This window comes from Schistocerca americana, chromosome 3 (assembly GCF_021461395.2).
Source record: "Schistocerca americana isolate TAMUIC-IGC-003095 chromosome 3, iqSchAmer2.1, whole genome shotgun sequence".
NCBI classification, from domain to species: Eukaryota; Metazoa; Arthropoda; class Insecta; order Orthoptera; family Acrididae; genus Schistocerca; species Schistocerca americana.
In genome coordinates, this window is record NC_060121.1 from 471,313,621 (window position 1) to 471,385,709 (window position 72,089).

General features: G+C 40.3%; 1 protein-coding gene across 1 annotated transcript; it reads right to left on the reverse strand.

The window, feature by feature from the left end:
* Positions 1 to 11,218: 11,218 nt before the first annotated feature.
* On the reverse strand, positions 11,219 to 54,769 carry LOC124606798 (mitochondrial ornithine transporter 1-like). The gene is made up of 6 exons (XM_047138866.1): positions 54,670 to 54,769; positions 54,326 to 54,570; positions 22,979 to 23,125; positions 19,457 to 19,637; positions 18,279 to 18,428; positions 11,219 to 11,995 (listed from the first exon to the last, which is right to left on the reverse strand). Exons 1-6 carry the CDS (start codon positions 54,758 to 54,760, stop codon positions 11,877 to 11,879), a joined length of 933 nt encoding a protein of 310 aa, XP_046994822.1. The 5' UTR covers positions 54,761 to 54,769; the 3' UTR covers positions 11,219 to 11,876.
* Between the last annotated feature and the right edge of the window lie 17,320 nt (positions 54,770 to 72,089).

A 72,089-nucleotide genomic window follows, 5' to 3' on the forward strand; every position in this document is an offset into this window, starting at 1 on the left:
AAAAACCTTGACTCAATGGCATGGTACAGCCAGAGAGCTGTACTGTAGTTCCAAATGCATCTGTGACAGATCAAACCAACATTTGGTTCCTCAGAAGGGGCAGCAATTCCTTTGTTTACTGCACAGGCAACAGTATGTATTGCTGACTGCTGGCCTTGTAACATTATCCAACATAACCTTGCTGTATTGTTTGATGATGACGGCATCCCTTTAGGCAAAATTTTCCTGAGGTAATATAATTCCCCCACTCATATCTCCAGGTGGGTTCTATTCAGGAAGATGATGTAAACATCACAAAAAAGCAAATTGTGCATTCTATGTATCAGATTGTGTAATGTTGGATCCTGTAACGGGATGGGTAGGATAGAAAACTTGAAAAGAGAAATGGATAGGCTGAAATTAGATATAGTAGGAAATTGTGAAGTGCTGGTGGGATGAGCAGGAATTCAGGTCAGGTAAGTACAAGCTCATCAACATCAAATGAAAATGGGTAATGCAGAAGTAGCCCCCAATAATGAATATGAAAATAAGTGTAATTACTTTGAACAACATAGTAAACACATTATCAGAGCCAAGACCCACTATAGTACAATATGTAAACTAACTCCGTGTATGAAGCCAGAGCCAAAACCAAAAAACAACTGTGACTGCAAGAAAGGTTCAATACACAGAAAGGTGGGAAGATGTTTCTCAGATGCATGAGACCAACAAAATTTTGAAAAGTTCTCTGACATTTTCAGCTATTATTTTGAAATAGTGTTTCCTCTCAATCACAGGTGGTAAAGGGGATGAGTCCAACAGCAAAGACTTGGATAACAAGAGGCATAAAAATCTCAAGCAACATAAAAATAGAATTGCTCGAATACAGAAATAGCCACAACATGTCCCCTATCCATAAGTTATATTACAAAATACATTCAGACAGATAGGAAACTCATATGTCAGGCAAAAATAATGGCTAATGATAAGTTATATCAGAGTCAGAAAATAAAAGCAAAGGAAGAAAATAATAAAATGGAAAATATCATCCTGAACTGTGACAACAGAGAGCTATTAACCCCTAGCAGACTGCAAATATCTTCAGGCATACTATGCAGCCATTACAGAAAAAAATCAATAATAAGAGAGACAGCCCAAACAGCCAGTAAATTCCTTCCTCCACACAATCTATGTCTATAAAACAATCCAAAATTAAATCATACACAGAACAAAAATATTTAAAAAGTGTCCTAGGGAATTGACAGTATTCCAGACTTCATCATAAAGGAATGTATTATAAATATTGCAGTTGTTTTACAATTGCCAAAGCCATCCTTATTCATAAAAAGGTGACAAAGCAAATTTAGAAAACTGTAGACCAATCTCTTTATTATCAGATTTTGCCAGAATCACTGAAAGAATAATGTGTAGCAGATTCATGAAATTTCCAAATTTTTTACAAAACGATCTAGATGCAATGGACAAAAACAAAATGCTGCTGGTGTTTTCTTAGATCTAAGTAAAGCTTTTGACATCTTAGATCACAAAATCCTGTTGGAAAAGCTCTGAAAGTACGTATTTAAAGGCACTGCATTAAAATGGTTCTCCTCATACTAAATAAATCAGAAACAGAAGGCAGCAATAATATATGAACTAAATGATAGCAAAGTAACATATTTTTTCAGATGCAGGAAAAATAAAAGATGGAGTCCCTCAACAATCCAATCTTAGTCCTACTTTTTCTTCTGTACATAAGCGACCTGGATCTGTGCATTGAATCATGAATAAATACTTTGTTTGCAGGTGACACTTGCAATCCTTCTTACAAGGAATACACCCACGAAAACTACAACAAAATATGAATGTTTTGAAGGAAATAAGCTAATACACTTATGTCCAGAAAAAACAGGACACTTTGAACGACTAGAGATAGGATATTCATATTCACAGAACATATACATTAATATGCATTAGTATGTACTGCAGAAATGATTAGCATTTGAACCATTTTGGCCTGCGGGTTCGAGGTCAACACTGATATCACGGCACATTACCACCTACTGTAAAATGTGCCTGCAACTCTCATTGTCACTACAAAATGAAAGTAATGGATCAGTGTGACTTAAGCAGATGTGCAGGGTACCTCACAGATGTATGTGTGAACCTTACCATCAAATCAGTGACTTTGAAAGAGGGCGCATCATTGGCATGAGAAAATGTGATGCATCCGTCTGGGAAATTGCTGCTCATGTGGGACAAAGTGTTTCAGCAGTGCAACTGGTGTGTGCTGAATGGTTTATGGAAGGCCACAGAACACGATGAGATTGGTCAGGTCCTACCACCCAGACGACTCCACCACCCCCAAGAAGATTGACACCTCATCCAAATAGCATTTATCAAAATAGCATTGCAGGATAGACCTGTGTCCTCCTTAGTTCTGGAGCAACAGTGGAACAGTTTAACACATCATACACGATCAGGGGTGACAGTCCATTGCCTTTTATTATGTATGGGTTACATGTGCATCATCCATTCTCTGCCTACCTTTGACAAATGTGCAAAAACATGCTAGACAGGGCAATAGTGTATGGAACAACATCACTCAGGACATGAATGGCATCAGATAGTGTTTATGAATGAATCCAGGTTCTGTTTGTTTGAAAATGATGGCTGCATTTTGATTCATTGCAGGCAGGAGGAGTGACATCATAGTGACTGCCTTTGAACTAGATATACAGTTCCAACTGAAGGCCTTATGACATAGGGTGCTATTGGGTTCAAATGGCTCTAAGCTCTATGGGACTTAGCATCTGAGGTCATCAGTCCCCTAGACTTAGAACTACTTAAACCTAACTAACCTAAAAACATCACACACACCCATGCCCTAGGCAGGATTCGAACCTGCGACCGCAGCAGCCGCGTGGTTCCGGACTGAATTGCCTAGAACCGCTGGGCTACCGCGGCCGGCTGCTATTGAGTACAACCACAAAACACAGTTGGTAAATGACAAGGGCACTCTGACCAGCGTGATCTATGTGAATGAAATCCTGCAACCGATAGCCATACACTTTCTGCACAACACCCCGGACGCCACATGTTGCTGCGCTAACATGTACCTTCTTGGTGTCACAGGATGACAGCTTTTGCCCTGGCCTGCCAGATCGCCAAACTTGTCGCCAATCGAAAATGTGTTGATATAGTGCAATGACAGTTGCAGCACAGTGACCCAATGCTAACAATCACAGATGAACTTTGGAACCAGGTGACTGCAACACTGATGGCTATACCACAGGATGCCACTTGCACCTTATACGCTTTGATGCTATCATGCATGGAACAAGATATCAGGGCCAATGGCCTATTAGGCAACAGGACATATGCTGAAACAAGGTGACTGAAATGCTAATCATTTATGCAGAACATACTAATGTACATGTCCTGTGAATATGAACAGTGTATCTCTAGTCATTCAAGGCATTCTTTTTCTTCACGACATGAGTGTAATAAATCCATCAAAAACAACTTTTCCAAACTCCTGTTTACAGGAGGAATCTTCCAACACCTCTGTGACAATAAACTACAGCAGAATTACACCCTCACTGAAAGCAAAAATTTTAGGCATTTCTCTTCAACATGATTTTAAATTGTATACACGCATGCACAACAAAAAAAAATGTGACAATGAATAAAGTATGCCTACATCTACTGGCACACAAAGCAAGCTTCCACACGGCTCCAGTTGCATACTTTGCCCAGTTCTACACCATTCTACAGTTTGGGATTATATTCTGAGCTAGTTCAGTCTTCTTCTTGACCCAAATACAGACCTATAAGAGCAATCCATCATGCATGACAGATTCCTGCAGGCCACTCTTTCAAAAGTCTTCAATCCTCCCTCTTCCTTGCATTTTTATTTTATAAACATGTAAATATGTAAAACAGATAAAAAAAGCTTTGGTATATATGAACTTGATACCAGGTAAAAAGACAAACTCCATGTCCAGTCACTAAGGACATCAGGCTTTAAAACCTCCACTATGAATAGTGCTATAAAAATGAACAATGGTTTGCACCATAAAATAAAAGTTATTACCACATTAACTCTATTTGATAAATCCTTAAGGGGCATTCTTATTAGATCATTGCTTCTATTCAGTCACACAAGTTTTAAACCATGTGGAGTACAGCAGACTTGAATCAAGATGTGCAAAAGCTGCTACTGCTCCCAAAGCAAGAGCTAACAGCATTAATTTATTGCGTTATTACAATACATTTTGATGTTATATGTAACTCACTTTTGTGTGAGTGTGCATGTGAGCTTATCCACAGATGACATCCCACAATCTGTACATGTTTTCTGGATCAATACAGAATTTGAATTTTTTTAAAAAGTATGATGTGAGAAAAGAAATTATTCAGTGTATTAAAGGAGGTGAAAATTTAACTGTGGTGAGAGGACTGGAATTCAGTAGTAGGAAAAGATTTGCTTTTCGAATCATGAAAGAAGGTTGTATACATGGAAGAGATCCAGAGACACTGGATGGTTTCAAATAGAATATATAATGGGAAGACAGAAATTTCAAAGCCAGATTTTAAACTGTGAGACATTTTCATGAGCAAATGCGGACTTGGGTCATAATTTATTGGTTATGAAATGCAGAAACATAGGAAACTAAGGAGATGGCACCTGGATAAATTAAATGAACCATATATTGTTGAGATACAGTAATGAAAAAATCAATTATTGATAAAATTATTTAATTGGATAGATATAAAATCTACTCACTAAGCGGCATCAAAACACACACATAAAAGACTACTGTGACTGGCAAGCTTTCGGAGCCAGTGGCTCCTTCTTCGGGCATAAGGGTTGAAGGGGAAGGAAGAAGGGTGAAGGTCAAGGACTGGAGAGGTCAAGGAAAAGGGGTAGATTTTGGGAAAGTCACCCAGAACTGCGGGTCAGGGAAGACTTACCGTACAGGATGAGAAGGAAAGACTGATTGTTGGGGACTGCATCAGATGAGATTTGAAAACCTGAGAGCTTAAAAGTGAAAGACGGTAATATTACCCTGTCTATTTGAGAACCTGGGAGCTTACAGGTGGAAGACAGAGTAATATTACCCTGTTGTTGAGAGTTTCAAAGGGAGCATTAAGCAAAATATAACTGGAATGGGGAAAAGAATACAACAGAGGATGGGTGGGCTGCTTCGAGATATGAAATATTTAAGGCAGCGGGAGGAACACTTAAATAAAAATACAAGGTGTAATATAAATCGTTGGTAACAAATAAGATATTGAGTTTAATGGGTGAAAGGAGAAAATGTAATAATGCAGTAAATATAAAAGGGAACATACATCTCAATTATGAGATTGACAGAAAGTACAAAACTGTAAAGCAGGAATGACTAGAAGAGAAATGCAAAGCTGTTTCTAAGCGAACATGACTAAGGGCAAGATAGGTGTCGCATATGGAAAAATTAATGGAACCTTTGAAGAAAATAAACAGCCACATGAGCTAAGATGGCAAGTCGATACAAAGAAAAGATGGAAGGAACACAGAAGAGCAACACAAAGAAAATGGCCTTGAAGATAATATAATAAAAGGGATAAAGAAGCACATTCAAATGAAATGGGAAATAAAATATTGTGAGAGTAATTTGACGCAGCAACATTCCTTGCAAATTATTAAGAACATTGGGAGAACTAACCATGGCAAAACACCTGTTGTGCACAATATATCAACCAGGTGAAACAGACTTCAACAAGAACGTAATAATCCCAACCTGAAAAAAAAGGCTGATGTCAAAAGGAGTGAATATAACTGATCTGTCAGTTTAACACATCATGGCTTTGAAATACTACTATGAGCTATTTACAAAAGAACACAAAAATTGCTAGAATCCAACCTTGGGAAAAGATCAGTTTGAATCCTAGAGATGCACATGCAAGGGAATATTAACACTGAGACTTATTTTAGAATGTAGACTGAAAAAAAGTGAACCTACATTTATAGCTTTTGTAAATTTAGTGAAATATTTTGATAATGTTGATTTTAATTCTGAAGGTTGCAGGGATAAAATACAGAAGTTGTAAGGTAACCAATAACTTGTGCAGACACTGTTCTGCAGGTATAAATGTCAAAAGGATATGAAAAAGAGGCAATTGTAGAGAGAGGACTGAGACTGGGTGGTAGCCTTTCCTTCATGTTATTCAATTTTCATCCTGAGTAAAAAAAAAAGAAACCACAGATAAATGTGGAAACACAATTTGATTTTTGGATGAAGAAATAAAAACACTGAGACTTTCTGATGACACTGTAATTCTGTCAGGGTCAGCAAAGAGCATGAAAGATCAGTTATATGGAATGGATTGTGACGTGAAAATACACTTTATATTGTGAACATCAACTAAAGTAAAACTGAATGTTGCTAACATAAAAGAGTGATACTGAGGGAGTTAGATGAGGTAATAAGGCACTGAATGTGTTAGATTAGTTTTGTTATCTCATGAGAATTTCTAAAAAACAGAAATAAGTTAACATTGCAAATAAATTTCTGTGTTACATAGTCTTGACAATACCAACAGTGGAGGATGAACTGCCAAGCATGGAAGACACAGAGGAAGCCATAAAAATGCTGAAGAGAGGACAGGCATCAAGAATAGATGGCATACCTACAGAGATGCTGATGGAGGGAGGAGATATCATACAAGAGAAAGTATACCATCTAGTCAGCTTAATTTGGAGGAAAGAAAGGATCCCAGCAGAATAAAACATGTGTCATCTGCCCAATACTAAAGAAAGGAGACACAATGAGATGCAGCAACTATAGAGGAGTTACCTCACTATGCACAACTTATAAGGTCCTGAGCATGTTGCTGAAGTAACTACCAACGTACACTGAGAATATACTTGAATCCCAACAAGCAGGGTTTAGAAACGGGAAATCAGCCATAGACCAACTACATATAATAAGGCAAATGCTATGAAAGAGCTGGGATTCTCACAGAGATGTTCACTGCCTTTTTTGTGGATTTCCAAAAAAGTGTATGATAATTTGAACAGGCAAGCAATATGGCAATAACTGGAAAGAAAGGTTCCTAAAAAAACTAATAAAAATAACACAAGCATGTAAACAAGATACAACATGCACGATGAATGTGAATGGAAAGATATCACAGAAATTAAAACTGAAGATTGGAGTGCAATGGGTGCTTAATCTGTTTCTGGAAAGATACCTTACAAAGGTAATAAGCCTGAAGAAAGGAATACAGCTGGGCAGAAGAATGAACACAATGTCTTATGTGTATAAAGTAGTTTTAGTAGCAAAGAATGAGCAAGATCTACATGGCAAGAGTGTTAATGGAAAAGGCAATGAGAACAGGCCTTAAGATGAATATGGATAAGACCAAATACCTCATTGTGAGCAGAGAGAATGATGACACACCTTTAGATGTGGATGGTAAAATTTCTGAAAGGGCAAGACAGTACAAATATCTTGGGGCAGTACTCTGTGAAAGGAATGAGATGGACCAGGAAATAATGGCAAGAATCCAGGCAGGAAACAAGTAAAGGTTTGCACTCAGAGAGCTGCTGAAGTCCCAGCTTCTACAGAGATTCACGCAGATCGAGATCTACAGGACAGTAATACAGTCTGTTGTCCTATATAGAGCAGAGACCTGGATTATGACACAGTAGAAAGAAAACTCCTCACATTTAAGAATGCTGTTCTGAGCCAGATTTTTGGGGCAATGAAGGATGGAGATGATTGGACAAAAAGGAAAAACCATGAATTGCACGAGCTGTACAAGTCACTAGACATAGTGGCTGTGATTAGAGAGACATGATTGAGGTGGTACGGGCATGTAATGCAACGAGAAGCCAGGTCACCAGGCAGATGGTGGAAGATGATATCAGAGGCAACAGAACGAGAGGAAGATCACTTCTGAAATGGACTGATGGGACCAGAGAGGATATATGTAAGATGGGAGTAGCTGGAGAAGATTACAGGGCCTGAGGAAGATGGAGGAGGCTGACTGGTGAGGCCAAAAGCCAACTGCAGTTTGTGTGGCCAACCTAGTAAGTAAATAAGTTACAAAGTCTTTTCTGAAAGTATTTGTGTAGCCTTATAGAAAAGTGAAACATGGGTTGTAAACAGTGCAGCAAAGAAGAAAATGGAATTTTTTGAAATGTAGTGCCACAAAAGAAGGCTGAAGCTTAGATAGACAGATCATATAATTAATTAAGAGGTAATGAATTAAAATTAGGAGATAAGAAATTGATGGCACAACTTGACTAAATGCTTGGATTAGTTGATAGGACACATCCTGGAGAAGCAAGGGAGAGTTAATTTGATAATGGAAATCAGTGTGTGTGTGTGTGTGTGTGTGTGTGGAGGGGTGGGGGTGGGGGGGAGGGGGGGGGCCTCATCATGGCTGGAATACAGTAGACACATTCAAGCAAGTCTATGTTGCAATAACTATGCATAAACAATGAGATGTGCACAGGACAGGCTAGTCTAACGGATAGCTGCAACAAACCAGTCTTCAGAGTGAAGACCAAAATAACAACGAATTGGAGGATGTAAGAATAATCACCACCAACAATACAAACTATTGATATAAAAAAGCTTATCCCATATCTCACTTGAAAAATGGAACAATGAATCACAGATCAAGATGCAGCAAACAACTGCAACGAAATACTTGAAGGAAGTGATAAAAGGAATAAACTAGCCTAAAATTAAACTTGCAGTGACACAGTACACAATATACATGGAAAACACTCATCTCAGGAAATTGGTAAAAAGGTACATCCTCCAGAAAAATGCACATAACACCGAACTGCATTACAGTGATGAAAGAATGTCTACCGTGATACACACATTTTCAAGTACTACCTGTGCACAAAAAGAAACAAGAATTTTCACATTACTGAAGAGAAATATTTGCCACATTTAGTTGGCCCACCACCATATTACAGCACCTTGTAGACATGTCATCTGGTGACAATGATACAGCCTGAGTTACCACTGGTGCACTTATCGTGCTAACAATGAGACTGTTGATGTCTGCCACAAGGCTTTCCTACTAGTGTTGAACATGGGCACCAGGCACTTTCCTCTTACCATGCCCCTCATTCCTCTGACAGTGGATATCTCATGGTGTAACCACAGTATTAGTATATGGCAATTTGTTTACTTTGAAATTCATTCCTACACAGTGACAAGTTTTATCCAAACTGTGGCACTGGACATGCAGTTTATCTGGGCAATATTCTAACACTCCAACATAAAACATTATGAACAAGGTCCAACACAAAACAAACAAGACTAACATTAAAATCTGTATACTGCTTGTTTGGCTAGTGGGGGTTGCCGAGAAAATAAGACCTAACGATGCCCAAATATGTCCGCATTCTTTCCTTCCATTGCTAAAATCACTTCTGCATATCATGTTTCATGTTGCAGTGTTACATTTTATTGACTTCTGGCACAGTGCAATTACATATCTGTAGTAAACATTCGACCACTACCAGTGTGTTTATTGGTTTTAATTAAACTTGTAACAGAATATACATTAAGATTGGTTAAGCACTAATATTTCATGACAAATAGTTAATAATGCAAGCATTTTCATGTCTTTTGTGTCTCAGAAACATACCACTGAGGCCTAAGTGTATTGAAGTCCTACATAAATGAAAACACCTAATGTGATGGGACAACTTTAGTATTTGCTCACAGATGCCACACTCCAAGGCATTTACATCATTATTTTACTCATGATTAGCATTACAGAACTGCAGGACAACATGTTAACAACCTGTGGAACAACTAGAAAATAACTTGAATAAAATGGTTTTGACACTTTATCCATATACAACATTGGTCAGCCTTTCATTCTTTCATTTTTTGATACAGTATTTTTTGATTCAATGAGAAGGTAAGACTAAATACTGAAATACATCACTAAATGCTGTTGGTGTAACAATCCTTAGTTATGCAAGAGTTCAACATAAGGAAGACACAAAAGCGGTGCCACACAGACCACCTATAACAAGAAACAATAGTCAAACAGAAATTACCCTTACAAACATGTGCCCACTGAATAGTTTTGCAGTTGCAAATAAGTAGACAGAAAAATTTTTGAGTTCACATGCAATGAAAATCAACAATATAGCATAACATTGTAGCATTGCTCACTGTGACAGAAAACAAATCTGCATTGTTCTTTTTTTTTCCTTCATTTGCACAGACTCATTCAAGGTTACTTACTATCTAGTCAATATGGTATCACACATACCTCACTCAGCATGCTTATTGTCACAATTGCGTATCAACACTGATAACCTTACAATCTTCATTTGAATCAAACACTCAATAACAACTGAAGTTTTTCATAAAATTTCCATTTTAACATTTATGCACTTTTTAAGCATGTAATTAAAACTATAAATTTACTTGTGAAAAAGAGTTTAATATACGAAAACATCCTTGGAAACTGAAGATTATACCATGATCTAGTATTTCTCTTTCAAACATGTCAAGAATAAATGCTCTTTATAAACCTTATCTAGTTTCCCGCATGTATATATCTTAAAAATTAATGCCCATATATTTATGATGAAGATGCAGGTGACACTAATCACTAATAGTTACATTTGGGTAACATGTTTCTCACACACGCACACCCACACACACGCACATGCACACACACACACACACACACACACACACACACACACACACACACACACAATTTTCCCAGATACAAGTGTTGTATACAGACATTGTATACTCATCCATCAGTGACAGATAAATATTATTTTTAGAATACATATGATGATGTGCAAACTTATGGTTAGAAAACAAAACAAACAAAAAATGGAACACAGAACATGGAGATACGCACAACTGCTAAACCATCATTTTCGTTCTTCACTATATAACAACTCCTGACATAAACCTGCTTACAAACTAAAAGTGGAAATATATGCAAGTGAAATTAAAGAGTGGGACAATAAATATGGAAAATTATAATTAATTAGTCAATCCAATAAATGATAGATAAACATGCTTCATGCTTTGACAATATATTTTCAGTAATGATTGGCAATTTAAATGATAACAGACTACTTATGATTATTTCTACTTTCTTTTTGATTTGTAATTAATACTTAATAAACATACACAAATGACGGAAAAATACCTTGTATTAGCATATTGTTACAAGATTTCTTTCTGTCAAGTACTGAGTAAAGTATTGGTCCAGTCATATGACCACACTGTATCAATAACCACTGTGTTATAATATTTACCCTTATCTCCACATAAACAGTGACAATTTACCAGTCTTGCAGTGTTCACATGAATACTTATATGCATGCTTAATTTTATTGCTTTTATAAACAAAATTTTTAAGTTTTGTACTTAAATTAAGTCTCTTGTAATTAGCAATATTATGAAAAGGATAGATTCTACTCACCATGTAGACAAGATGTTGAGTCACAGACAGGCAAAACAAAAACTGCTAAACATGTGAGCTTTCAGCCAAAATGCCTTCTTCTTTTGGCTAAAAGCTCACACATTTAGCAGCCTTTTTGTTGTGCCTGTCTGCAACTCAGCATCTCCTCTATACATTAAGTAGCAGTCTATCCTCTTCATAATATTGTCATTATTCCATCTTGGATTTTCTCTTGTGGTTTACATTTTAAAAACCTATTATGTTTGCACTGTCAGTATCAAAAGATTAAGAGCTCCAATGCAACCAATATTCAGTATTACTGCTCCAAACTATCCTCTAAGCAGTTTTCCATTGGCAACTTGTATGACTATGAGGACAAAATCTGTGGCAGTGATTTTGCCATTATGCGATAAAAACATTCAAATCTACCGTACTGTTCATTCTAAAAGTTTAAGCAACATCTTTTTACTATTTTCATACACTAGAAATAAAGTAGCACAGGCTGGTATTGTTCTGACAAGAGATGGTTGCAAGCCGTTGTACAAGGCAGAAATCCCTGAAAAATAGCAAAAGACACATGGAAAATACCTTAAATTTATATGAATACCAGTAGGTTCATTTTAGTCTATTTTACTAGTAATAAGTACTTCAATAAACAATGCCATACAAATTAGCAAAAATTAGACTAAACTCAAGAATTTAGTGACTCACAAATTTATTTTACATAACATGAAGATAGAAATCTACTACCACATCTATACACTCAAATAAGACTTGGCAGAGGGTCTTTCCCATTGCACAGTATCTTATGTTTCCTCCCTGTTCTGTTCACAAGTGGTACACAAGTAGAATGACTACTTCAATGTCTCTATGTGCATAATAATTAATCTACTCTTGTCTTTGCAGTCCCTAGGGAGCAGTACACAGAGGAAAGTAGTATATTCCTAGATTCCTCTTGCAATACTGGTTCATTAAATTTTGTAAGTAGGCTTTTGTGGAGTAGATGAGTGATATAAAAGACAAATATAAGAGACAACAAGAAGCTACACCAATAGTTGCTCTCTGCTCTTCTGGTACTGCTAAAATTTCTATCTTCGAGACTTAGTTGAAGAAAACAGTTATTTATACTTTTGGGGTCATGGGCAGAAAATAAACATATTGCTGGAAAGTATATATATGATCACTAGAACCTGTATGGCAGTTCAAGAAAGTGCAATAGTTAGGATGTTCAACTCATACTCAGAGATTGTCTTCTTAGAGTGGTGAAGAAGTTTGTGAGATTTGTTATTACTCTGGAGCTCTGCAGGACCATCCACGTCTTCCAGGCCAATGGACATTAACTAGAAAAAGAGCAGTCCATAAGAAAGGCCAGGAAGAGCAGAGGTAGAGGGAACTCATTACGTGTGGTGAAACCACTTCCTCTAAAAGAATGAATTTTGAAATGAAGCAGAGATAGAGATGTTTGTCAGCCATGCCAAAGATAGCTCCTGTAGGTGTAAGAGGCCCTGAAATAAAATCCTCAGTCCCCCTGGTTGGGGGTTTTGTGGCTGGTGGGTATTAAACTACACATGTCTTGACCTTCCAGTTTCATTACACTCACTTCGGATGTTGCAGTTTATTTGTCAGCTGTTCCTGAGGCTCAGTCTTGTAAAGAATGTAACCATCTTATACTGATTCTAATATTCAAGTCTTTCTCTAAGTCTGCAAATGCTAAGAGAGTATCCTTGCTCATCTTCAAACTACCCTCCATTAAAAAATGCACTGTCAGAATTATTGCTCTGGTACCTTTTCATTCCTTGGAGCCAAAAAGTCTTTTGCAGCACAGCTTTAATTTTTTTTCTTCATATTATCCTGCTTAGCAATTTACAAGTATGACTTGTCAGACTAATCACCCAACAGTTTTCACATTAATCCACATGTGCCTGTTTTGGTAATGTGATGATAAGACTTCACAGGAAATTCAATGGTAAGTCACTTCTTCCGTAGATTACTGACATAAACTCAAATAATAATCTAATTCCCACACCTCCCACACAATTCAGTAGGCCCGAAGGTATATCATCGATTCCTGATGACTTGTGTGCTTGTTCATCACCATCATGAAATACAAATTCGTACATGACACACTGACTGTAAGGCTGGAAAATGGGTCAAAGGATTCTGTCCTGATACTGCGCAGTTCTCAAGTTACCATCTGTGATACCAGCATAAAACATGACTCCTAAATCCATGGGGCTGCATACACCTGAGACATGTGTAGGTACATGCCCTTCTCCACAACCTTCAATACTCTTTAGCCACAAGGCAAATCCTGGACTCCGTGAGGAGAGCCCAATGCCACTGATTCAGATTCCATTCCAGATGTTCCTCTGGCCATCATCTTAATGTACCATAGTGGATGAGGGTTTAAACTGTTGAGCATAATGGTAGTCTAGAGGGCAAACTGATGGTAGGAGATGAAGGATTACTGATTGCATGAACACTACCCTTCTAATTGGTGCAAAACTATTTTTGTGCAGTTTATGTCAATGTCTCCAGATCGATTCAGGAAAGGTAGTTCAGTTATCTTCACTCACTGTTGTATAACTTAGAGGAATCTGATCTATGGCGTAATCTTCACATGTGCTAGTTTTTCCAAACAGATGTTTGCTGCCTATATCACATTCTAAGTAAATAAGGCATATACATGGACAAGCAGCATTTGGCAGGCAACATCAATTTATCAGTGCCAAATAACCTGAGTCCTTCTTAGGGAACATAAATTGTTATAATAGTCATTCCAGTTTTGCACCACCCTCATGACTTGAGTGATTTCCCAATACTGTTTCGACTACGCGAAATTGCTACATACAGTCAGCTGTTTACTAATGGAACTAAAAGTAAAACTGCACTCTCGGCACAGTTCAGTATGTCTTCAATCATGAACAGGTCAGTTTGGCTTGAATACACTGGTCAATCTGGCAACATGCCTTGAAGAGTCACACTGGTGTGCACTGTCACTTTATGGCAAGAAGGGTTTTGTGCGTGTGAAATTGCCCATCAAATTGGTGAACACCACAGAGATGTCATTTAGAAATTCTGTCACTACTGTGAGACACCAAAACTTCAAAGATCTGCCTCATCATGGTCACCTGTGGTCAACACCAGCTGCTGATTTCTAACTCCAAATTAAGGCTCATAGGAACCTCAAAGATAATGCTACTGAACTGCATGTTGCCTGGGAGAGCTATGTCAATGCAGACCATATGGAACTGTCTCAACCAATCAGTTTGACCTCTAGGTGCCCATTATGAACAATGTTACAAACATCCCAGCACCGTGTTGCATGATGGTGGAAGGTGGGCAAGAGAACACATGGAATGGAAGTGGGATCAATGGCATCAGGTTCTCTTCAGCAACAAGTGCAGGATCTGTCTGATGCCTGATTATCATCACAGAAGAGTGTGGAGGCAGTCACATACTAGTGCATGTCTGGAGTGTCAGTCCCACAAGTTCTGTAAGGAAATGAGTTGGTCACATTTTAGAACAGTATCGTGTACGGATGTTGGATGCCTCTCATTGCTGTTGAAGCTCATTTGAAGGCTGTGCTGTACTGAAACAGGATTCCCAAGCCTACTTTTTAGCCCTGCAGTCAACATTTTGACAATATGTTCATTTTCTAGACAATGTGTGAGTACCCCATGCCCACCTTGTGAACACTTTCCTCCAGGAGGCAGGAATCAGTCAATTCAATGGTATCTGCTGACATGAACTCAATTGAGCCTACTTGAACCAGAAGAAACTTGCAGCATATCATTGCAGGAACCCTCTTCACACATGGGATGATCTCTGGATGGCTGCCACTGAGGAGTGGGGCAGGCTTGAGAATCAACATCTTCATCAGCTTGTGAACAACATGCGATGGAGGATCCGACTTGCTACAATGTATACAGCAGAGCAACACAGTATCAAATGCTACCCAGCAGCACATTTTTATTTCATACATGTGTCACAACTGTCTTTCTGATCTTCTTGATTAAATTTAGCTGGCAAAGGATTAATGGCACAATGCAGTCAATGATAGTCAACTGTTAGAATGGTATACAGGTTAAAGATTCTACAATTTCCATATGTTTCATTAATGTATGCCTCGGCTCATTCCACAGCCCTTGATGGGATCCTAGGAACATGACAAATGATGCAATCAGTCAATAAATCGATCAGTCAATGAAAATGAATGAATGAATGCACTTTTGAACAGGTTTCCTTTATTTTGATTAATGATTTGTTTTTATTTCACAATGACATTCCTTTTTTAAGTTTCCTTGAATCTAAGTCCACACATTTTTGGAGACTTTTTGCAGACATGAAAGTGGTGCAAAACGTTTTTGAGCAGTTTACATGCTCAACATATGACCAGTTCGGTAGATGGTGCTTCTCAGTATGAAGTCAAAGGAGTTTTATGACAATGAAATCTCAATGCCTCCAAACGCCTATAGATTAAACCAAGATGAAGCAGATCTCATGTACTGAAGTACAGGAACCATCAAGCATTTAATATTGTCCAAGAAAAATTAATACCGGACGGAAAGAGATACATACACACATTTTTATGATCTGTGGTTTCACTTGTAATGTAATGGAAACTGCTGGTCATTTTTGGACATGCTGCAATATACACAATAAAATTTAACAATACTTTCAATGATGGGCATTATATCTCAGCATCTGAATCTACAAGATTCACTTCAAATTAATCACCAACACCCAAACAATGAAGCTTTGTCGTGAGTCCCCATAGACCTTGGCTCTCTATTCAAGCAGTCTATGAAATTTGTCATTAAAAATATATCACTTTTTCAAACCAACTGCTCCATTAATGGAATCAATACTAGAAATAATAATAATCTTCACAAGGATTTAAAGTCACTTACTCCTGTACAAAAAGGTGTGATTATTCAGAAACACACATTTTCAGTAACTTGCCAGCAACCATAAAAAGCTTAACAACCAATGAAATTCAGTTTAAGAGAAGCCTAAAGGATTTATTGGTGGCCAACTCCATTGATGAATTTCTTAGTAGAATCAACTGATATCTATCTCTTTTTTTTTCCTCTCTCTCTCTCTCTCTCTCTCTCTCTCTCTCTCTCTCTCTGCGTGTGTGTGTGTGTGTGTGTGTGTGTGTGTGTGTGTGTGTGTGAGTACAATCTAACTTCTCAGTGCAGTTGTGTGTTCATTGTAAATAAGTACTGTAGTACTTCTATTATATGTTTATTGCCTAATAAATAAAAAAGAAATTTAATTTGAAATTCACTGCATTAATGCAATCTTAGTAAATGAGTGATGTAAAATGATCCTTTCATGTGGTGTTAAAAAAGAAAAAAAAAAGACGGTCATTCCACTTGGGACTTGTGGAAGATACATTCACTTATTTGTTTTAGTTGTAAATATTTGTCATGTATTATTGTTTTTCTGACATGTTCTACATCCTGGAGGACCTCCTCATTACAGATCAATTGGAATGAAAATAAATCTATCAAATAGTATCATCTTGCTCCACACAGAAGAGTACTGTGTGGTCGATTAAAAGTTGTGTTTCCTACACTACAGCCATCGATAGAAGGCTGACATGAAGAACCTAGCCCCACAACATGAGTATTAACCACTATATTAGCACTGAACAGATGATTCATGCTTGTGGGAGGAGTGCAAAATATCAGGCAGAACTGCACACTTCTGCCACCTGGCTTATGCTGGACGTATTAAGAGACAGGGTCCATACTGGCTTTGAGAGCTTAATCTTTAAGCGCATGTTGACGGTGGTGATAGATCCAATATCCAAACACCCCAACTAATGAGTATGCCATTCACCTGAACTGTAGCCACTTTCTGGGCACTAACATTATCTTGACCATTGGAATCCAACCAAAAACTCTTATGTGAGAAAACAGCCTTTAGTTCTCATCACAGATATTGATGCAGCACTAAGATCAAAGCTGTTTATAACATCTAATGATGACACATTCAAGCAGATGAGTAAGATTTTCAAGCAATATATGTGGTAGACCACAGGAGAGATATACACTGAGGCTAGGCTGACCCTCCTTGTGTACTCTCAATGGCCACAACCTCACTGACCACCTACATGTCAGGCAACCTCACTCTCACTCACTCTCTCTCTCTCTCTCTCTCTCTCTCTCTCTCTCTCTCTCACACGCACACACACACACACACACACACACACACACACACACACACACACACACACACACACACAGAGAGAGAGAGAGAGAGAGAGAGAGAGAGAGCCATACATGTTGCATCCAACATCAGCTGCAACCATCTCCCTGCAGATACATGAAATGAATTCTAGTCTGCACAACTTTGAACAGTGTCTGGGTTGACTTAAGTTATAGTACTGAAGGTAACCACATTTTCACTGTTTCATTTAAGGCATCAAAAGACTCCACAAACATACTTCAATAATTATGAGTGCCCCACTTTTCCACAGTGGTTTTTGCAATCCATAAAATGATTTCTCCTAACAAGTGGACATCTGTTCACATTGTGTTCCCCACTTTTCCAAGTCTACATAAATTACTTCATCCTCAAAATGTGCATAAAGCAATGACACTTATTTTTAGAGCCTCTGACTGTAATGCATTAAATAATTGTTGGTTCTGATATGATGTCTTTCTCATTTTTTTAACATTTAACTAAACTTCAGTACTTTACTCACTGCATTTTCATCCATTTTTAAACTTCACACAACAATTTGTTCACTTCAAATACCTTTTGAACTTCCAATGAACAAATCTAATTTGTACTGCATACTAAAATAATAAAACTTCAAAACAAACCTTCTTGACGGGCCACCTTTAAGGCAACAGATATCATGGGTTCTTTCAGACCGCCAACCTGTATTCTTGATTTTACAGCATCCACAGGAAACACAACAAGCCAAAAAACAAAACCACCTGTAGCACCAGCAACCATTGTACGTACAGCTCCTGTAACACAAATTTCACATTAATAAGTTATATCATGTGTGACATAAAATACATACGATACATGTAGATGTACAAGGTCTGTTCAAAAAATTCCATAAAATTCATAATTCCGCACCAATGGTGTGTTGGAGCAAAATGCAACTGGCATCCCTGCACATGCTTGTGTTTAATGTGTAACTGCTGGAAGTTTCATTGTTGTATGTTTGTTAGTTATTGTTCAGTGCTGTGTTGAGTAGAACATTATGTCACACAGTTGGCAAATTTCGAAATGGCAGAGTTCAAGGAGCAGCATTTTGCATGAAACTCAAGAAAACCTTTACAGACACAAACCTACAGGAAGCCTATTGTTATGAGTGCTTAAGCTGTACTTGGTGTTACGAATGGTTCACATGGTTTAAAAATGACCAGATGGAGGTTAAAGATGACCCTTTCCAGGACGCCCTCCGGTGTCTATCAAGGACACTCATGTCAGGAACATCAACAAAATTGGGTGTGCCAATCAAAGACTGACTGTCCAAGAGATTGCAGAAGAGTGTAACATTTCAGTTGGATCATATCATGCAATCTTGACACAGCATCTTGGAATGCATCATATTGCTGCCAAGTTCATCCCATTGCTCATGAGTAAAGACCAGAAAGACCTTTGCCTCACAATCAGTGAAGAGGACAAAAAATTAAACCACTGTGCTGCCTCATCTTCTGTACTCTTCAGACCTGGCCTCTGCAGACTTTTTTCTTTTCCTCCTTAAGTTGAAAACCCCGTTGAAAGGACGAAGATTTGCAACAATACACTAGATAAAAAAAATTTGCAGACGGTGCTTTGCCTAATTCAGCAAGAGGGATACCAAGACTGTTTCAGCAAGTGGAAACGGCACTGGGAGCCATGTATCGATTGTGGAGGAGAGCATTTCAAAGGAGACCATGCACAGTAAGTAAAAGGTAAGCATCGAAAAAATTTGTGGACAAAGTTCAGGAATGTTCTGAACAAACCTCGTATATTTGAAAGAAAATTATTTCAAACATCTTACCAATTTCATCCTTTGATTTCCCTGGAGGTGTGAGCAACTGACGAGCACCTTCATATCCTCCAAAAAAGAAGAAGTTGCCAAACATTTCTCGAGCCATAGTTGAAGTCAGACCTCTAAACAGGCCCATTGCTCCTTCATTTTTTATTATGTATTTCGTCATTTTTATAGGCCCACAGTTTTGCTTCAATGCAGACAATAAATAATTAATTGGGTGGCACTAATTTAGAGCTCAATATTTTTACACATACATCAATACAGTACTTGTGTCAGAAATTTTTATTTATTTATTTTTTTTTCATAATGGTTCATAATGGTAAAAAGAAAGATTGATGTACATACAGAATCAATACACATACTGGCAACAACTCTTTCCAACTATAAATATAAACAAATAAGTCTTGTTTCGCACTGACTCCCCATACTCTCCTCATATCTAGTTCATATATGTGTATGAAGCGTCATAGCTTTTATAATGATTCTCTCAATTTTTTCCCCCAAATATTAGAGCAACTTTCACAATTGCCCTCCATGTTATGGATATTGCTAAAAGTTCCTTTATTTCTTGGAAGTTTAATAAGTCAGTGGCCTTTATAGAAGCTCATGCCTTAATCACATTTCATTTTGCCTCAGGTACGGGGCATATTTGCATACACCCTAAGAAATTCAGTTGGATCTGTACATAAAAATTTCTTAGTGAACATCAGAAAACAAACCAACTGAATCTGATATAGCAATCAACGAAATTGCACCAAAGTTATAAAGTAGTATGGAAGGAATATTAGGGTTTAGCAACCCATAACCATCAAGGTCAAATGAGATGGATCACATGCTCACAATAGTGCAAGAACAGGGAAGGAAATCGACCATGCCCTTCTAAAGGAACCCTCCTGGCATTTGCCTGGAGCAATTTAGTGAAAGCATGGAAAATCTAAACCTGGATGGCTGGACATGGATTTGAACCATCACCCTCCTGAGTCGGGGCCCGTGTGCTAATCACTGCGTCATCTTGCTCAGTAAAAGCCTTAAAGTACTGTGGGGCTCTGCACTGCCACACAGCAGAGACAATAAATTACATTTTGAATTATGTTGTGTTCATACTTTTTTTAATGATGCCAAAAGGATCTGGAACTTCCTGTGGAGGACACATCTAAAGATGGGATCAATGAAAGTTGTAATTCTGTGTTACAACCAGAAAGTGAAGACCAATGTGAGAGAATGTCTCTGCAACTGGATAAATGTGATAACCTTTGTGCTATATACATTATATTTTCTTTAACAGATGATGCTGTTACTTATAGATAGGTTATCACCCATGAGAATTGTACTTGTGAGGTGATATTACATGTCAGCACTTTGTAGAGCAACTAGTAATTGACAATAAGCATGTACAAAGTAAAACACACAAGTAGACAAGTTCCCTACAATGTATCGGTATAGTATCAACTACATATCACTAAGGTCAGTGACATTGCTAGCATTTTCAGATTACTGTAAAAGAGAAAACCATGGTTCTTGTACTGTGGGAATGACAAACACCAGACAACAATTTTCTGAGATACTTCTGAGTAGATGCAGCGTCTCTACAAGGCCATTTGCATGATACAGTTTCAAGTACTGTTTACCTGTCTGGGCCATATGATTGAAGGGTCCACAAGAACTGAAACAAGAGCTATGTAATTTGCAGAATGTTTGTTTGGCCATTTTGAGTGTTATATAAGAATGCTTGAGTAACTACAATGTCATACTCTATGAGAAAGGTATTGTATAGTCTCTCGGTAAACTTATGAAGGAGCAGCCACATGAGAGAGCAACCAGATCCCAACTCTGCCTACTCAGTTACATCACAAGGTACTTCTAAAAGCTGTTTCACAACATTGTACTGGCCCTTCCATGGCATATGCTTTAAATCAGGGACAATAGAGTGAGCAGATATGTCTGAGCAGTGTTTATCTTTTGCTATATGAGCAAACACTATATGGAATACAAAAGATGATTGCCTTCATCTGAAACATGATATAGCACAGATTTCATTCACATAGGAATGAAAGTCATAAATCAGGGTTGGTACATATACTACAAATACAGAACAGAATACATGTTCATCTGCATGCATGTTTGTCTACGATCTCCTCCTAAACCGATGCACATGTTCCAACACGATTTTCAACGCAACATGGTTCAATTATTCTGTAAAATTGAAGTGTTATTCCTTCATTGTGGTTCTGCAGAAGTATAGTTTTCCTTGATGGGCTGCACTGAAATATAATTCTTATGAGGAGTGCTCAAAAAGTAACAGGGAAATGGTAACTTTGTGTGCTGTATTAGTAAAATTCATGCAACTTTTTCAGCGTTATGTTGGTAAACACATCTGAAAAGTATCTGTACAATGATAGGCATATTGAGTATTTAGTCTGTTGTCAGCTGTCAACAAGGTAACATGTGTTTTGGTGGTAACGGTGATTATTTACTTTTTATAAAAATAGATCAGAGAATTTGTGTTAAATTTTACTATTAGAATGAAATAAAGTGCATCAAAGTTTCAGAAATGTTCTGTTTTGTCATGGCAAGTCACTTATTCTCTATTTTCAGTACATGTAGAAACTTGCCTAGAGTGTTTCAAATAGTGGATATTTTGTTGTAGTGAATCATACAACAATGACATATCCTCTGGACTGAAGTGAAAGGTGCCTTTTAGTTTTCCAGGCAGACACCAACCTTCATCATAAAATTTCAGTCCATGGTAAAGGTATTATAATTACAGATAATGCAATTGACTTATTGTATGAACCTTCTTGACAGATTAAAAATGTGTGGTGTACAGAGACTGTAGCCTGTTCATTTGTCTTTCACTGTCAGCCTTCTACCAACTATAGCTAGCACAAAATCATGTCTCAGCACCTCTCAACTCAAAGCTTTATTCTGGAGTAGGGAAGGAGTTATTTAAGATGGAACACGACGCATTCTTAGTTGGCTCAACCAGTATAGTCCCACCCACAAAATGCATCAGTTTTCCTTAATAACAGCAAGAATATTTATGGAAAATAGCTTGTGGAAGAAAAGTAGCATCTTAGAAATTGGGGATTTGTGGTAAGTCCTATGGGACCAAACTGCTGAGGTCATCGGTCCCTAAGCTTACACACTACTTAAACTAACTTAAACTAAAGACAACACACACACACCCACACCCGAGGGAGGACTCAAACCTCCAACGGGAGCAGCCGCGCAAACCGTGACAAGCTGCCCTAGACTGCACGACTACCCCGGGCGGAAATTGCATCTTAAACAAGCTTTGTACTGAAACCTTTTTATAGGTTGAAATTACATAATGCACTTTAAGATAGTAGCTGATTCACTAAGAACAACATTGAAACAACATGTTAAAGCTACACAGAAGCTGCTTGTTTTCCCACTCTGATTAAAACACTTTTAAGGTACAGTTTTGACATGTTCAAAGAACTAAACATTCAGTACCATTATATTCACAAAAAGATAAATGCATTAATACAGAGCACACCTCCTTACAGTAGCTGTTTTAGACTGTGAACTTGTCTCTCGCAGAGCCTGCAGTTTGCATTTCACCAACTCTGTTGGACAAAGCGTAAGGGATGAGAAAATCGCAGAAAGTGAACCAGCTGCTGCATTGGAGAATGTTCCCAGTTCCTCCACTCTCTGTAATAAAGAGAAAAATAGGCAAAACCTTACAGCATAAAAAATATTCACTAATCCATAAACACCAAATGAAAACAGAATGCATAAATCACCAAATTCTAGGTAAGCCCCTGATGTATTTTTGAAAGCACACTCTGAATAGGCAAAAGTAGAATAATTCCGATGTTTTTCTCTTCCTAGCAATGTTTCAAGAACTACTGTCTATCTATACAAAGGTGGTTCAAATGGAAACTTTGAAAGTGCAATAAAGTTCACAAAATTTTTACTATTGATTTGGCAATTGGAAGAAGCTATACTTGTGTTTCCAAAAGTGACCAACTGATGATAGCCTCTAGTCGCATCATGGAAAAGGAAGCTGTGTCAGTGCAAAGATGGCCATCCTATTTGAGCCACGCAAGAGCCTTTATCGATAACTGCCCCTGTGGCATATCGACTTTGGTCATAACTACAGCTCAGGCACCCCATTAGGGGGGGGGGGGGGGGCAGCAACCTACAGCCAAGAGACTGGCTTCAGGCTTCAGCAGTTGGGTATGCCTGGACTACTGATTCAGACATGTTGGCCATTAACGGGGTGGCCACATTGTTGGAAGTGTCTGTCTGCTTCCTGGTAGGAAGTCCCGAGTCCCTGAATAAACAGCCTTGCCTGTTGGAACAATGTGGAAACTACGGTGAATGTCTGCTTTACAGCCATCACATTCTGGGAAGAGGAATTTTGGAAAATCCCTGTGTTCTGCTGTAAGGTTCCACCATCCTGGTTATCAAGACACATCATGCTGTAATACTGTGTGGTCCCAACGTGTGGGTGCATTGTTTATCTCTATTCTTGTAATAAGCAAATATGTTACAAATGAGTCATTACTTGTTAAATTTTTATGAAGTTCAGCCTCACATCTGGTGGAGGATTGCCTTGTCAGTCTATATGCAATTAAGTGGCAGGTGGTCATTGTCTGTATGTAATCTGTTTTACTTGTGTTCACATTGTGTAGAAAACTGTGTGAGATCAGTGGCAGCACTGGCAGAAGTGCTGCTAATATATATTATTACTTGGCTTTCAACTTGTTCTGTGCCACTTTGGCACTTTATATCTCGATTCTTGTGGTCTCTCACGCTGCTGATCACTTGGTGACTGTGCTTTGATTTTAAATTCAGGTTTAATTCCATGTGCTTGTTCAAGTGGTATTTAAAAGCTTTAAGACTTTTGATGTGTTTCGGGCAGCCACTTACTGTCTATGGTCCTCAAATTGTAAGGCATTTAAAATCTTAAAAGATAGCCAAGTGGAGGATCTTTTGTTTCCTACAGGTTTCTTTTCAATAGTTGCTTTCTAAGTTTTGGTAACTCATTTAAAACTATGTTGGCCATTTGAGATGGATAGTTAAATTTTGATGTTCTTTGTTTTGATAATTTTATCTGACTGCTGTCACATCTAACAGCTAAATGTTATTTCTTTAATTATACTAATCTTGGTTGCCAACTGAAGTGAACTAATAATTTTAACTATTTTAAAATTATATTTAAACACACTGGCTGCCTTGAAGGCACTTCATTCTTTCGCCTTTTAAGGCATCTAATAGTTGCAACTGTTTTTCATATTTTATTATTTGTGACCTCATTATTCTGAGTGTTTACCAGAGCAGAAAAGTTAAAAAGAGTGCAAACTGCTTTTCTAAAGTGTCAGCCTGGAAGATCAAGAGAGCTGAAACTTTGATTGCTTTTGATGTTATTGTTAAATACACTAATTGAAAATGTATCAAATTATTTGACCCAGGACCTTACCACTTACCAACATACCTCACTACCACTTCATCACTGTCGACTTTCACTACGTTTGAGCAGTTATCTGTAATACATTTCTTGAGTACTGAACCTGTTAAACATGTGCAAATACATTGCAGGATGAAACCACAGAGCAGCAATTCATGTGTGCCCCTGCAGCAACTGTATGAGTGGTGCAGCAACTTTAAAACTGGTGTAACTTCCAGGGAAGATACTCCATGCCTGAGCCAGGCATACCATGTAGTGAGAAATAAAACATTGCCACGGTGGAAAAGCTTATAAATTACTGTAAGCAATATAGCCACTACTTTGGATATTAGAGTTGGTTCAGCACACAATATTGTTCATGGCATGCTGTGATTCAGTGAAGTATCTACAATATGGATATCACATCAGTTGATTGCTGAACTGAGAGATCATGACATGATACCTACGAGGAACTTTTGTATTGCTTCCAGATTGAAGGTAATAGATTTCTTAACAAAATTGTTACAAGAAATGAAACTGGGTACACCATCACGAACCTGAAATGAAAAGATCATACAAGGAATGGCACCATAACTCTGCCAAAACAAAACAAAAAAATCCACAATGAACCACCAGCAGCAAAAGTCATGCTCACTCTCTTTTGGGATACAAAAGGAATAATTTTGGAGCATTACAATCTTGAACACATAACTTACTCATCAGATCTCATCTTGAATGATTTTCATGTGTTCTGAAGTCTCGAAGCAGTTCTAGGCACCAGGAGGCCAGCATTTCACAAGAGATGAACAGGCGATAGCCACAGTGCATTCAAAACCACAAGCATTTTTCTCATGAGGCATCCATGCACGTCAGAAGCAATGGAATGCTGCATTACAGGACACAGGGTTAACATATTGCATCATGTGCATAATAATAACTAATTAAGGTTTTTGTTCTTGTGATACTTCAGACGTACAAAACAGACTTGTAGTTATTTGTTGCATCAGAATATTGTTTTGTAAAAATAAATAATTACTGTTCTATACCAAGTTTCTGCATGTATTGTGGTTCAGTTTGCAATCTTCTTTGTTAATGATGTAGTAGCAAAAATAGTTACACATCCTGATAAATTCTAAAGCATCAAATAAAATACAAAGCAAATGTTGTCAAAATATGAAACATGTGGAGTTGGATGACCTATCAGCATGTTTTTGACAGTAAAAATGTTCACATTAATTGCTATTCCTAGTTTAACAAGAAGTCATCTTTGTATGAAAAAGAGCAAAAACTCTGTTTCAGGATTAAGCACAGGCATTAATCAGACTACTGAAATGTCATGCACATATAGATGTAAAACAGCTCTTCATCTGTAGGCAGCTAATGAGATCATAACCCCCCCCACCCCCCCCCCCCCCCCCCACCCCTCTCTCTCTCTCTCTCTCTCTCTCTCTCTCTCTCTCTGTTATAACCTGTAATCACCAATAATTGCGTGGACATTCAAACACACTCACTTAGAAACAATAGCTCGTTACATGATAACAACTCAGTATCTCTTATTCGACTACCGTGCCGTGACATGCGGCCGGCGCCATTCGTAGCTAGGTGGCGCTCCCGCGCTCAGCCGAGTTGCAGAGCGCCTCTATCACTGTTTGCGTGTACTGTCGTGGTGGCACTGTTAAATGTCGTGGCACTGTCACAACACTTTTCCCCCCTTGAAAAAAAAAACACTCACTTCCTTCGAGACATGCACAGTGTGGAGACATTCATGGCCTATTGTGAGGCCCCGAGAAGATCCCGCGGAGAGACACGAGAGTATGGTCGAAAATGCCCAGGATGGAAGCTCGTGCGTGGAACGTGCCTCCTGGACGAGATGATGGGTGAAAACTCCGGAGCAGCATCCATAGGTGTCGTGGACCTGGGGGTGTGCTCCAGCGAGATGGGTCCCGGAGAAGGTGGCGTTGCGACTGGGGCCGGTTCCGGCGTACTCGGAAGCGGTAGCGACGTCGGCTGCATCAACACGTATGGTAGATCGGCAGCAGTGACAGGACTGGCTTCTCGGGCTGGTGGAGGCGAAGGAAGGGGCGGTGGCAACCATGCCGTCGTCCGTACGTATTTCACAAAGCCGGCGGCCGCGAAGAGTCTTGACCACCCCTGGGATCCATTTAGGGCGAGATCCATACCCTCGTGCCCACACGTCGGCACCCACTGAGTATTTTCCCGCACTAGGGGACACAGCACAAGGCCTGACAGGGTGAAGCAGGTGCAGAAGAGTGTGCGGTTGGTGGCCATGCAAGAGTTCAGCAGGGCTGCGATCACCCAGAGACGTGAAGCGATAAGAACTCAGAAATTGCAGCGGAGCGTCATCTGTGGAAAAATCACTAAGGAATTTTTTCATCTGGCTTTTGAAAGTGCGGACAAGGCGCTCGACCTCCCCATTCGATTGCGGATGGAAGGGCGGCACTGTAACATGATGAATCCCTTGTCCAGTACAAAAATCACGGAAGACCTGCGAAGAGAACTGAGGGCCATTGTCCGTGACGATCGTGGATGGAAGACCTTCTAGCGCAAAGATTTTGGACAAAGCCAGCGTCGTTGCCGCAGTGGTGGGTGACGGACATCGTACAACAAACGGAAACTTCGAGAAAGTGTCAATCAACAGTAGCCAATAAGTACCGAGGAAGGGGCCGGCAAAGTCAGCGTGCACCCATTCCCATGGCTGGGCCAGATCAGGCCACAGAGAGGGCATTGTATGAGGTGCAGCCAGTTGTTGAGCACACTGACCACACGCAGCAACCATGTGGGCGATGTCCAAATCAATACCGGGCCAATAAACGTGCCTGCGGGCCAGGGACTTAGTCCGAGAAATACCCCAATGGCCTTCATGCAACAGGTTGAGGACATCTTTGTGAAGAGAGGCTGGCACCACGACCCGTGGAGATGCGCCATCCGTGGCCAGAAGAACACCACCATCATGAACAGACAGACGAAGGCACAAGGCATGGTAGTTGCAAAGGGGATCCGATGCCCGGCCCTTGGTCCTGTCCGGCCAACCCCATTGAACAAAACCGATCACCTGACGCAGGACCGGGTCCCGCGCAGTAGCCGATGCGAACTGCGAACCTGTAATTGGAAAACCCTCGACCGCACGACGTTCTTCCTCATCAATGTGGAAACAGAGTAGTTCATCACGATCGAAAACCGGGTCAGGGCCCATCGGCAATCGCGACAATGCGTCAGCGTTGGCGTGCTAGGCCGTGGGGCGATAGTGAATCTCATAGTGAAAACGAGACAAGTATAAGGCCCAACGTTGCAGGCGGTGAGCTGCCTTATCCGGAAGCGACGACGATGGGCTGAACAGAGAGACCAGCAGCTTGTGGTCAGTGATGAGGTGAAACTTAGAACCATACAAAAAAACTGAACTTTTTTAGAGCATAAATGATAGCGAGCGCCTCCTTTTCGATTTGAGAGTAACGCCGTTGCGCATCGTTGAGGGTCTTGAAAGCATAGGCGATGGGTCGTTCCGACCCATCCTCATACTGATGGGCGAGAACAGCCCCTAGGCCATACTGTGACGCGTCAGTCGCCAGAACCAAGTGCTGACCCGGACGGAATGCGGCAAGACAAGGCGCCGACTGCAAATGAGCCTTCAGGTGGACAAAAGTCTGCTCACACTCGTCGGACCAACAGAAAGGGACGTTTTTGCGTAACAGCTGATGCAGAGGATGAGCTACCGCCGCCGTGGATGGAATGAATTTGTGATAATAAGCAATCTTGCCTAGAAACGCCTGAAGTTCTTTGACCGTAGACGGCCGGGGTAGAGCGTTAATGGCCGCAACGTGCTGACGTAGAGGACGTATACCCTCACGGGACAAGTGGAAACCAAGATACACAATGGAGGGTTGGAAGAACTGTGACTTGTCCAGATTGCACCTCAACCCAGCCGAATGCAAAACCCGAAACAGTGAACGCAAATTGCGAAGGTGCTCCTCAGTAGAGGCCCCCGTGACAACAATGTCATCCAGATAGTTTATGCAGCTGGGAACGGAAGCCGTGAGCTGTTCCAAAAACCGCTGAAAAATGGCCGGCGTGCTAGCGACGCCAAATGGTAACCGCTGGTACTGATACAACCCACAAGGAGTGTTGATGACGAGAAATTCCTTGGAAGAAGCATCCAACGGCAACTGATGGTACGCCTCCGATAAGTCAAGTTTGGAAAAGAACTGGCCCCCAGCGAGCTTGGTAAATAACTCCTCAGGATGGGGAAGAGGATAAGTGTCAATGAGGCTCTGCGCGTTGACAGTGGCTTTAAAATCACCACACAGTCGCAGAATCCCGTTTGGTTTAGAAACCACCATGATTGGCGATGCCCATTCGCTGGAGGTAACAGGAAGGAGAATCCCTGAAGCTGTTAACCTGTCTATCTCAGCCTTGACAGGTGCACGCAACGCCACCGGAATCGGGCGTGTCCGGAAAAACTTAGGGCGAGCTGTAGGTTTAAGAGTAATGTGGGCTTCAAAATCCTTAGCATGACCCAGACCAGCAGAGAACACGGATGAAAATTCAGAACACAATCCATCCAGCTGTTGATACAGAATATCCTCAGATATGAGGTGCACATCATCATCAATGGAGAACCCGAACAAATGGAAAGCATCATAACCGAACAGGTTTTCAGTGCCTGCATGATCCACCACACAAAATGTGAAGGGCCTAACAACAGACTTGTAGGCAGTGGAAGCATCAAACTGGCCAATGATAGGAAGTTTCTGTTTATTATAAGTTCTCAGATTTCGCGTAACTGGAGACAAGGGAGGGGAGCCCAACTCCAAATACGTGCAAGAATTAATGAGAGTTACTGCAGAGCCAGTGTCCACTTGCATGCGAATGTCTTTATCCAGAACACGAACAGTGACAAACAACTTATTTGTTTGAGAAAGCACACAGTTAACATCCATGTCCGATGCCTCGTCGACAGGAACTTTAGGGGACTGACACACAGAAGCAATGCGGCCTTTTTTCCTACATGAATTACACGTGGCCCAACATTTTGGACACGCGGCCCTGTCATGCTGTACGAAACAATGTGGACAAGAAGGAAGTGCAAAACGAACCTGCTTCTGTGGTTGCTGTGTTTGCTGTGAGCGTAGCGGCCCAACGCGACGTTGTGTACGCAAGTGAACTGCCGCCACATCTTCGTTCTTCTCCTGTGAAACAGGCAAATTGTCCGTATCGAAAGTTGACTGTACAGCGCCTACATCACACCACGCTTCTATTTGCGTGCCAGCAGCGTGAGACACTTCAAAGGATTGAGCGATTCTTAGAACTTCCGACAACGACAGGTTTGGCAGTTGTAGGGCACATTGCCGAACTTCTTTATCAGGAGCAAGCCATAGAATAGCATCCCTAACCATTGAATCAGCATAAGGCTCATGATGAGTGTCCGTGAAAAACTGACATTTCCTACTCAGACCATGTAGTTCCGCCGCCCAAGCCCGGTAAGACTGATGGGGCTGCTTACGACACCGGTAGAACGCCATGCGGGCGGCAACGACGTGGGTGTTTTTTCGGTAATAGTTAGACAATAAATCACACATTTCTTGGAAGGACAGAGAGGCAGGTTCCCGCAGAGGGGCTAACTGAGATAGCAGCTGATAGATCCGTGGGGAAATCCAAAATAGAAATAACGACTTACACATAGGAGCGTCGACAACGCCGAAAGCCAAGAAGTGTTGCCACAAACACTTCTCATAATCCTCCCAGTCTTCAGCGGCCTCGTCGCAAGGAGGGAATGGAGGTGGAGAAGAGGAAGACAGACGATGAGTAAGCGACGTCCACAATGCCTGAATAGCAGCCGTCAGCTGTGTTTGTTGTTCAATGAGCGCTTGCATAAGCTGTTCCATGTCTGCCCCATCACGAACACACAAATCCACAACGCAGTGAAAATATCCCATCCTCGTCGCCAAAAAGTGTTACAACCTGTAATGACTAATAACTGTGTGGATATTCAAACACACTCACTTAGAAACAATAGCTCGTTACATGATAACAACTCAGTATCTCTTATTCGACTGCCGTGCCGTGACATGTGGCTGGCGACGTTCGTAGCTAGGTAGCGCTCCCGTGCTCAGCCGAGTTGCGGAGCACCTCTATCGCCGTTTGCGCGTACTGTCGTGGCAGCACTGTTAAATGTCGTGGCACTGTCACAGCACTCTCTCTCTCTCTCTCTCTCTCTCTCTCTCTCTCTCTCTCTCACACACACACACACACACACACACACACACACACACAGAACAGTAATGACGAACTTTCATCCCCTTAGCAAATTGCACATATTATCTTTCATCTTCTATTTCCTGTGTCATTTTGACTCTATCCCAACACAGACACGCAACATTAGAAGATAAATCACATTAGTGACTTTCAGATAATTCTCACACAGAGAATATGGCTGTCTCTTCTCACAAAGCTCCAGCAATTTGTGCAGACTCCCCTCATTTGAAAGCTATATGAAGCAAAAATTCCCCACAGATTTACGGAACTGCCAAGAAACTGGGAAAAGATTATAAAATCTCTACATGAAACCAAACCAACAGACTGTCTATGTTGACTTCAGATTGTAGGCCATTTTACTTGAATATGGGATTAATAACACCACACAGAAAAAGACACATCACAATTTGTTGCATGTGGATTCCTGTTGAGTTCACACTGAATACACAATAGGGAAGACTTATCTTTTAATTACAGGGAAGACTTATGTTCCAATTACATAAATAGCAAGCATCTCATATAATCAGATGGAATATCAAGGCACTACAGTTTTTAAAAAAGAGCAAAATATTTACTCCATTTATCTACACCAATTTTCAGATTGCCTGACAATGTCCTCAAACGATAAGAACTATTTAACAATATACATATATCTAAAAACACAGATGATGTGACTTACTGAACGAAAGTGCTGGCAGGTCGATAGACACACAAACAAATACAAACATACACATGAAATTCAAGCTTTCGCAACAAACTGTTGCCTCATCAGGAAAGAGGGAAGGAGAGGGAAACACGAAAGGATGTGGGTTTTAAGGGAGAGGGTAAGGAGTCATTCCAATCCCGGGAGCAGAAAGACTTACCTTAGGGGGAAAGAAGGGGTATACACTCGCACACACACACATATCCATCTGCACATACACAGACACAAGCAGACATTTGTAAAGGCAAAGAGTTTGGGCAGATATGTCAGTCGAGGCGGAAGTACAGAGGCAAAGATGTTGTTGAAAGACAGGTGAGGTATGAGCGGCGGCAAATTGAAATTAGCGGAGATTGAGGCCTGGCGGGTAACGAGAAGAGAGGATATACTGAAGGGCAAGTTCCCATCTCTGGAGTTCTGACAGGTTGGTGTTAGTGGGAAGTATCCAGATAACCCGGATGGTGTAACACTGTGCCAAGATGTGCTGGCCGTGCACCAAGGCATGTTTAGGCACAACACTGTCTGCCTGTGTCCATTCATGCAAATGGACAGTTTGTTGCTGGTCATTCCCACATAGAAAGCTTCACAGTGTAGGCAGGTCAGTTGGTAAATCACGTGGGTGCTTTCACACGTGGCTCTGCCTTTGATCGTGTACACCTTCCGGGTTACAGCACTGGAGTAGGTGGTGGTGGGAGGGTGCATGGGACAGGTTTTACACCGGGGGCGGTTACAAGGGTAGGAGCCAGAGGGTAGGGAAGGTGCTTTGGGGATTTCATAGGGATGAACTAAGAGGTTACGAAGGTTAGGTGGACAGCGGAAAGACACTCTTGGTGGAGTGGAGAGGATTTCATGAAGGATGGATCTCATTTCAGGACAGGATTTGAGGAAGTCGTATCTCTGCTGGAGAGCCACATTCAGAGTCTGATCCAGTCCCGGAAAGTATACTGTCACAAGTGGGGCACTTTTGTGGTTCTTCTGTGGGAGGTTCTGGGTTTGAGGGGATGAGGAAGTGGCTCTGGTTATTTGCTTCTGTACCAGGTCGGGAGGGTACTTGCGGGATGCGAAAGCTGTTTTCAGGTTGTTGGTGTAATGGTTCAGGGATTCCGGACTGGAGCAGATTCGTTTGCCACGAAGACCTAGGCTGTAGGGAAGGGACCGTCTGATGTGGAATGGGTGGCAGCTGTCATAATGGAGGTACTGTTGCTTGTTGGTGGATTTGATGTGGACGGACGTGTGAAGCTGGCCATTGGACAGGTGGAGGTCAACGTCAAAGAAAGTGGCATGGGATTTGGAGTACGACCAGATGAATCTGATGGAACCAAAGGAGTTGAGGTTGGAGAGGAAATTCTGGAGTTCTTCTTCACTGTGAGTCCAGATCATGAAGATGTCATCAACAAATCTGTACCAAACTTTCAGTTGGCAGGCCCGAGTACCCAAGAAGGCCTCCTCTAAGCGACCCATGAATAGGTTGGCATACGAGGGGGCCATCGTGGTGCGCATGGCTGTTCCCTTTAATTGTTGGTATGTCTGGCCTTCGAAAGTGAAGAAGTTGTGGGTCAGGATGAAGCTGGCTAAGGTAATGAGGAAAGAGGTTTTTGGTAGGGTGGCAGGTGATCGGTGTGAAAGGAAGTGTTCCATCACAGCGAGGCCCTGGGCGTGTGGAATATTTGTGTATAAGGAAGTGGCATCAATGGTTACAAGGATGGTTTCCGGGGGTAACAGACTAGGTAGGGATTCCAGGCGTTCGAGAAAGTGGTTGGTGTCTTTGATGAAGGATGGGAGACTGCATGTAATGGGTTGAAGGTGTTGATCTACGTAGGCAGAGATATGTTCAGTGGGGGCTTGGTAGCCAGCTACAATGGGACGGCCGGGATGATTGGGTTTGTGAATTTTAGGAAGAAGGTAGAAGGTGGGGGTGCGGGGTGTTGGTGGGGTCAGGAGGTGAGAGACTGCGTCAGCTTTCAGACAACACTACATACAAAGTTTGCCAAGGTAATCCCATTCCTGATGTCCAGGCGGAGCTTCAAGGAATCCTCAGAACCTTAGGCCCCCTACAAAACCTCTCACCTGACTCCATCAACCTACTGAGCTCACTAACACCCCGCACCCCCAACTTCTACCTTCTTCCTAAAATTCACAAACCCAATCATCCCGGCCGTCCCATTGTAGCTGGCTACCAAGCCCCCACTGAACATATCTCTGCCTACGTAGATCAACACCTTCAACCCATTACATGCAGTCTCCCATCCTTCATCAAAGACACCAACCACTTTCTCGAACGCCTGGAATCCCTACCTAGTCTGTTACCGCCGGAAACCATCCTTGTAACCATTGATGCCACTTCCTTATACACAAATATTCCACACGTCCAGGGCCTCGCTGCGATGGAGCACTTCCTTTCACGCCGATCACCTGCCACCCTGCCAAAAACCTTCTTCCTCATTACCTTAGCCAGCTTCATCCTGACCCACAACTTCTTCACTTTCGAAGGCCAGACATACCAACAATCAAAGGGAACAGCCATGGGTACCAGGATGGCCCCCTTGTACGCCAACCTATTCATGGGTCGCTTAGAGGAGGCCTTCTTGGTTACCCAGGCCTGCCAACCCAAAGTTTGGTACAGATTTATTGATGACATCTTCATGATCTGGACTCACAGTGAAGAAGAACTCCAGAATTTCCTCTCCAACCTCAACTCCTTTGGTTCCATCAGATTCACCTGGTCCTACTCCAAATCCCATGCCACTTTCTTTGACGTTGACCTCCACCTGTCCAATGGCCAGCTTCACACGTCCGTCCACATCAAACCCACCAACAAGCAACAGTACCTCCATTATGACAGCTGCCACCCATTCCACATCAAACGGTCCCTTCCCTACAGCCTAGGTCTTCGTGACAAACGAATCTGCTCCAGTCCGGAATCCCTGAACCATTACATCAACAACCTGAAAACAGCTTTCGCATCCCGCAAGTACCCTCCTGACCTGCTACAGAAGCAAATAACCAGAGCCACTTCCTCATCTCCTCAAACCCAGAACCTCCCACAGAAGAACTACAAAAGTGCCCCACTTGTGACAGGATACTTTCCGGGACTGGATCAGACTCTGAATGTGGCTCTCCAGCAGGGATACGACTTCCTCAAATCCTGCCCTGAAATGAGATCCATCCTTCATGAAATCCTCCCCACTCCACCAAGAGTGTCTTTCCGCCGTCCACCTAACCTTCGTAACCTCTTAGTTCATCCCTATGAAATCCCCAAAGCACCTTCCCTACCCTCTGGCTCCTACCCTTGTAACCGCCCCCGGTGTAAAACCTGTCCCATGCACCCTCCCACCACCACCTACTCCAGTCCTGTAACCCGGAAGGTGTACACGATCAAAGGCAGAGCCATGTGTGAAAGCACCCACGTGATTTACCAACTGACCTGCCTACACTGTGAAGCTTTCTATGTGGGAATGACCAGCAACAAACTGTCCATTTGCATGAATGGACACAGGCAGACAGTGTTTGTTGGTAATGAGGATCAACCTGTGGCTAAACATTCCTTGGTGCACGGTCAGCACATCTTGGCACAGTGTTACACCGTCCGGGTTATCTGGATACTTCCCACTAACACCAACCTATCTGAACTCCGGAGATGGGAACTTGCTCTTCAATATATCCTCTCTTCCCGTTATCCACCAGGCCTCAATCTCCGCTAATTTCAAGTTGCCGCCACTCATACCTCACCTGTCATTCAACAACATCTTTGCCTCTGCACTTCTGCCTCGACTGACATCTCTGCCCAAACTCTTTTTCTTCAAATATGTCTGCTTGTGTCTGTATATGTGTGGATGGATATGTGTGTGTGTGCGCGAGTGTATATCGGTCCTTTTTTCCCCCTAAGGTAAGTCTTTCCACTCCTGGGATTGGAATGACTCCTTACCCTCTCCCTTAAAACCCACATCCTTTCGTCTTTCCCTCTCCTTCCCTCTTTCCTGATGAGGCAACAGTTTGTTGCGAAAGCTTGAATTTTGTGTGTATGTTTGTGTTTGTTTGTGTGTGTGTCTGTCGACCTGCCAGCACTTTCATTTGGTAAGTCACATCATCTTTGTTTTTAGATATATTTTTCCTATGTGGAATGTTTCCCTCTATTATAATAACAATATACATATGTACATAAGACCATCCACAGTTTAATTACCTTTTTTAAATATTAAACTGTTATTCGCAAGAGCAACTGAATACTGTGACTTCTGCTGGAGCACCAATATACAAACTGTTAATGAACTTTTTTATTAATAATCATGTGACACGCAAATTAAAATTTTCTATTAACTGAGTAAGATTGTGTTCAGTAGATACAGCTGTCATGGAACTGTAAAGTAGTATTCCAAAGGTAAATGTGTGACTGGGCCTCATAGAACAGAGTATTTACGGTCCATTATTTTTTGCTGAAGCAACAATTATATAATGTACCTACGCATCCTTGAGCAACTCTTACAATCCCACTATTTTCTGACAACATTCTGGATTCAATGGTGTTTCAACAGAATGGGACACACCACAATGTTTGCACACTGTGTGTAATTACCTCAGCAAGACGTTCCCAGGATGCAGGATTGGACAAGGCACACCACAGTTCTCGGCAGCACCTTTACCTTATCTAACAACTTTCGACCTCTTCACAAGGTGTCATTTCAACAGTCAGGAATGCTACGTGAAGTTTAGGGTGTGCAGCTCTGTATGAACGCATTTTGGAAGTGGTGCGTACAACTACATGTTCAGGTGTGCACCAAGGACAGAGGGCAACTTGCTTGGCTATGGTGGGCAGTCATGGAGAATGGAATGATTTCATTGAATTAAAGTGTCTTCTTCCATTTTATATTCCTCTTCTTTCACACTATAAACACTTCATTTAAATTAAAGTACTCCTTCTTAAAAATGATTAACAACTTCTCAAGCAACATGTATTGATTAGCTTTCCACCTGCCTGGCATAGACTCAAGGAGATTACTTTCAAGTTTCCACGGGACAGTTTCCCACTCCTCAAGACCACAAATTTCAAGCTCTGCTACATTCAGGGAGATGTTCTCCTAGCTGTAATGTATCACTCAAGCAAGTTCCAAGCATTCTGCAGTTATAATTCCAGTAACAGCTTTGTCTTGTCATTTATTGTCCGTCAACTGAGTTTTGTGATAAAAAAAAAAAAAAGTCATTCATAAAAAGGAAATGATTTGCACTGGAATCAACACGACACAGGAAAAAGTATGTGTATCCTTGCCAGTGCTTTCGGGCACCCATTCAGGTGGGGTGAAGTTTTGTGTGTCTACTAGTTCTCATTCTTGCCCACTCAGTCACCCATCACAATGATAATGAAAAGTTCCAATGAAAAATACCGAGTTGCTTTCATATCATTCTCATTTTTCAACTGCAAACTTATTAGTTATCATACTCATAAGTACATTTAAATCATGAGAAAACAGCAGATCATTTTTGTGGAATCCCTAACTATAAAGTCCCTTATCCAAATTTCTGCAAGGATCACTGTTCCACACTATTAATGTGTCATACATTACCTCATGTAGAGTGCAACTGTGGACAGTTTAGACTGATATGCTGTGTCATGGCCTGTGAAGATCAATTCAGTCAAGTATCATGCTGCACATATTAGTGGTCTGTGAGCAAGAAATAATGGTCATCTCTTGTTGCTTTTCTTGATCGTCAAACACAGTAAAAACAATAATGTAGGAAAGACAGGTTGCCTGTTACCACAAAGAAGACACATCGATTTGCAGAGAGGCAGAAATGAAAGACACTTACAAAAAGTTTTCGGCCACAGCCTTAATCAGTAAGAAACAGACACACACCATTCACACACACAAAGAAGCACACCTCACGCACAAACAACTGCCAACTCCAGCCCGATATGGCGGAGTTGGTGGTCATGTGTGCATGAGGTATGTTTGCATGTGTGTGTGAACAGTATGTGTCTCTCTTTTACTGATTAAGGCTGCCACCAAAAGATTTATGTAAATGTCTTTTAACTGTGCCGGTCTGCAACTTGACTTTCTTCATTATGGTAAGTAGCAATGTGTCTTTTCCTAAATTTTTGATATTCCTACATGGAGTTTCAACTGTTTGAAACATTGTAAAAATGCATCTTGAGACACCCTAATGGCTTTGTCATCTGGAAATGTTAAAGTCCACCTTCTATCCTACCAATGTCTCCTCATGTCATTGTTATCCCCCCCCCCCAATGAACCATGGACCTTGCCGTTGGTGGGGAGGCTTGCGTGCCTCAGTGATACAGATAGCCGTACGGTAGGTACAACCACAATCAAGGGGTATCTGTTGAGACGCCAAACAAACGTGTGGTTCTTGAAGAGGGGAAGCAGCCTTTTCAGTAGTTGCTGGAGCAACAGTCTGGACGATTGACTGATCTGGCCTTGTAACACTAAACAAAACGGCCTTTCTGTGCTGGTACTGCAAACGACTGAAAGCCAGGGGAAACTACAGCCGTAATTTTCCCAGAAGGCATGCAGCTTTACTGTATGCTTAAATGATGATGACGTCCTCTTGGGTAAAATATTCTGGAGGTAAAATAGTTCCCCATTCGGATCTCCGGGCACGGACTACCCAGGAGGACATCTTTATCAGAAGAAAGAAAACTGGCGTTCTACAGATCGGAGCGTGGAATGTCAGATCCCTTAATCCGGCAGGTAGATTAGAAAATTTAAAAAGGGTAATGGATAGTTTAAAGTTAGATATAGTGGGAATTAGTGAAGTTCGGTGGCAGGAGGAACAAGACTTCTGGTCAGGTGAATACAGGGTTATAAATACAAAATCAAATAGGGGTAATGCAGTAGTAGGTATAATAATGAATAAAAAAATAGGACTGCAGGTAAGCTACTACAAACAACATAGTGAACGCATTATTGTGGCCAAGATAGACATGAAGCCCACGCCTATCATAGTACTACAAGTTTATATGCCAACTAGCTCCGCAGATGATGAAGAGATTGATGAAATGTATGATGAGATAAAAGAAATTATTCAGATAGTGAAGAGAAATGAAGATTTAATAGTCATGGGTGACTGGAATTCGATAGTAGGAAAAGGAAGAGAAGGAAACGTAGTATGTGAATATGGAATGGGGGTAAGAAATGAAAGAGGAAGCCGCCTGGTATAATTTTGCATAGAGCATAACTTAATCATAGCTAACACTTGATTCAAGAATCATAAAAGATGGTTGTATATATGGAAGAGGCCTGGAGATACTCGAAAGTTTCAGACATATTATATAATGGTAAGACAGAGATTTAGGAACCAGGTTTTAAATTGTAAGACATTTCCATGGGCAGATGTGGACTCCAACCACAATCTATTGGTTATGAACTGTAGATTAAAACTGAAGAAACTACAAAAAGGTGGGAATTTAAGGAGATGGGAACTGGATAAACTGACAGAACCAGATGTTTTAGAGAGTTTCAGGGAGAGCATTAGGGAACAATTGACAGGAATGGGGGAAAGAAATACAGTAAAAGAAGACTGGGTAGCTTTGAGGGATGAAATAGTGAAGGCAGCAGAGGATCAAGTAGGTAAAAAGACAAGGGCTAGTAGAAATCCTTGGGTAACAAAAGATATATTGAATTTAATTGATGAAAGGAGAAAATATAAAACTGCAGTAAATGAAGCAGGTAAAAAGGAGTACAAACATCTCAAAAATGAGATCGACAGGAAGTGCAAAATGGCTAAGCAAGGATGGCTAGAGGACAAATGTAAGGATGTAGAGGCATATCTCAACTAGGGGTAAGATAGATACTGCCTACAGGAAAATTAAAGAGACTTTTGGAGAAAAGAGAACGACTTGTATGAATATCAAGACCTCAGATGGAAACTCAGTTCTAAGCAAAGAAGAGAAAGCAGAAAGGTGGAAGGAGTATATAGAGGGTCTGTACAAGGGTGATGTACTTGAGGACAATATTATGGAAATGGAAGAGGATGTAGACAAAGATGAAATGGAATTTGACAGAGCACTGAAAGACTTAAGCCGAAACAAGGCCCCGGGAGTAGACAACATTTCATTAGAACTACTGATAGCCTTGGGAGAGCCAGCCCTGACAAAACTCTACCATCTGGTGAGCAAGATGTATGAGACAGGCGGAATACCCTCAGACTTCAAGAAGAATATAATAATTCCAATGTCAAAGAAAGCAGATGTTGACAGATGCGAAAATTACTGAAGTATCAGTTTAATAAGCCACGGCTGCAAAATACTAACACGAATTCTTTAGAGACGAATGGAAAAACTGGTAGAAGCCAACCCCGGGGAAGATCAGTTTAGATTCCGTAGAAATGGTGGAACACGTGAGGCAATACTGACCCTACGACTTATCTTAGAAAATAAATTAAGGAAAGGTAAACCTACATTTCTAGCATTTGTAGACTTAGAGAAAGCTTTTGACATTGTTGACTGGAATCTCTCTTTCAAATTCTGAAACTGGCAGGGGTAAAATACAGGGAGCGAAGGCTATTTACAATTTGTACAGAAACCAGATGACAGTTATAAGAGTCGAGGGGCATGAAAGGGAAGCAGTGGTTGGGAAGGAAGTGAGACAGGGTTATAGCCTATCCCTGATGTTATTCAATCTGTATATTGAGCAAGCAGTAAAGGAAACAAAAGAAAAATTTGGAGTAGGAATTAAAATCCATGGAGAAGAAATAAAAACTTTGAGGTTCACCGATGAGATTGTAATTCTGTCAGAGACAGCAAAGGGCAAAGAAAGCGTTTCTGAAGAAGAGAAATTTGTTAACATCGAGTATAGATTTAAGCATCAGGAAGTCATTTCTGAAAGTATTTGTATGGAGTGTGGCCATGTATGGGAGTGAAACATGGACGATAAATAGTTTGGACAAGAAGAGAATAGAAGCTTTCGAAATGTGGTGCTACACAAGAATGCTGATGATTAGATGGGTAGATCACATAACTAATGAGGAGGTATTGAACAGAATTGGAGAGAAGAGAAATTTGTGGCACAACTTGATTAGAAGAAGGGATCGCTTGGTAGGACATACTCTGAGGCATCAAGGGATCAGCAATTTAGTATTGGAGGACAGTGTGGAGCGTAAAAATCGTAGAGGGAGACCAAGAGATGAATATACTAAGCAGATTCAGAAGGATGTAGGTTGCAGTAGGTACTGGGAGATGAAGAGTCTTGCACAGGATAGAGTAGCTTCGAGAGCTGCATCAAACCAGTCTCTGGACTGAAGACCACAACAACATCATTGTTATATTCACACTGTCAAGAGGCTTCATCACATCTCCACACATGAAAGTGGATGCTAGCACTATACAAAAATGATTAATGGCACCCCAACACTTGAGGAATGACTCATATATCTGTCTTGTATCATGGTGAAGTGCCTTGAACAGCAAAATTGATTTTCTCCTTTTTGTGATATTACTTAGAGGTAGCACTCCAAAATATCTCATTCTATTTATTGTTCATGCAACAAATATCATGTCAGATAAATGATCATTCAGTTCAAAAATAAAATTAAAATACAATCTTACTCACAACAGTGGGTCACATAGATTAAACACCTACACATGATGATAAGCAACACTGTAAAATAGGAAAAGTAATATTGAAAAATTCGTAAGATCATATTCAGATCTATATCTTTACTCTGCAAACCAAACTGCTGTGAAGTGCATGGCAGATTGCACTTCCCAATGCACTAGTTACTCCTGCTTCTTCCCATTATATTCACATATGGACTGCAGGAAGAATGATGGTTTAGTCCAGTTTTGTACAGTCCCACACTCTTGAGTAACATTTTAGGTTGGGACACATGAGTGACCGGTAAACAACCTCCTTCAAAAACTATTTTGCAGAACATGTAAATCCTTCTACTAGTTTTAATTTCTCTTTCTACTTTGGTAATAATTGTAGCTGCAACTGCCTCATGGTCGCTTGTACCAGTTCCTATGTGGACATTCTCAATGAGGTCAGTTCTATCTGTTGGCCTTAATTCTAACATATTTCCACTGTGAGTCAGATTCCAAACAAACTGTTCTAGGAGTAGTACTCAAATAATACATTTAGTAATGTTTTACAGGATATCTTGTCAGGTCTATCACTTACAAACTGTAATTTTTCCGACTGATCATTGGATGATTAAAGCCTCTTCCAATGACAACAATGTAACTGGGAAACATACGTACTGGTGAAGTTAAGTTTTCTCTAAAGTTCTTGTTAAATCTGAATGTGCACTTGGTGTTTGATAGAAGGCTCCTATTGTAATTTTATGTACACCTTTGATAGTGAGTCTTGCCCAGGCAACCACAACGCAGTTTCAGTTTAAATCTCATTCGGTTTGAGTTTCTTGTCTACTGTGATAAACATACCACCTCCATTTACCATTAGCTTATCCTTCCTATATCTGCTTAAATCTTCTCCAAATAATTCACTGCTGTCAATTTTGGATTTTAATCAACTTTCTATACCTAATATAATGCGAATTCCACAGTTTTTCAGGAGCACTTGAAACTCTGGTACATTGTTGTGAATCCTTTAGCACTTAATCACTAGGATATTAATACTCCCACCTGTGGGGGGCCACTTCTTTGGGTCTTATGACACTTCAGAGTTTGCTAGTAAAGAAGTGCTTATCAGGACTGGATGGACAATCGCCTAATCTAAAAAAAAAATCTTGTGTGCACCCCATATGTAGTCAGCTACATGGATAGCAGACTCTTATGTGTAGTGCACACCCAACCCCATTTAGAGTGCCCTATTGCCCAAGTCCATAAAATCGCAGCCTAGCTTGTCACTGAATCTTCAAAGTCTCGGTTCAATCTTTCCACTTGGCTCATAACCATAGGGCCATGATCAGCTCTGGAGAAAATGCTGCAAAGTGTGAGCTTTGTTAAAACTCTGTGCTACTGGTAGAATGATACAAGTATGACCTTGGAGGCCAGATGACGGGCATCATTTGTTCTAACAGAAGCCACTACCTGCACTTGGTTGCATCCTGTTCCCTCAATGGCTGCCAGAATAGCCTCTTCAGCATATTGAACAAGGCCCCCAGAAATGCACTGTGAGTGCACTTGTTGTTCCTTTCCTTTCCTTGCTGCTATTTCCGTAAGTGGTACCATGATTTGGTGTACTTTTAAACTGCTAACAATTAATACATGCTTATCCTTTTGCATTTGCCTTGAAATTACTGAAACAGTTCAATGAACAAACATACAAGCAAATTTCAGTCACTCCAAGCTCAGTTACAGAAATTAAGAATGAAATTAACTCCCTCAAATCCAAAAACTCTCACAGAATTGGTAATACACCAAGAACTAAAATCCTGTTCCTCACATACAAAAATAAAAAAAAATTAAAAATATGAAGTGTTTTCAGTCAAATATTAAACACATCACTGTCACAGGGGATTTACAGACATACTGAATCACGCTATTGTTAAATCCCTTAACAATAAAGTTAGCACGACGGATATTATAACCCTGCACCAGTCTCATTATTTACCTCCTCCAAAATACTGTAAAAAATGATGTACACAAGAACTGTAACCCATCTCTTTCAAAATAAGGTACTCAAGTGAGTTTCATTTTGGATTTGAAAAGGGGTCTCTCCACATTACATTATTTTCAATTCAAAGTCAGATAACACAAAATTTGAATGGCAGAATATTGCCAATTGATACACTCCTGGAAATGGAAAAAAGAACACATTGACACCGGTGTGTCAGACCCACCATACTTGCTCCGGACACTGCGAGAGGGCTGTACAAGCAATGATCACACGCACGGCACAGCGGACACACCAGGAACCGCGGTGTTGGCCGTCGAATGGCGCTAGCTGCGCAGCATTTGTGCACTGCCGCCGTCAGTGTCAGCCAGTTTGCCGTGGCATACGGAGCTCCATCGCAGTCTTTAACACTGGTAGCATGCCGCGACAGCGTGGACGTGGAACGTATGTGCAGTTGACGGACTTTGAGCGAGGGCGTATAGTGGGCATGCGGGAGGTCGGGTGGACGTACCGCCGAATTGCTCAACACGTGGGGCGTGAGGTCTCCACAGTACATCGATGTTGTCGCCAGTGGTCGGCGGAAGGTGCACGTGCCCGTCGAGCTGGGACCGGACCGCAGCGACGCACGGATGCACGCCAAGACCGTAGGATCCTACGCAGTGCCGTAGGGGACCGCACCGCCACTTCCCAGCAAATTAGGGACACTGTTGCTCCTGGGGTATTGGCGAGGACCATTCGCAACCGTCTCCATGAAGCTGGGCTACGGTCCCGCACACCGTTAGGCCGTCTTCCGCTCACGCCCCAACATCGTGCAGCCCGCCTCCAGTGGTGTCGCGACAGGCGTGAATGGAGGGACGAATGGAGACGTGTCGTCTTCAGCGATGAGAGTCGCTTCTGCCTTGGTGCCAATGATGGTCGTATGCGTGTTTGGCGCCGTGCAGGTGAGCGCCACAATCAGGACTGCATACGACCGAGGCACACAGGGCCAACACCCGGCATCATGGTGTGGGGAGCGATCTCCTACACTGGCCGTACACCACTGGTGATCGTCGGGGGGACACTGAATAGTGCACGGTACATCCAAACCGTCATCGAACCCATCGTTCTACCATTCCTAGACCGGCAAGGGAACTTGCTGTTCCAACAGGACAATGCACGTCCGCATGTATCCCGTGCCACCCAACGTGCTCTAGAAGGTGTAAGTCAACTACCCTGGCCAGCAAGATCTCCAGATCTGTCCCCCATTGAGCATGTTTGGGACTGGATGAAGCGTCGTCTCACGCGGTCTGCACGTCCAGCACGAACGCTGGTCCAACTGAGGTGCCAGGTGGAAATGGCATGGCAAGCCGTTCCACAGGACTACATCCAGCATCTCTACGATCGTCTCCATGGGAGAATAGCAGCCTGAATTGCTGCGAAAGGTGGATATACACTGTACTAGTGCCGACATTGTGCATGCTCTGTTGCCTGTGTCTATGTGCCTGTGGTTCTGTCAGTGTGATCATGTGATGTATCTGACCCCAGGAATGTGTCAATAAAGTTTCCCCTTCCTGGGACAATGAATTCACGGTGTTCTTATTTCAATTTCCAGGAGTGTATTTTCTGTAACTTGTCAACAGCATCTGAATGTGCACTTCACAGGATTCTCCAACAAAAGTTCAAATATTATGCTATCAGAGATCTTGCTGGTTACTGGTTTTTATCCTGAAACTTCCTGACAGGTTAAAACTGTGTGCTCGACCAAGATGCGAACTTGGGACCTTTGCCTTTCACAGGCAAGTTCTCTACTGACTGAGCTAGTCAAGCACAACTCACAAACCATCCTCACAGCTTTACTTCGGCAAGTACCTCGTCTTCTACCTTTGAAACTTCACACAAATTCTCCTGTGAATCTTGCAAGACTAGCACTCCTGGAAGAAATGATATTGCAGAGACATGGTTTAGCCACATTCTGGGGGACGTTTCCAGAACGAAACTTTCACTCTGCAGTGGAGTGTGTACTGCTGTGAAACTTCCAGGCAGATTAAAACTGTGCGCTGTACCAAACCTCAAACTCGGAACCTTTGCCATTTGTGGGCTAGTGCTGATGGAAGTAAAGCTGTAAGGACAGGTCATGAGTTGTACTTGGGCAGCTCAGTCGGTAGACCATTTGCATGTGAAAGGCAAAGGTCCCCAAGTCCAGGACTTGGTCAGCAAACAGTTTTAATCTACCAAGAAGTTTCAAATCAAGGCACACTCCACTGCAGAGTGAAAGTTTCATTCCAATTTTCATCCTATCTCACGAAAAGGATACAGTGGGTAACATTAATGAACTTCAAGATGCTGATGTAAATATTTATCTTTGCTGATGACACAAGTATTATAATTAAGCACAACTGAATAACTTGAATACACAAAAACATAAATAATATTTTCTTGAAAATTAATAACTGGTTCTCTGAAAATGTACATAAAAGACAATACTCACAATTCTATACTTCATGTGGCCTGAGCACTCCATTAGAAATAAAGCAAGAGGGTAAGTCAATAAATGTAACAAAATGTTCAAAATTCTTCTACGAGTTTATATTGAACACAGCTGGAAGTCGAAAGTTATAGATGTTCTTAAATGTCTAAGCCCTGCTACTTTTGTGTTACTGATAATATCAAATTTTGGAGAAGTAAATGTCAAAAATTTTATTTACTTTTCATTCAGTAATGTCTTATGAGATCATATTCTGGGGTAACTCGTCATCAAGCAAAAAAGCATTGTTGCACAGAAGCATATGATAAGGAAAATGTATGGTGTCCACTCTAGAGCCTCTTGTAGACAGCTCTAAATAGTTGGGCACACTGACGACAGCTTCACAGTATATTTACTCCCTTACGAAGTTCGTTGTCAATTATTAATCATAGTTCCAAAACAGTTGTAACATTCATAAATGTAATAATAGAAGGAAAAATGGTTTGTACTATGTCACTCAGCCTTAGTGTGCCACAGAAAGGAGGGAAGTAGTCATCCATAAAAATCTTCGGCATCTACCCAGTAATGCAAAGAAATTTTTTAATATAGTTAAGTACAAACCACTTACGTATGTACACATGTAAAAAGAAACAACTTAAAAAATTATGTAAATGGTCAGCATGTTGCCATATTTTCCAATAAGCAGATGTACTATAATTGTAAAACTGACATGTTCCATATCACAGCAAGAGCTCATGATTATTATCCGCGGAACATGTAAATGAGTAACTAATGAATAAACTAGCAAGACTGTTTCATCAATTCAAATGTATTACACAATTATTACTTCCGTGCTCAGGAAATATTGTTGCTATTACATGTTGTGAAGGAGAAAAATACATACAAAATGAGATGAAATTGACCAGCTATACAAACAAGAGGTCAGCTTCACTTTACAGCCAAAAATTCTGCTGTCTGAATTGCTTTTTCATTTTCTTCAAGTAAACTGTTTATAATAAATGATCCATGAAACTTCCTGCAGAAGGGCAGTTGTCTCTCCTGCACTTTCCCCATATTCAAATAGAGCCTCTTCAGTTACGTCTCCCACAGTCTTAGGTTCCCCAGCAAACTTTGTCATTCCAGATGTCAGTTTGTTCAGTGTCTTCTTTGTCATATATGGCATGTCATGACCAACAGCAAATCTCTCTCCAAAATCTTGAGATTAACGTCCAGGTGGTCCAATTAACCAGAGCACTATCTGAAAGGACCAAGGAAATGGTGGAGTATGCTCCCCTTTCCTTGGGAAGAGTTTTCGGTAAGTGACCCTAACAGTCATGTTTCTTAGTCATATAATGGTGTTATTTTCTCGCTTCTTCTCTACTGTTTCACTGTTTTTGTGTGCCACCTGGGAGTGGAGTAGGGGAGAAGGGGGACTTTTCTCATATGGGAATACACTATACTGAATAACCACACGTATTTTGTTACAGTGCAGATCAATCTGTGTCATGAGTATTTGCACTCTAGGTCAGATTAGATGTACTTTTTGTTCCACAGGTCCATAGTCAGGAGATCTTTGAGTATGTGGAACATATCAGAAAACAAGAATAAGCAATACATATTTTTAAAGAAAAAAAGATGTACTAATGTGCTTCCTCAGATTCCAAGTGAATGGTCCTCAAGGATGTGGAATATGTCAAAAAATTTAAAGATAAGTTCATTTGAAAGGTAATAAACAGCTGTCACAAAACATGCATACACTGTGATGTTCATAATCATTCTTAGGCTATTGTACCCACTCACCATCAAAGAGAAAAATCTCCAACACCTACTTTCATTGCTCACATTACTGCACTGCAGATGTGCAGTGCAGATGTACAGAAATCGGACTATATGTTATAATCATGCAATTTGATATTATTAATAATATACACACATCAGTCAGTTCTACTACGAAATTTGTCAATGGAGTACAAGGACGTGGTCATCAATAAATCCTTTGGCTCCTCTTAAACTGAATGCTACTGTTAGTTAAACTTTTTATGTCTGCTGTCAAGTTAATGAAAATGTGTTTTCCCAAATAATGTACAATTTCTGAACTAAAGTCAGCAATACTTCGTCTGAGTTTAATTTTTTCTTATTTTTCCATGAAGGTCATTCGTCAGCCATATTTGAGAGGAAGTAACAAGTTTCTCAGCTCTACCTGGAACATATACAAAGAATTTTAACTGTGGACTTTTCTGTGGTGTGCTAACTGAACAAACTCATCATTTTTTAATTGTGTTTGGTTTTCTTCCTTCCTTCCTCATTAATAATCTTACTGGTTTGGGGCTGGCCACCATAACGTCCTCCCTTGCACAACTGATTCATCCCAGAGAAGCTCTTATACCCAACAACATCTATTATTTCTTTAATTTATTCAAGTCTCTGCCTACGGACACTGTCCTCTACAGCTTCCTCTAATACTATGGAAGTTATTTCCTAATTTATTAACAAGTGTTTAGTCACGCTGTTCAATATTTTAGTCAATGTTTTCCGTATATTCCTTTCTTCACCTATTCTGCAGAAAATATCCTCATTTCTTATTTTAAGAGTCCACCTAATTTTCAAGATTATTCTGTAGCACATATGAAACATGTCATTCTCCTCTTTTCCAGTTTTCACAAAGTCCATGATACATTCTCATACAGTACTGTGCTCCAAACATACATTCTCAGAAATTTCTTCCTCAAATTAAAGCCTATGTTACATACCAGTAGATGTCTTTCAGGGAGGAATGCCTTCTTTTCCTGTGCTAATCTGCTTCTTATATCCTCCTTGCTTTGCAAGTGATGCATTACTCTGCTTTAGAGGCAGCAGAATTCCACCACTTTCTCTGCTATGTAGTACCCAACTTCGATGTTAAACTGGTCACTAACCTCATTTCTGCTATTCCTCACTTTTTTCGACTTTCTTTCTTTTACACTCAATCCACATTCTGTGCTCATTGAATCAACATATCCTATAACTGTTTCTCATGTTCAATGAGGTTAGCAGTACCACTAGAAAATCTTATTGTAGATATCCTTTCACCCCGAATTTTAATTCAACTCCTGAACCTGTCCTGTGTTTCCATCACTACTTTTACAATACACAGAATGAACAGCAGGGGAAAAAGACTGCATCCCTGATTTACATCCGTTTTAAATTTTAGTGCTTCTCTCTTGGCCTTCCATTCTTACAGTTCCCATTCATACACAATGTGATCAAAAGTAACCGGACACCCCAAAAACATAAGTTTTTCATATTACGTGCAATGTGCTGCCATCTACTGCCAGGTACTCCACATCAATGACCTCAGAAGTCATTAGACATCGTAAGAGAGCAGAATGGGGCACTCTGCAAAACTCACGGACTTCAAATGTGGTCAGGTGATTGGGTGTCACTTGTGTCATGTGTCTGTACACAAGATTTCCACATTCCTAAACATCCCTAGGTCCACTGTTTCCAATGTGATAGTAAGGTGGAAACATGAAGGGACACGTACAGCACAAATTGTACAGACTGACCTCGTCTGTTAACTGACAGAGACTCCGCCAACAGTTGAAGAGGGTCATAATGTATAATAGGCAGACACCTATCCAGACTATCACACAGGAATTCCAAACTGCTTCAGGATCCACTACAAGTACTATGACAGTTAAGCAGAAGGTGAGAAAACTTGGATTTCGTGGTCGAGCGGCTGCTCATAAGCCACACATCACTCCAGTAAATACCAAATGACGTCTTGCTTGGTGTAAGGCGCGTAAACATTGGACAGTTGAACAGTGGAGTGACAAATCACAGTACACAATGTGGCGATTTGATGGCAGGGTGTGGGTATGGAGAATGCCCGGTGAACGTCATCTGCCAGCAAGTGCAATGCCACAGGCGGTGGTGTTATGGTATGGTCATATTTTTCATGTAGAGGACTTTCACCCCTTGTTATTTTGCATGGCGCTATCACAGCATAGGCCTCCACTGATGTTTTAAGTACCTTCTTGCTTCCCACTGTTGAAGAGCAATTCAGGTATGACGATTGCATCTTTCAACACGATCAAGCACCTGTTCGTAACGCACGGCTTGTGGCGGAATGGTTACATGACAATAACATCCCTGTAATGGACTGGCCTGCACAGAGTCCTGACCTGAATCCTATAGAACACTTTTGGGATGTTTTGGAATGCCAACTTCATGCCAGGCCTCACTGGCCAACATCGATACCTCTCCTCAGTGCAGCACTCCATGAAGAATGGGCTGCCATTCCTTAAGAAATCTTCCAGCACCTTATTGAACGTATGCCTGCGAGAATGGAAGCTGCCGTCAAGGCTAAGGGTGGGCCAACACCATATTGAATTCCAGCATTACCAATGGAGGGTGCCACGAACTTGTAAGTCATTTTCAGCCATTTTTCTAGTCATTTCAAACATATTGTACAATTTCACATTGTCAAATGCTTTTTTAGGTCTGTAAATCCTATGAGTTAAAGTGCAATTCATTGGCATTTGTCGTAAACTATTGGGCGATAACATACAGTAGCCAGTGATAATCACTGAATCTAACAATTTCTTTGGCAGATGATATCAACTGATAACATTTGTTTTCAATATGGAGACCACCAGAATAATTTTCACTGCTTTGTTATTATGAATTTTATGGCTGCTTACTGTTTTTCATAATTCTTTGGTGATTGAAAAAACTACTTATGCTACTAGACTGACATCTAGCAAAGTCTGAGGCCTACATTAGTTTGGAATGCAATAGTCTTGTGGTGTTGGTGAAGCAAATGAATATGAATGGAAGAAAATTGAATGTGCTAACAGACTGACCTGTAGCATATGCCGAGGCCTAGGTTAGGTTGTAATGTGATAATTTGCTTGAGAGTTGATGAAGCTAATAAATCTCAAAACAAAAGTACAACTGCCATAACAGAAAGACATGTAGCATAGCCAAAGATATACATTTGTCACTGCAATAATCTATTTTCATTTTTATTTCTCACTCTGCCAAAAATTCCAACAATATGGTTAAATTCGCAAATGCAAGCTAACTTTATTTACGAACCACTGGAAATTACAAATAAGAATCTCATTTGCTACCTCCATCTGATTTGTGATTTGTTGTGTCTACTTCCTGTGACTGACTGTAACTGTTACCAACAGCAGTAGCTCCCAGAAAAGCAACATCATAAGTGCACTTTCACCAATCCTATGAATTGTGTTGATCCTCAAATACAAGATGCCTTTACTTACCTTTCCTACAGCCAATCTGGACATTATTTAACAGATCTTAAATTTTATTTTCCCTTCATTTGCATATCATTCTTTTATCACCTTTGATGCATCACCTGTGAAACTGAGTGTGCAATAATTATTGTGTATATTTCCTTAGTATTCTAGCAATGAACAGCAACATGGTACCTGCTTTCTGACAACTACTTTTCTTTTTATGATCCAATTTAGGTCAGGCAGTACGGATACTTCTTGATAATTCACACCTGTTACTGTTTCCAGTGATATGTCAGCAATAGTGCAGTTCAATAACATGTTTCTTCTACCACTTACGCACAATATGACACATTAATTTATATTCAGTGTGATTGAATTGTATCTTTTTCCTTTTACTTATGCACAAAATGTGTATTTCATTATGTTGTGCATCTGCTACCAGCCCTTCACCAAGAAGCCACACTTACCAGGTGTTCCTGCATGTCGCTAGTATTTTCTGCACGTGGATTTTTTTTTTTTTTTAAATGTACAACAGCATTCTCTGTGAACAGCCTCAAAGATCTTCTGATGTTATACATCAGATCATATAAACATATTTTGAATACTAATTACCCCATAATACTCCCTTAGGATACTTCCTAAACTACTAGCCCTACTATATTTGATACTGGCACATTAAGAATGAAATGTTGAGTTCTATCCACCAACAAATCCTAAATGCAGTCGAAAAGCTGGACCGGTATTCCATAAGATTGTATTCTGTTTACAACCCAATAGTGCAGATCTGCAAAAATATCTTCCAGAAGTCAAGGAATGGGGATCAACATGGTCATTGCATTCTACAGGAAGAGTTATGTATTCAACCCCTTGCGTATTATGTAGCTGACATTTGGCATACCCTACATAACACACATCAAAATACTCATTAAATGTTTTTTAATGTGTAATACAGCCTTTCCGGATTTAGCTCATTGTTTTAGTCATTTATAATGCAAGTTACATTACATATGGAGTGAACACAGTCTTCAAGCTACACTTCCAAATCAGTCTGTTACAACCAAGTTTATTTCATAATCACATTAATTGCCTTCACCAACCCAAAATGAAATTTTGCCTTTCAATGTAATTACCTCGAGCAATACTACAGATCAGTCTGTCACCACAAACAATATTTCTACTGCCACCAGTTCTCAAAATTTAAGTGAAAGTAAATATATGACAAAAATATTGATAATAATTATAAGAAACAGCATAATAACAAAAAAAGAACATTGAACTTGAGTAAGCAAGGACACAAAGTAACTTCAAATTATTTGCAAGTTGTGAAACAAACAGAACAGCGTAATGGTGAAGAATTATTATTCTGCCTGAGTTTTATAAATTTTGATAAAGCTTTCAAATGTTTCAATAAAACCAGTCCTAGCACCCATTTCTTGGTAGGGAGGATGCAGCATGTTATCTTGGTTGGAGTGACATCAATACGCATAACAGTAACTTCTGGAATATCCCAGGCAAGTGTCGTGGGACCCACACTGTTCACGTCATATATTATTAACCTGGCTGACAATATTAATAGAAATCTGAGACTTTTTTTGCAGATGACACAATCACCTATAATGAAGTACTGTCCAAAAAAAATGTACAAGTATTCAGTCTGGTCTTGACAAGATTTCAAATAGATGCAAAATCTGTCAACTTGCATACAAATGTTCAAAGATGTAAAATCATGCACTTCAAAATATGAGGAACAAAAAGTATTTATGATGACCGTAACAATCAGCCACAAATGGAATTAAATCAGTTCATACAAATACCTGTTTAACAATTTGTAGGAAAATGAAGTGGAATTATCAGACCGGCTGTTATAGGTAAACCCAGGTGGTAAATTTCAATTCATTGGTAGAATACTGGGAAAATGCATTCCATCTGCAATGGAGATTACTTGCTGTGCAGCCCACCCTAGAATGCTGCTCAATTGTGTGGGATCCACACCAATTATTACTGTCAGGTGTACTGAGTGTATACAAAGGCAGCTCATATGCATCATCTTTTGCTCAACTGAAGAGCAGCACGGAAACACAGAAAAACCTGAACTGTCAAAAACACTGGGAAACAGACCTCAACTATTATGAAAAAACCAACTTAGAAATGCACGCTTTCATGGCCAGCATTTGATTTCTGTTTTATGGGCTATCTGTCATGATCCAAGGAATATTTCTCTACATAATGCTTCATCTGCCAGCCAGTGCTGGAGACATCATTAGAGGCTACAATGACTCAGAAAGCAATTTCAAACTAAAAAAACTTAGCAAGCTGGAATGGTTACCCATACAAAAAGTGCGGCTTGCCGATCTTTTATGTTTAAAACTGATTTCTGAGTCTTTATGGCCTTTGATTGTGTCTCCAATACTGGGAGACAATATGGCAAATATGCCCTAGACCATGGCCTAATGGGCACAAAACAAAAATCATCAAGGATCCTACTAAGTTTTAAGAAGCACCATTAAGAGAGAAATAGAAACTTACTACAACTACCATCACCGAGCCATTACCATTTTGATTTTAACACTGTACTGTTTACCTCCAGTGCAGATGAAATTCACACCAAGTGAAAATTTAATTGAGCAAATTTTAAAGTAAGCCCAAAAATCTACTATAATAAGACAAGCTTACAGGGCGACCAAAATGAAAATTTTAAATTTGTGTTAGTGTACATGTTTTGACTTATGGCAAATTAAACTTGGGTTTCTTTATTACGAAAGCTATTCAACACGAGAAAATGCAGATGACACACTTAAGAGGACGATGCAATTATGACATACAAAAATGAAATGGGGTTGGCCACAAGAAGTTCCCAGAGGGACAGGTAGTAGATTAACGAAGTGTGTTGTCTCTTAGACTGCAAGGAGAGCCAGAGGCAGGGATCTACTCAAGGGTGGATATATAAAATTATAAAATGTGAAGCAGCATGTGTGTGTATGTGTTGAAGACTGTAATGTATGTGAAAGACTTGAGAAGTCCTTCATCCTGCAGCTTCATGGCTGATGATGTGATTGGAAAGCTTTTTTCCTATTCCATTGTGGCGTGAAGACAACACAAGGAATTTCCACATAAAGCATATCTACTTCAAGTTAAAAGAACAGGAAACTGGAAACATTGGTCTACTGCTCTGAACATTTCATTCATTCAATTTGATCTTTTAACGCCGCTTTTTCTTCTGTGAATGATAATAGGGAAACGAGCTTTTGTGTGAGGACTAAAACTTATTGACTGACCTGTATGCCCGTCAGCTTCATAATCAGTTTTTGGCACGAACCATAAGCAACAAAGAGAACTGATTTCTCAGCAACATTTGCAATTACTGCGGGCACTGCACCGGCATACAAGCCACGACGTAAACCTTCTTTCATCCATGTCTGTCGCAAACAGTCCATCATACCCCGGTACAGATTTGGAAATGTCTGCATTTTGACTTTTACAGTATCCAGCGGCTGACCCGCATAAACCATACTGATTCCACCTATTGGTAAACAATGTTTTTTCCGCTATTAGAACCACAATTCACCAAGTAAAAGTATGAAACAGGTTGTAAGGAGATTCTTCTTTTTTTTTTAATTACCCAGTGAACCAGCTATAAAATCCACAGCGGCGTGCATGACGTTACCCCTGCTCTTAGCACGAATTATTCTATCCGCCGGCAGCGACTCCATCCTTCCTACTACGCGCCACTTGACTACAGATTGTTTCAATTAGCGATTTATTGAGGCTTGCGTAATGCCTTCCCCCTCCTATCAACCCATAATAACAAGTGCCTGACAGTAAGAATGCAGTATAAGGAATTATAGGCATAATTTTTCTTCCATTTTTGACAGTGGGGCTCCATTTATACTTCATGTTCATCATGTCTCAAAATTCGCATTCAATGCGATGAACACATGCAGTCAACGATAAGTGGTACGTGTATGCAACAGAAGCAACAGGTGACCAGAGATTACAGATACATGCCTTGAAGGGAGAATAAAGTCTCTGGGGACACTGTAGTGCAGACGATTCGAACGAGAGTGGATGGATCCAGTTTAGATCGGAATAATCCACATGCATCGTATTGTGTACCGCCGCTCGTGTCGTATTTTGATACAGCTGTTACAATAAATGTGAAATTATGGAATAATCTCAATATTAAATGAAGCTGTTCTTCATCTGAATTTTGCTCTCAGTATGGAGGTTGGGTAGGACCCAGAAAGAATTATCCTGTTTGAGATCAGATCCTGTTTTCCTCCGAACTGCGAAATGATTTGTTCAGCAACCGCAGGGGAAGCTTCAGTTGAGCATGTATTCAAACGATAGCACAATTTGGCAATTTTCACATTCGTTAAGTATTGCCACAGGCATAAAAATAGATAAGAGACCAAAAATATCCAAGAAACAAACCCGAAATCTTGCATTTGACGTGTTCTTAAAATCTGTACTTTTTTACTATCTTTTATCGTACAAAATGTTCAACCGCAATACAGAGATCGAGTTTTGAAACATGTTCTGACAAATAAAGCTACAGTCAAATTAATAACAGTCTGTAATAACACGTTAAATAAATTTATTCAAAAAACCATTCCAGAAAATAAAAACCAAAAACGAACGAAAGTAAAACTGTCCAGCGTTTCAACTCAGATTATTTACGTGCGTTACGTGCATTTATTTACCTCAAGAGTAGGCCTACAGTGTTCATACTTCTGGTTCCAGCATTTGTGCTGTGGTTCGATTTCCAGTAAACTATTGTCTTATTCATTTTTAACTTCTAACAAACATTTTATCTGTATTTTTCCTCTTGTCATTCCTCTATAGAACACCACTTTCATACTCAATTTACACTACTGGATGCTATCCAATATAATTTTATGGGTGGCATAGTTTACTTAGTTACTGCATAGGCACATAATAACTTTATTTTTCAGTCGCTCAAAATAAATCATACATGAAGAAATCAATTCTGATGTAGTAAAGTTACTCTTGTCATGACTTCTGAAGGAGGTTACCAAATTCAGTATTCAAATCTTTATAGCACTATGCACTTCAAAGTATCTCTTCAACTAAGATGAGAAGAAAATTATTGTTCTCATTCATTTCTATTGAATGCAATCTATTATTTGTTTATATAATAACAGTAACCACCTTATAGAAGGAGGACTTAAATGTATTGTTAATATTTTCTAATTAGTGCTATATTTTATATTTTCCCACCTTCGATAACATCCTTTGCTCTACTTTTATTATTTGCCTTTCTTCTCTGGATGTAACATGAGTGACTGACTGTTATACTTCTATAAATTTATGCATAGTTTCAGTTTAGCTTTAATTAGTCCTGGCAGGTTTCAAATCGAATTTTATAGAACTAGTAAAAATTCGCTGCTATAATACTTTCTGGGCATTTAATAAAATCATAGTCTTCTGTCAGATTGCTTTAGTTACAACCTCTTCCCCCACCTCATGTGATCAATGTCCCAGTCAGGACAGTTCACAAACTGATTTGGAGACTACAAACTGTTAACAAAGGTATGATTGTATGGAATAGGTTCCCAGATGTATGGGTACCTTGATCACTTTTTAGTAATAGTCAGTACAATGTCATCAAAAGTGATTGTTCATCAGAGACAAAGGTGTCTTTAGGAGTGTCCCAAGAAAGTGTGTTGGAACCACTTTTTTTCTCTATATACACAAATAACCTGACAGACAGGGTGAGTAGCAGTCTGCAGCTGTTTTTTATGATGCTGTGGTGTACAGGAAGGTATCATCGCTGAGTGACTGTTGAGGGCTACAAGATGACTTGGACGAAACCTCTAGTTGGTTTGATGAGTGGTAGCTTACTCTAAATGCAGAATTATGTAAGTTAATGCAGATGAGTAGGAAAAAATAATCCTGTAATGTTCAAATACAGCATTATTGGTATGCTGCTTGACACAGTCATTTCACTTAAGAATCTAGGCATAATGTTGCAAAGCGATATGAAGTGGAATGAACATGTACTGATGATAGGCAAATTCTTGAGTTCTGTTTATTGGGAGAACGTTAGGAAAGCTTGTCTATAAAGGAGACAGCATATAAAACAATAGTGTGGTCCATTATTGAGTTCTGCTCGAGTGATTGGGATCCCTAACAGGTAATATTAAAGGAAGACAGCAAAGGAATTGAAAGACATCCTGCTAGATTTGTTACTAGTAGTTCAATCAGCATGCAAGTATTACAGATATCCTTCATGAATTCAAATGGGAATCCCTGGAGGGAGGACAGCATTCTTTCAGTGAGGCATTATTGAGAAAATTTAGAGATACAGCATTGGAGGCCAAGTGCAGATAGATTCCACTACCACCAATGTACATTTCAGCAAGGTCCGTGGCGGGAGAAATTAGGAATCATACAGAGACATATAGATAGTCGTTTTTCCCTTGCTCCACATATGAGAGAAACAGGAAAGGAAATCGCTAGTAATAGTAGTGGTACAAGGTATTCTCTGCCATGTACCGTACAGTGGCTTACAGAATATGTATGTAGATGGAGATGTATATGCTGTTAGTAGTCCTCGAATGTGTACATACAAGAACTAATCTTCATAGAACATATTTGAAAGATGAATATTAGCCAGCTGTGGTGGCCGAGCGGTTCTAGGCACTTGAGTCTGGAACAGCGCGACTGCTACGGTCGCAGGTTCGAATCCTGCCTCGGGCATGGATGTGTGTTATGTCCTTAGGTTAGTTAGGTTTAAGTAGTTCTACGTTCTAGGGGACTGATGACCTCAGGTGTTAATTTGAACCATTTTAGAACAATATTCATGATTAGCTGCACTTTCTGTGTTATATTTTCATCTCTATTGATGTAGAATTCACGGAGAATGGCCTTCAATATCCGCCCAGAAAAAATGTTATGTCTGTTTTAGATTATTTATGATTTTACTAAATTGAGCAAGATAAGTACTGGTTTGATTCCCTTCAAAAATGCGTAGTCGATGTCCTTCCCAGCCCTTACTTAGTTTGCAGACTGATTAGATATCCAGAAGTAGGCTGGATGTACTTTCTATTCCATCGATCCTTAGTCAGGAGATCCTCAGAGATGTAGAACATATCAGAAAACGAGAATACACAATACATGTCTACATAGAACAAAAGATATGCTACATACACCTTCCACAGATCGAAAGTGAAATGGATGTTGGATAGCTCAAAAATGTTCAAATGGCGTAGGTTCCTCTTAAAGTGAACTTTATTACCAGTTAAACCTTTTATGATTGATGGAAAACTGAAATCTTTATGTAGATTACTCTTATCTCTAGTACTCATTCTATGAAATGAGCTGTTTCGAAGAAGGGATATATTACTTACGACAAATGTCGTTAAGGAATAAATATATTGAGGATCAGTACGTAGTATCCCAGTTCCTTGAACAGGGCTTTGCAGGAAATTTTTGAGTTCACACCACAAAAAATTTGTATAAAACATTTTTAGATTTGGAAAGCTTTAACATGGATTGATAAGTAACTGCAAAAAATGATCCCTTATGAGAGTTTTGAACGAAAGTAAGTGAAGTATGGTAGCTTTCTTTATTTTTATATCGTTACCTGATAACATGCAAATTGTAAATAAAGATTTGGTCAGGCACTTACGCAGTCCTGTGGTATGCTGCTTCTAGTTGAATTTATTATCAAGCTGTAATCCCTACAATTTAAAGTTGTCAACTTGTTCTATCTGCGTGTCATCGTATTTTAGGTGTATAATGAAGGGAAATCTCTTAAAAGTTCCAGAACAGCTTACAGTGTTTTTTTTTAAGCTTAGTGACGAAGAACTGGCTAGGAACCATTTATTAATATCAATGAAAATTTCATTAGCCAATCCTTCTAAGACTATACTTGATTTGCTATTTATTGCAGGATTTATGTCATTTTAAAATAAATCTGGTAACGTTATTGATAAAAGGTCATTGATATACACAATAAAAAGTAAGGTTCCTAAAATGGAACCTCGTTGGACACTACATGTAATTAACTCCTAGTTGAATAATGCCTAATAGCTTAACATATTCTGTTTCTTACCAGAAGGTACGATTTTAACTTCCCTCTTACACCATAATATTCTAATTTACGCTAAGGATATTGTGATTTATATAGTTAAATGTCTTTATCACATCATAAAATATACCAGTAGCCTGTAATTTATTGTTTAATTGATTAAGGACATTCACATTGTATGTGTGAGTAACCTTGTCAGTATCATCTCTCTTTAGAAATGTGAACTGTGGTTTGGTCACTATGTGATTTGTAGTCAGATGGTTATAAACCTGATAGTAAATTAGTTACTCTAAAATTTTTGGGACGTCTGGCAAAAGTCAAAACAGACAGATATTTGATGGAATTTTTTTATCTTATGCAAAGTCATAACTTCAATATTTCAATCACTTAGGAAATGGTTTATTCATAAATGGCAGGTTACATAAATAACTTAATTGGTTACTTAATTCAGAAGAACACTCTTTAGTTAACTTCTGCACCTACATGAATACTCTGCAATTCACACTTAAGTGCCCGGCAGAGGGTTCATCAAATCATTTTCACAGCATTTCCCTACAGTGTCATTCTGTAACAGCACATGGAAGAAACAAACACTTAAATGTGAGGTATGATTTTTACAATTATCATTTCTCCCAATGTAGGTGGATGTCAAAAAAATATTTTTGCATTTGGAGGAGATTTTTCGAGTTTGAAATGTCGTGAAAAGATCTCGTAGCAACAAAAAACGCCTTTGTTTTAATGATTGCCATCCCAGTTCACATATCATGTCTGTTTAACTCTACCCTATTTCGTGATATTACAAAACGAGATGCCCATCTTTGAACTTTCATGATGTCATCTGTTAATTCAATCTGGTAAGGGTCCCACATTGCACAACAGTGCTCTGGCAGAGGGCGGACAACCATATTGTAGGCAGTCTCTTTAGTATGGCTGTTGCATCTTCTAAGAGTTCTGCCAATAAAAAGCAGATTTTGGTTTGCCTTTCTCACAACATTATCAATGGGATTGTTCTAATTTAAGTTGTTCAGAATTGTAATACCTAGGTACTCAGTTGAACTGACAGGCTTTAGATTTGCATCATTTATCATGTAAGCGAAATTTGCTGGGTTCCTGCAACTACTCAAGTGGATGACCTGACATTTTTCTTACTTAATGTCAATTGCTATATTTTGCACCATACCGATACTTTGGCCAAACCATTTTGCAGTTGATTACGATCATCTGGTGACTGTATAGGATAGTAAATGACAGCATTATCTGCAAGCAATCTAAGAGGGCTGTTTAGACTGTCTTCTAAATCGTTTATATATAATAGGAACAGAAGAGGGGGATATAGCACTTCCATAGGGAAAGCCAGATTTCATTTATGTTTTACTTTCCGTTCTTTACTACCGTTCTGATAGTACTTCACGAATCCTGTTGCAGCCGGCCGTAGTGGCCGTGCGGTTCTGGGCGCTACAGTCTGGGACCGAGCGACCGCTACGCTCGCAGATTCGAATGCTGCCTCGGACGTGGATGTGTATGATGTCCTTAGGTTAGTTAGATTTAATTAGTTCTAAGTTCTAGGCGACTGATGACCTCAGAAGTTATGTCGCATAGTGCTCAGAGCCATTTTAACCATCTGAATCCTGTTGCACAACAGATAGCGAATTCCATAGGCACACAATCAGACTACAAGACATTTATGAGGAACGGTGTCAAAAGCCTTTTGGAAATCTAGAAATTTGGAACCAATTTGAGATCTCCTGTCGGTAGCATTCATAACTTTGTGATAACAAGGAGCTAGTGATGTTTCGCAAGAACGACATTTTCAAAATCTGTGTTGACTGTGTGTCAACATATAATTTTCCTCGAGGTAAGCCATAATATTCGAACACACTATATATTGAAAAATCCTACTGAAAATCAACGTCAGTGAAATGGGTCTGTAATTCATCAGATTACTACTACTTCCCTTCTTGAGCGTTGACATGACCTGTGAAACTTCCCAGTCTTTAAGGACAGATCTTTCGTCGAGCGAGCTGTTGTATACGACTATGGAGCTATTATACCAGCACCCTCTGAAAGTAATGTAATTGGTATTCTACCGGAACTGGAGAACTTGTCTTTACTACATGTTTTAAGCTGCTTTCTTACACAGAGAATATGTACACTACTGGTCACTAAAATTGCTACACCACGAAGATGACGTGCTACAGACGCGAAATTTAACAGACAGGAAGAAGATGCTGTGATACGCAAATGCTTAGCTTTTCAGAACACTCACACAAGATTGGCGCCGTTGGCGACACCTACAACGTGCTGACATGAGGAAAGTTTCCACCTGATTTCTCATACACAAACAACAGTTGACTGGTGTTGCCTGGTGAAACGTTGTTGTGATGCTTCGTGTAAGAAGCAGAAATGCGTACCATCACGTTATCGACTTTGATAAAGGTCGGATTGTAGCCTATCGCGATTGCGGTTTATCGTATCGCGACACTGCTGCTCGCGTTGGTCGAGATCCAATAACTATTAGCAGAATATGGAATCGGTGGGTTCAGGAGGGTAATACGGAACGTCGTGCTGGATCCCAACGGCCTCGTATCACTAGCACTCGAGATGACAGGCATCTTTTCCGCATGGCTGTAACGGATCGTGCAGCCACGTCTCGATCCCTGAGTCAACAAATGGGGACGTTTGCAAGATAACAACCATCTGCACGAACAGTTCGACGACTTTTTCAGCAGCATGGACTATCAGCTCGGAGACCATGGCTGCGGTTACCCTTGACGCTGCATCACAGACATTAGCGCCTGCGATGGTGTACTCAACGACGAACCTGGGTGCACGAATGGCAAAACGTCATGTTTTCGGATGAATCCAGGTTCTGTTTACAGCATCATGATGGTCGCATTCATGTTTGGCGACATCGCGGTGAACGCACATGGAAGCGCGTATTCGTCATCGCCATACTGGCGTATCACCCAGCGTGATGGTATGGGATGCCATTGGTTACATGTCCCGGTCACCTCTTGTTCGTATTGACGGCACTTTGAACAGTGGACGTTACGTTTCAGATGTGTTACGACCCGTGGTTCTACCCTTCATTCGATCCCTGTGAAACCCTACATTTCAGCAGGATAATGCACGACCGCATGTTGCAGGTCCTGTACAGGCCTTTTTGGATACAGAAAATGTTCGACTGCTGCCCTGGCCAGCACATTCTCCAGATCTCTCACCAATTGAAAACGTCTGGTCAATGGTGGCCGAGCAACTGGCTCGTCACAATACGCCAGCCACTACTCTTGATGAACTGTGGTATCGTGTTGAAGCTGCATGGGTTGTACCTGTACACGCCATCCAAGCTCTGTTTGACTCAATGCCCAGGCGTATCAAGGCCGTTATTACGGCCAGAGGTGGTTGTTCTGGGTACTGATTTCTCGGGATCTATGCACCCAAATTGCGTGAAAATGTGATCACATGTCAGTTCTAGTATAATACATTTGTCTAATGAATACCCGTTTATCATCTACATTTCTTCTTGGTATAGCAATTTTAATGGCCAGTAGTGTACTTCTAAGTTATTCATTGGCAGCAGTTCTTGATTCGAATTAAGGAATATTTAAGTCATTTTTGGGGGGGGGGGGGATTTCGGAAAATTGTGTTTAATAACTCCTCTTTAGGGTTAGAGTCACAGGTAACATTACCTTCTTTCTTTCAGAGTGAAGGAATTGATTGTGTCTTACCGCTAGTCTGCTTCACATACTATCAGAATCTCTTTGGATTTTCTACCAGGTTTCGAGACAGAGTTCGTTACACTGAATGGTCTCTACATGAGGCTCTTCATCTTTTTAACATTTAACTTAACGTACCCATCTCTGGCACCTATATTCAGGCATAAAAGGTAAACTACATTAAAAAAAGACTGAGCAGCTGAGTGTGTGTGTATTGGCCACAATATATATTACCTTTATTTCACCTCACATTTCACTATGATTTTTGGTAATTATCGGAGCCTCACACACATATTCAGTACACCTATGTGCAGTATGTCAGTATATATATCCTTTCCTCCTCTCACCTTATGAATGAAAAGCATGACTGAGAGTGCACAAAGTAAATTTCAGTATCTATATCTATGGAAGTATAAGTAGTCTGCTACTGTGGACGAAGAGCCAACACTGTAAAGCATGTACCAGGTAGCAAAGAGGTTTCATTTCGCCTCGGGTGAAGCTCTTGTACAGGTTGGCATTCACAACAGGGAGCTCTCTGGACACTTCCGGAGGAATGGGACACATAGGCTTCAAAAGAGTTTGCTTCGCCGGGCGACGGGCGACCAAGTGCGAGTGTGCCTATTGATAGTTAACTCATTATCTTATTTTTGTAGATTTCAGCTCCAGCAAAATTAAAGTCTTGCTTTCATTGCTCATTTTTCTGGTTAATTTCGGAACAGTCGGTCGTGGTGGCCGTGTGGTTCTACGCGCTGCAGTCCGGAACCACGGGACAGCTACGGTCGCAGGTTCGAATCCTGCCTCAGGCATGGATGTGTGTGATGTCCTTAGGTTAGTTAGGTTTAAGTCCCATAGTTTTCAGAGCCATTTTTTTTTGTAATTATGTAACTTAGCTGAGAATATTATGAAAAACAGTAACGATCACCCTTTTATTAGCTGTTTATTTTATTAGTTTGTTCAGTTGTGTCTTCAATAAACGTGATACTTTTACCAGAACACTTGCTTATGTACTCCTCAGAAACTTCTATTTTATGTCTTTCTGCTATGTGTTGTGTAACAAATAAATATGGCCAAGTTATTTAATTAATATTTATTCAACTACCATAAATGTGCAGATCCAGCAACTCAGTTCATTTAAACATCAAAAGGTTTTTCTTTCATGTATATCCAGATACCGTCTTCCCACCTTCTGTGTTAACAGATACCGCATTTTTATGAACACCTTCATCATGAGCACCGATCCCCAACCTGATTCTTCACCGACAAAAAAATGGCTCTGAGCACTATGGGTCATCAGTCCCTTAGAACTTAGAACCACTTAAACCTAACCAACCTAAGGACATCACACACAACCATGCCCGAGGCAGGATTCGAACCTGCGACGTAGCAGTCGCGCGGTTCCGGACTTAGCGCCTAGAACCGGGAGACCACCGCGGCCGTCTCTTCACCGACAGATACCCTTCATAAGGCGATCCTGACCATTGACTACGCTCTTCCTAGGAGTTTTCTGTGAAAAAGTTTTATTCTTTAGGATGTATAAATGTACTAACCAAAAGTTTTTTCCCATTTAGCACTTGAACAACTTTTCCGCTGTTTGAAGTATCCAGAAGCATGAAAATAGCATTGTGTTGTGTACCGCGTTGTTTCTTTTGTACTAGTTCTGAATTAATGTGTTTAAATTTTAAATTTTTCATTGTGTTTTGCATGCTGAAGATTGTATTAGTATTAGATCGTTTCAATCTACATGTGACGGGTGGTAATTTTCGTGTTAGGCGCGTCTCCAAATATTAGTCAGACGCCAGCTATAAGAATGGAAACGCGTAGACGTCCTAAGAGCAGTTCGAGACGCAACGAAATTGAAGATACCGTGCCATCAGCAGAAGGTTCATTTCACGAGTCAGAAAACATGGAGAATAATGTAGACAATATACACATCCCACAGAGTGTTAGAGACACAAGCGCATCGTTCTGCATACCTGATTTCAGTGGTGCTGCTGAAATATTACAATTGCGAAGTGCACAACCGCTACCACCAGTCAGCTCTGAGAAATAATGTGCAACACAGAGTTCCTGAAATGCAGACAACACACTTGCTGCATCCACTAATGGCGTGCTGATGAACCAGGTGCCGTGTGTACCAGATTGAGCGCAGTTCATGGTGCGATTTGAGGAGCTAAAATTGAAAATTTAGGAGCGCAAATGATCGCCAATAATGTACAATTAGCGGCACACATGACCGCCAACAACGAACACTTACAGGTGAGGATCACCACCAACAACGAACAACTAAGGGAACTTATGGCAAATTTTGAAAGCGAATTATGTGAGGTAGCAACAAACATTAAAGAAGCTATTGTCGCCGAATTTGGCCCAAGGTTTGAGTGCATCAAACAGCGACTCAACACAATGGACGCAACGCAGGTACGCGCGACAGGCGACCGAAGAATTCAGCGACAGAATATAGGGGATTTCCAGGCTCTCAGAGAACATTGCCAATACGAACGCGAGATAGTCGTTGTGTTAGTGGTAAGGACAGAGGGTAGAGGGCAGAGGACAATAGGTCCACAGATACTAAAGCAGGAAACAATACTACAGCCATTTCCGCGGTCGAAGAACTTTTCCAGCAACTTAAACCAAACTGCAAGAAGGAAAGTTCTAAAGTGAAGCGCAACCTACTAAAGCTGCTTTCACACTGACGATTTCGTCGCCGCGATTCAGCCACGCGATTCAATCGCTGCAATGCGCGACTATCGCGCAGCTAAACCGTGCGACTGAATCGCGAGGCATGCGTTTCAACCGTGGAGCAGCAGCTCTGTGGCAGGAGCTGTCTGTGTGCTTGTGCCAGGCACTTCTGAAATGGATTCTGATGAGGAAGTGCTGCTTTTCGCTCTGTTGTTGAAAAGGAAATACAGGCGCCGCCGACGTCAAAGAAAATACTGGATTCATCCTCTACTGAATACTCGAGAGAAATACGGACTTTTTTTACAATTAATTACGAATTAAGACAACACCCTGCAAAATTCATGAACTATTTCAGAATGTCTGTGACATCTTTTGACGAATTATATGCTATGCTAGGTCAAATCTCACAAAGCAAAATACCCAAATGAGGAACAGTATTTCACCAGAGGAAAGACTAATGATTACTTTAAGGAAAATAAAATGCTTATTTTAGATATATCTTTATTTTTAAAGTAAGTTTAACAGTAATTTTCTCCAGAGTCTAATTTTGAAATACAGTGAGCCTAAACTGTGATATTTCGCTACCCAGTGAAAAAATCAGTGACCACTGGTGAATCACATGATACAGGTGAAAGTGTGGCATCACGATTTGATGTACATGGGCTTGGATTAGATGCAGGTTCTGTTAAGGGTGAATTTGAGTATACAGGCATTGGTAAGAGGGTGTTCCCAAAAGTAAAGACTCCTTTTTTTTTTTATAAGTGCATAAACCTCTTTATTTCTACTATGGTTTGCATCAGTTTACAGCTTGAACATTATTTTTCGACCTATCACCATTACTGGCGATGCATTTTTGTAGATGCTGTGGCAGTTTTTGTATGCCCATGTCATACCAGCTCGTCGCCATGCTGCGAAGAAGGATGCCGCCACTGGCGTGATTGTTGCTTGGTCCCAGGTGTAAAGTGGTATGCCCAGTCGCCGGCCGGAGTGGCCGAGCGGTTCTAGGTGCTACAGTCTGGAACCGCGTGACCGCTTCGGTCGCTGGTTCGAATCCTGCCTCGGGCATGGACGTGTGTGATGTCCTTAGGTTAGTTAGGTTTAAGTAGTTCTAAGTTCTAGGGGACTGATGACCACAGCAGTTAAGTCCCATAGTGCTCAGAGCCATTTGAACCATTTGGTATGCCCAGGTTTCGTCACCCATGACATTTGAGTCCAGAAAGTTGTCCTGTTCGGCTGCAAGGTGGTGAAGAAATGCGCGGGATGCATCAAATCGTTGCCACATGTGGTCCTCAGTCAACATGCGTGGCACCAATCTTGTGCACACCTTCCGGAAGTTCAATGTTTCCGTTAAAATTCTGTGAGCGGTTTTTCGGGAAACCTCAGGAACCTACGTGCAGAAATCATCCAGAGTGATCCGCCGATCTTCACGCATGCTTTGCTCAACCTTCAACACTGTCTCCTCATAAATTGACCGTCTCTCGCTCCTTTTTTCGTAGTGAATTTCGGTCCGAACAGCTGCAAGCTCTCTACAACACTTTCGAACATTTTTAACATCCACGCAGGACTCAACATACACTTCCGTCAATTGACGCTGGATTTCAATCGGTGCAGTGCCCTTTGCGTTCAAAAACCGAATAACTGCGCGCAGTCCGCACTTGGCGGTAACATCCAACGGGAGCTCCGTTCTCAACGGCTGCCAAGCCAAGACAGCGCCTCAGCGCGGCGTGCGCATGTTTATGCACAGCGCGTGAGGCGCTCTTCATAACAGTGTGACCAACTGCCACACAAACAGAGTTTTTTACTTACAAAAAAAATAAGAGACCTTACTTTTGCGATTAACCTGTGAAGTGAAGTGAACTGAATATTATAGTTGTCTAGTGAACTGTAAGACCTGCTGTACTTCCTTGAAACTGTCATTATTTCAAATTTAGCGTCCATTTTCAAATGTTGTGGCAACGATTTCAAATCATCTAATAATGATAGTACAAAATGTTTGTCAGGGTCATTTTCTTCGGCCATTGAAGGTTTTTCTCTTGATGTTTGCTGCAAGTACCTGAACTAATTTCTCCTTGTCTGTCATCTTTTGTCTGTTATGGGAATTGGAGGCAACTCCATCCTGTACATCAGAATTATTTGCCTCATTAGTATGTGCATCAGTTTCTTCCAACTCTGGTGGTTTAGTGGCAGCTACAGGTGACAGGAAATTAAGCATATCGAAATATACATATTTTTCGTGGGTTTCTGCAGGAGAACCAAGAACCACTTTTGAGGCTTTTGGCTTTTCTCTTGTTGAGTTCTCTTGTATAACAGTCACGAATGTTCTTCCACTTCTTCTGTAACTGTGTTGCTGCAATAAAAAAAAAAAAAAAAAAAAAAAAAAAAAAAAAAAAAAAACCACCTCTGATTTCAGGTACCTTGCAACAGGCTGTACATTTACAGAGCTACATTATTCCTTCAACTATATCAAAAATCGTGCGAGATATGGGATAATCTACAAAGCATATGCACGCCACCTGCATCAGATGAAGGTTGGATTAATATAGCAGAAAAATTTAAAGTGTATGCTGATTTTCCGAACTGTCTTGGTGCAATTGATCGAAAGCATGTAAGAATTGTTAAACCTGAGCACAGTGGCTCTTTATACCATAACTACAAAAACTTTTTTCTCAATAGTGTTACTAGCAGTTTGTGACGCTGATTATTATTTTACATTCATAGACGTATGTTCATATGGCAAAAGTGGGGACTCAGAAATTTACAAAAACAGTGAGCTTTACAAAAGAATGAAAGACAATTTAAATTTGCCAGAGCCTCGACCTTTGACTGACTCGGGTGTGCCTCTTCCAGTCTGCTTTGTTGGAAATGCACTTTAAGAAAACATGCAACATCCGTACAGTGGAAAAAAATTTGACAGAGAAAAGGAAGGTTTATAATTACAGGTTATCGACGGCACGACATTACATTCAGTGCACTTTTGGAATCCTATCCAATAAATGGTGAATTTTTCATCACCCTTTAATTGTCAATGAGGACTTCTTTCTGTTCAGTAATAATTACAGCATGTTGTGTTCTGCACAACTTTGTTCGCAAAAGAGATGGGTTCAAACTGGATGAAACTTTAGAAATAATTGGGTTGGACGATGTACAGAGCACCACGCCTGTAAGAAGCCGCTATTCCGCGAGTGTACGAGACAAATTTGCTGATTATTTTGTCAGCAGTGGAGGTGTTCTTACTTGGCAAATGAGCAAGATAAAAAATGTATTCTAATTTTTATAAAAAAACTGTCTTGAGAGCAAACTTTTGAATTTATTAGCAACTAGTTTCAATCCATCGGTGGATCATGTTCAGGCAGCACCACAGTTGGCATGGAGCAGAGCAGGTGCAACGGATGCCTCCAGGTGCTGTTACTGCTTATGAAAATTGAAATTAAGTTTGCGCTCTAGACTGTTTCCTATAAAAATCCAAAATATTCCCAAAAATATAAGATGTATTCTAATGAGAAATAAACAGAATACATACCACTTTCGTTTTCCTTTGATGACGTTTTTTTTTTTTTTCGAAGTCAGGAACAAATTTCTTGCACATCTCCTCCCAAACATTACGTTTTTCGATCTTATTACTGTAATCGTTGCTTCTTGAATCCCAAATTACAGGGCGATGTTATACTTCAATTATCAAAGTTCCATGTCGAAAGTCATTCTTCTAGCAAAAATAGCACAATAGCACGCAAGTCAACAATCATCCTGGCGAAGCGAGGCGTCAGCTGTTTACCCCCTCCCCAACTGTGCAGTCCCACTGCCAGAATGCCATTTGTGAAAGGATCAAACGCAGCTCAATCGCCGTGACTAGTCGCAGGGACCGGCGGCCACACTGCGGGTGCGCGGCCAAATCGTCAGTGTGAAAGGCCTTAAGGCCGGTTCCCACTAGAGCATGATAGCGCGTCGCGCAGCAATGGCAGTGGCAAGCGTTTTCCACTTTGACGCGGTGGCTCGCGGAATTGGCATTCCCATCTGGAAGCAGCAGACGCTAGCAGTAGCCAATGACGGACAGCCACTGAGGTATGGGGTGGGACCCACTAAAACGCCCGGTGCGTTTGATTAACTATATCTTACATCTACATGAAGGAAAGACGAAGTTGGGTGACGACATACCAATTTTTCATTTTCTGTACAATGTACTCTTTCACATATTTTATTATTCATGTTTTCTCATTTCGCTGTAAACAGGATTTCATGACTATCGTTCATGATTGTTCACTATCTCGTAACACATTGAAACAATGTACGACAAAAGAGGTTATTCAGATAGTTAAGTGAGACAAAAATTTAAAATGTGATACAGTAGCAGGTATAGGAAAACAGTACGAACACAAGGCTTGGAGGAAGGGATGAAAGTTGAAGCCACCTGATAGAATTTCGTACAGAGCATAACGTAATCATCGCCAGCACCTTGCTTAAGAATCAGGAAAGAATAATACATATTTGGAACAAAGTTTTCGAAACCAGATTTTAAATTATAAGAAATTTCCCGGTGCAGATGTAAACCAACAATACTTTATTGGTTACGAGCTGCAGTTTACCACTAAAGAGACAGTAAACGGTAGCAAATTAAGGAAATGGAACTTGAATAAGACCCACAGTTTTTCAATAATCTTAAAGTTACCGTAATGCAACGACTGACTGAAACAGAGGAAGGAATCCGCTAGAATACGAATGGATATCTTTGAGAGAAGAAGTGGTGAATGCAGCAGAGTATCTGAACGGGAAGAAGGTACAGTAGAAATCGTTAGATAAAACGTGATATATTAAATCTGACAAGAGGGAAAAATATAAAAATGCAGCAAATAAAGTAGGGCATGGGAAATACAAATGTCTAAACATGAGGTTGACAGAAAGTCCAAAATTTCAATGCGATCTTGCACTTGGAAAACATAGGGGAATGAAAATGAGAAAGAACAAAGAAAACTTTGCTCAAAGGAGAAGTAACTGTCAAGAACTCATTTGGCAAGCCATAACTAAGCAAATAAAAGAAGGCTAGAAAGTGGAAGGAATATGTAGAGAGGAGAGGGGGGGGGGGGGTTGTACAAACTAACATAAGCACAATGTTAGATTCCTGTGAGATGTCTGAACAAGCAAGACAATACTGATCCTACCACTTAGCAAAGTAGACACATTGAAGAACTGTGAAACTGTGTTTATAGCATTTGCATCCTTAGAGAAAGGTTTTGACAATCTTATTTAGAATATCCTTTGAAGCTCTGGAGATGTCATCGATAAAACACAGGGCCACAAGATTATCTACTACTTATACAGAAACCAAACTGCATTTCTCAGACTTCAATGACTTGAAAGGGAAGCAGTAATTGAGAAGGCAGAAGTAGAGAGGATATAAAATGATGACTGTGAATAGCAAGAAAAGCGTTCTGAAAAAGAAAAATTGTTCACATCGAATATAAATTCTAATGATTGGGTACTATTTTACAAAGGTATTTGTGTGGAGTACGGTATTTGTGTGCAGTGCAGCCTTGTATGTAAGCGAAACGTGGGCGATGAACAGTTCTGTTAAGTAGACAATGGACACTTTCAAAACGTGGTGATCAATAAGAATGCATAAGATTAGATATGAGGATCTTGTAACTAAAGAGGAGGTATGGAATTAAATAGAGGAGTAAGAGGAAATTACGGCACAACTTTGACTACAAGAGGGGAAGTTCACAGCACATATTATTAGGCATCAAAAAGTGAGGACAAAGGGGTTGGGTGATAGTATTCTGATAATAATCATCTGTTGAAATGCTATTCTACTATTTTATCTATTAATGTAAGCAGTGCATTTACTCTTCCATGCACTCCTCCACATAACATTTAAACCGAAACTGAAATCAGCTGAACATCAAATCTTTCAACCACTGTCTGACAACTACTGCATTCACTTTTTATAACTATCGCTGGCTAGCCACACACATACAGATATAAGGAGAACGGAAGTAAACAAACATTAGTTTTCAGCATGTAATTCTTTAGGTTGGCAACATGAACATAAACAAACCAAACAGGAAGGGACATGAGGTGAACACACTGTAGTTACAACTTCAAATCAGTGTTTTCGGTAAAATGTCTACAGCTAGTGACAGAAGAAAAAAAGAGCGAACATGAAAATGTGCTTATGTTCCATAATCTAAGTTTTAGTTCAACCTTCAGCATGTGACCAGGTGAGGGGAAACGCAGATGTCCACCAAAAACTCGATTCACTGTGGGTAGTCAGTTATTCACATAAAAAAGATGTAAATTGTTTTATAATCTGCAAGTATCACATATCAAAACAAAACTGAATGATTCTAGATTCCACCGAAAAAGCCTTAAAGTAAAAGGCGAAACGCGTCTTCAACCAATAAAGTACACTGGATCGAGAGAAAAACGTTTGTTACTTACCAAAGGAAATAATCAATAGCTGTAGATACTTAGCAAATTACATCTTATGATGTACCAACAAATTAGTTTCGGTTTAAGTTCTCATTCCACATGCAATTAAATGCTGTTTAAAAAAATTCATCTATCCCTTCTGAAAAACTGTAGTTACTTTCATATCTC

Bases quoted from the DNA above. Each gene is read 5' to 3' on its own strand.
- LOC124606798 (XM_047138866.1), bottom strand. From the start codon at position 54,760: ATGGAGTCGCTGCCGGCGGATAGAATAATTCGTGCTAAGAGCAGGGGT. The intron at 54,571-54,669 runs GTAATTAAAAAA...GTTTACCAATAG, and splicing joins TTTTATAGCTGGTTCACTGG to GTGGAATCAGTATGGTTTAT. The intron at 18,429-19,456 runs GTAAGATGTTTG...TTTGTGTTACAG, and splicing joins GAAATCAAAGGATGAAATTG to GAGCTGTACGTACAATGGTT.